At 48.4% G+C, this 71,050-nt stretch overlaps 2 protein-coding genes, 1 long non-coding RNA gene, 2 other non-coding genes and 1 pseudogene across 6 annotated transcripts; 2 read left to right on the plus strand and 4 right to left on the minus strand.

Moving 5' to 3' along the window:
* Positions 1–22,640: 22,640 nt before the first annotated feature.
* On the minus strand, positions 22,641–23,253 carry LOC100281648 (seed maturation protein PM41). Its single transcript, NM_001154567.3, has one exon. It carries the CDS (start codon positions 23,218–23,220, stop codon positions 22,933–22,935), a length of 288 nt encoding a protein of 95 aa, NP_001148039.1. The 5' UTR covers positions 23,221–23,253; the 3' UTR covers positions 22,641–22,932.
* A 742-nt stretch (positions 23,254–23,995) lies between these two features.
* Positions 23,996–24,799, minus strand: LOC111064654 (uncharacterized; annotated as a pseudogene). Its single transcript, NR_148953.1, has one exon. The product of NR_148953.1 is annotated as an uncharacterized lncRNA (long non-coding RNA).
* A 3,896-nt stretch (positions 24,800–28,695) lies between these two features.
* On the plus strand, positions 28,696–28,768 carry TRNAT-CGU (transfer RNA threonine (anticodon CGU)). Its single transcript has one exon. It is a non-coding gene; the product is annotated as a tRNA-Thr (tRNA).
* A 662-nt stretch (positions 28,769–29,430) lies between these two features.
* On the minus strand, positions 29,431–29,503 carry TRNAK-CUU (transfer RNA lysine (anticodon CUU)). Its single transcript has one exon. It is a non-coding gene; the product is annotated as a tRNA-Lys (tRNA).
* A 2,805-nt stretch (positions 29,504–32,308) lies between these two features.
* LOC103643911 (uncharacterized) lies at positions 32,309–34,812 on the minus strand. The gene is made up of 2 exons (XR_561378.4): positions 34,413–34,812; positions 32,309–34,291 (listed from the first exon to the last, which is right to left on the minus strand). It is a non-coding gene; the product is annotated as an uncharacterized lncRNA (long non-coding RNA).
* A 1,186-nt stretch (positions 34,813–35,998) lies between these two features.
* Positions 35,999–42,044, plus strand: LOC732762 (histidine kinase4). Its single transcript, NM_001112388.2, has 11 exons — positions 35,999–36,366; positions 36,840–37,073; positions 37,176–37,342; positions 38,260–38,478; positions 38,563–38,749; positions 38,834–38,885; positions 38,984–39,213; positions 39,595–39,693; positions 39,861–40,567; positions 41,156–41,635; positions 41,740–42,044. The coding sequence occupies exons 1-11, from the start codon at positions 36,010–36,012 to the stop codon at positions 41,999–42,001; spliced, it is 2,994 nt and encodes a 997-aa protein (NP_001105858.2). The 5' UTR covers positions 35,999–36,009; the 3' UTR covers positions 42,002–42,044.
* The last annotated feature ends 29,006 nt before the right edge of the window (positions 42,045–71,050 follow it).

Raw genomic sequence — 71,050 nt, forward strand, 5'->3', positions numbered from 1 at the left:
TGATCCAACTTGAGCCTCCGGATGCATAAACCTACAAAACAGATTTAGTTCTTGATTTTAGGTACCCAAACAGTTTTGGGTCCTTTGACATTAGATACAAGAACTTTGGATACCCAAACACAAGTTTTTTATCCCTTGTGTTTGCACCCAACATACTTGGCAACTACCTTGTCTGATTTGTTAGTTAGCACATAAGAAGCATCAAAAGTTTTGAATGAAACATTATGATCATTTGATGCTTTAGGAGTTTTCTTCTTAGGCAATTTAGCATGGGTTGATTACATAGAACTAGATGTCTCACTCTTATACATAAAAGCATGATTAGGACCAGAGTGAAACTTCCTAGAGTGAATTCTCCTAATTTTGTGTTCGGGATAGCCGGCAGGGTACAAAATGTAACCCTCGTTATCATGAACCATGGGAGCTTTGCCCTTAACAAAGTTGGACAATCTTTTAGGAGGGGCATTAAGCTTGACATTTTCTCCCTTTTAGAAGCCAATGCCTTCCTTAATACCAGGGCGTCTCCCACTATAGAGCATGTTTCTAGCAAATTTAAATTTCTCATTTTCTAAGTCATGCTCATTAATTTTGGCACTTAGTTGAGCTATGTGATCATTTTGTTGTTTAATTAAGGCTAGGTGATCATGGATAGCATCAACATTAATATCTCTACATCTAGTGCAAATAGTACCATGCTCAACGGAAGATGTAGAGGGTTTGCAAGTATTTAATTCAACAATCTTAGCATGTAAAATATTATTTTCATTTCTAAGATTGGAAATGGAAACATTGCAAACATCTAGTTCATTAGCCTTAGCAATCAATTTTTCGTTCTCATTTCTAAGGCTAGCAAGAGAGGTATTCAATTGATCAATCTTAGCAATTAAATTGACATTATCATTTCTAAGACTAACAATTGAATCATCACAAACATCAAACTTTTCAACCTTAGCAATTAATTTTGTATTTTCATTTCTAAGGTTGGAAACAATGTCATGGCAAGTACTTAGCTCACTAGTTAATTTTTCATTTTTCTCAACTTCCTGAGCATAAGCATTTTTAACTTTAACATGCTTTTTGTTTTCTTTAATTAGAAATCCTCTTGGCTATCCAAGAGTTCATCCTTCTCATGAATAGCGCTAATTAATTCATTTATTTTTTCCTTTTGTTGCATGTTTAAGTTGGCAAAGAGAGTAAACAAATTATCCTCATCATCACTAGAATTAGCCTCATCACTAGATGTTGCATACTTAGTGGAGGATTTGGATTTTACCTTCTTCTTCTTCCGTTCTTTGCCATGAGGCATTTGTGGCCGACGTTGGGGAAGAGGAGCCCTTTGTTGACGGCGATGTTGGCGGCGTCCTCGTCGGAGGAGGAGTCGGTGGAGCTCTCGTCGGAGTACCACTCCTGGCAAACAGGGACATCGCCGCCCTTCTTCTTGTAGTACCTCTTCTTTTCTCTCATCTTTCCCTTCTTGTCGTCGCCCCTGTCACTATCACTAGATAATGAACATTTTGCAATAAAATGACCAGGCTTACCACACTTGTAGCAAACCTTTTTAGAACGGGGCTTGTAATCTTTTCCCTTCCTTTTTTGAGGATTTGGCGGAAGCTCTTGATGATGAGCGTCATCTCTTCATTGTCGAGCTTGGAGGCGTCGATGGAGATTCTACTTGGAGTAGAATCTTCTTTCTTCTCCTCCGTTGCTTTGAATGCAACGGGTTGTGCTTCGGGTACGAAGGAGGATGCGCTTTGCTCGATGATCTTTTTGGGGCCTTTGATCATTAGTTCAAAGCTCACAAATTTACCTATCACTTCCTCGGGAGACATTAGTTTATATCTTGGATCACCACGAATTAATTGAACTTGAGTGGGGTTAAGAAATACGAGTGATCTAAGAATAACCTTGACCATTTCATGGTCATCCCACTTGGTACTCCCGAGGTTGCGCACTTGGTTTACCAAGGTTTTTAGCCGGTTGTACATGGCTTGCGGGTCTTCTCCTTGGTTGAGCATGAAGCGACCGAGCTCCCCCTCGATCGTTTCCCTCTTGGTGATCTTGGTCACCTCGTCTCCTTCGTGCGCCGTTTTGAGCACGTCTCAAATCTCTTTGACGCTCTTCAATCCTTGCACCTTGTTATACTCCTCTCGACTTAGAGAGGCGAGAAGTATTGTGGTGGCTTGTGAGTTGAAGTGCTGGATTTGGGCAACTTCGTCCGAATCATAGTCTTCATCCCCTACGGATGATACCTGTACACCAAACTCAACAACGTTCCAAATACTAGTGTGGAGTGAGGTTAGGTGATGCCTCATTTTATCACTCCACATGTTATAATCTTCACCATCAAAAACCAGTGGTTTGCCTAATGGAACGGAAAGTAATGGAGTACGTTTAAAAATGCGAGGATAGTGTAGGGGAATTTTACTAAACTTCTTGCGCTCATGGGGCTTAGAAGTTACGAACGGTGCGTCGGAGCCGGAGGTGGATGGCGATGAAGAGTCGGTCTCGTAGTAGACCACCTTCCTCATCTTCTTTTTCTTTTCGCCATTCCAATGCGACTTGTGTGAAGGGGATTCCTTCTCCTTCCCCTTGTTGCGGGACTCCCCCGATGGAGCCTTCCCGTGACTTGTAACGGGCTTGTCGTCGGTCACCATCTTCTTTTTGGCGTGTTCTCCCGACATCACTTCGAGCGGTTAGGCTCTAATGAAGCACCGGGCTCTGATACCAATTGAAAGTCGCCTAGAGGGGGGTGAATAGGCGGAATTTGAAAATTACAAACTTAAGCACAACTACAAGCCGGGGTTAGCGTTAGAAATATAGACGAGTCCGAAAGAGAGGGCGAAACCAAATCACAAGCAAATAAGAAAGGATGACACGGTGATTTGTTTTACCGAGGTTCGGTTCTTGCAAACCTACTCTCCGTTGAGGTGGTCACAAAGACCGGGTCTCTTTTAACCCTTTCCCTCTCTCAAACGGTCACTTAGACCGAGTGAGCTTCTCTTCTCAATCAAATGGGACACTAAGTCCACTACAAGGACCACCACACAATTGGTGTATCTTGTTTTGATTACAAGTGTTATGGAAACAAGAATGAGGAAGAAGAAAAGCAATCCAAGCGCAAGAGCTCAAAAGAACACAAATGTCTCTCTCTCTCTAGTCACTAATTTGTTTGGAGTGATTCCGGACTTGAGAGAGGATTTGATCTCTTTGTTTGTGTCTTGTATTGAATGCTATAGCTCTTGTATGAGGTGTGAATGCTGAAAACTTGGATGTCATAAATGTGGGGTGGTTGGGGGTATTTATAGCCCCAACCACCAAAATGGCCGTTGGGGATGGCTTCTGTCGACGGGCGCACCGGACACTGTCTGGTGCGCCAGCCACGTCACCCAACCGTTAGGGTTCGACCGTTGGAGCTCTGACTTGTGGGGCCACTGGACAGTCCGGTGGTGCACCGGACAGGTCCTGTAGACTGTCCGGTGCGCCTTCTGGCGCCTGCTCTGACTTCTGCGCGCAGGCGCGCACTATAGCGCATTTAGTGCATTCGCAGACGACCGTTGGTGCGAAGTAGTCGTTGCTCCGCTGGCACACCGGACAGTCCGGTGCTGTTGACGCCTTTTTGGAGGCGCCAATTACTCAAGAGAACCAGCGGCGGTGCTTTCTGCACAGGGGCGGACGGTCCGCGCGCGGGGGCCGGACGGTCCGTGGCCTGATGCGAGGCGGCGGTGCTTTCTGGTCAGGCGCGGACGGTCCGCGGCACAGGGCCGGACGGTCCGCGACCTGGTGCAGGAGCCCGAGTTCCCTGCCTGACGGCCGGACGGTCCGCGCCCTAGGGCCGGACGGTCCGCGCGTGCGCAGGGGCGGCGGAAGACCGCCGACGGCGCCTGGATCTCGCTCCCGGGAGGGACCCCGTCGGGGAGGAGAGATCCTAGGTGGTGTCTAGGCTCGGGCCGGCCGACCTAGACTCCTCTAATCGACGTAGAGTCGAAGAGAGACGAAGAATTGGGGATTGGAAGGCTAAAGCTAAACTAGACTAGAACTACTCCTAGGATAAAATGCGAAATAGAAGTTGTATTGATTCGATTGTTGATGATCACAAATCGGCCGTAGACCTCTCTATTTATAGAGGAGGGGGGCTGGACCCTTTACACAACTGATTCCGAGCTAATCCCGCGAATATAGCTAACAACCGTAGCACAAAACTCGGAACCCTAATCTGTTCTGCGCACGCGCGGACCGTCCGGCCCACAGGCGCGGACCGTCCAGACCGCGGACCGTCCGGCCTCAGGGCCGGACCGTCCGGTCGCTCAATCTAGTGCTCAACATATGCCCCCCTGCCTTTTGGTGGAGCTGAGCAAACCAAAAGCAACTAACTCGATGTGATTACATCGGTTCTCTTAGGCATCCTGCCACATACTAGGATGGTACTGTTTGAGGAAACGCCCATTCAAAGCCTTAGGCAAGTCCTTGCCTTGTAATGTTTGTAGCAAATAGGCGTTGCCAGACATCACCTGTTTTACTTTATAAGGGCCTTCCCAGCTTGGTGACCATTTCCCGAACTTCCGGTCTTTACTCTTTAGCGGCAGAATGGTCTTCCACACCAGGTCTCCTACTTGAAATGATTTTGCCTTGACCTTCTTGTTGTAGGCCCTGGCTACCATGATCTTGTCCTTTTCTATTGCTCCCAAAGCTATCATCCTCTTGTCGGTCACCTCATCAATATTATCAATCATTGAATCATAATAATCAGTAGCAGTTAGATCATTTTGTCTGGCGAACCTGACAGCATTCAAACTTATTTCCACAGGCAACACTGCTTCCTGCCCATAGACAAGCTCAAAAGGAGATACTTTAGTAGCCCTATGTTTGGATATCCTATGAGCCCATAAAGCTTCAGACAAAATCTTATGCCAATGTTTAGGATTATCAGATATTTTCTTTTTTATCAAATTAATCAATGTCCTATTGCTAGACTCGGCCTGACCATTGGCCTGAGCATAATATGGAGATGAATTAAGCAGCTTAATTTTGTATAATCCAGCAAATTCACGTACCTCCTTTGACATAAAAGAAGTACCTTGATCTGTAGTTAAGGTCTGGGGAATGCCGAATCTATGAATAATATGCTCAGTTATAAACTCGATTACCTCCTTGTGTGTCATGTTCTTTAGAGCAACGGCTTCAGTCCATTTGGTGAAGTAGTCAGTGGCAACTAACACAAACCGATGCCCCTTTGATGATGAAGGATGAATTTCTCCAATAAAGTCTAATCCCCATCCTCTGAACGGCCAAGGCTTAATAATAGGATGTAATTCGGCTGCAGGGACCAACTGTAGGTCGCCGAATTTTTGACACACTTGGCAACCCTTGTAGTACTTGAAACAATCAGCTATCATACTAGGCCAATAAAAACCAGACCTTCGCAACAACCACTTCATCTTTGGAGCTGATTGATGAGTACCACAAATTCCTTCATGTACTTCGGCCATGGCTAATATAGCATCATCTGGGCCCAAGCACTTAAGCAGGACATCATTGACTGTTCGGCGGTAAAGTTCATCACTCATCAAAACATACTTGAAAGCTGTTCGCCGAATGTTCTTATCTGTCCTTATATTGGGATTTCGTAGATATTTAAGTATAGGTGTCCTCCAATCATCTGCATCGGCCTCATTGTCTGCCGAATTGATCAAAAGAACATTTCTGGTAACCCCGGACGGTCCGGCGTCATCACGCGGACGGTCCGCGACCTGGGAATTTGGCTTTGCACCGGTTATCAGATTTTCAGTTTTGTGAAACTTTCCTCTCTTTATCCGATAACCTGATGCATCTTGTTGAGAGCACCTAGAGGGGGGTGAATAGGTGATCCTGTAAAAACTTAAACTTAAGCCACAAAAACTTGTTAAGGGTTAGTACAAGTATGGCCAAGTGGCTAGAGTGAAGTCTCAACAAAACACAGTACCACAAGAGAATCAAGCACAGAGTGACACAGTGGTTTTATCCCGTGGTTCGGCCAAGACCAACGCTTGCCTACTCCACGTTGTGGCGTCCCAACGGACGAGGGTTGCAATCAACCCCTCTCAAGCGGTCCAAAGACCCACTTGAATACCACGGTGTTTTGTTTTCCTTTCACTATCCCGTTTGCAAGGAATCTCCACAAATTGGAGTCTCTTGCCCTTACAAGTATATGATCACAAATGAAACACAGAGTAAGGGAGGGAAGCAACACACACAAATCCACAGCAAAAGCGCACACACACGGCCAAGAATCGAGCTCACAAGACTATCTCAGAGTTCTCACTTAGAACAGAGCTCGAATCACTTAGAAACACAAACGAATGCGCAGAGACTTAGTGTGGATGATCAAGAATGCTCAAAGGTTGCTTGGATGTCTCCTCCATGCGCCTAGGGGCTCCTTTTATAGCCCCAAGGCAGCTAGGAGCCGTTGAGAGCAAATCCGGAAGGCCATCCTTGCCTTCTGTCGTCGGGGGCACCGGACAGTCCGGTGCACACCGGACACTGTCCGGTGCCCGATTTGTTTCCTTAAACGGCGAAGACGACCGTTGCAGACCGTTGGCAGATCTGGCGCTGTTGGCGCACCGGACATGTCCGGTGCACACCGGACAGTCCGGTGCCGTCTTCCGACCGTTGGCTCGGCCACGTGTCGCGCGCCGATCGCGCGGCCGACCGTTGGCCCGGCCGACCGTTGGCTCACCGGACAGTCCGGTGCACACCGGACAGTCCGGTGAATTTTAGCCGTACGCCGCCGGCCAATTTCCCGAGAGCGGCAAGTTCGAGTCGTGCCAGCCTGGCGCACCGGACACTGTCCGGGGCACACCGGACAGTCCGGTGCTCCAGACCGAGCTGGGTCTTGGCAGCACACAGCCAAGTCCCTTCTCCTTTTCTCTATTCTTCTTCTTTCTGTTTCTAACACTTAGACAAATATATTAGTACTTAAAACCAATGTACTAAGGCTTAGAAACATACCTTTACTTGTGATTTACACTTTGTTCATCCTTGTACATAAATTCCCAATTAAGCACATGTGTTGGCACTCAATCACCAAAATACATAGAAATGGCCCAAGGGCACATTTCCCTTTCAATCTCCCCCTTTTTGGTGATTTATGCCAACACAACATAAAGCAACTAGAACAAGTGCAAAATCTCTTTAAATAAAAACTCAAATTGGTTTTATTCAATTTTGGCATATATGGATCATCCTTTGCCACCACTTGGTTTGTTTTTGCAAATCAAACTCAAATCTCTATCTCTAAGTCAAACACACATGTTGAAGTATAAAGAGAGTCATTCCAAAAGAGATTGATCAAAGATTTCAAAAACTCCCCCTATTTCCCATAATCAATACTTCTCCCAACAAGAAGCCAACTTTTGACAAGAGAGACAATAAGAGACAAAAGCTTTTGACAAAACAAAAACTCTATTCTACTATTTTCAAAATCTCTCAAGTGGTAGCTGATCCATTTATTGCTTTGGCCTTTATTTTCTCCCCCTTTGGCATCAAGCACCAAAACGGGATCAATCTTGGCCTTATAACCCCATTGCCTCACCAAAATCTTCAATTAAGAGCAAATGGCAATGAGAGTTCATGAGATGAACTTGGAATTAGTTACCCTCTCATCGGAGTGCAGTGGAAGTCTTTCATGGTCCAAGTCCACCTTTCCCTTTCAATCCTCCTTCGAGACTAAATCATCAAACTCAAGCACATGGTTAGTCTCAAAGGGTCAAGTTGTAACACATCTCCCCCTAAACATGTGCATCACTTTGCAACGGACTTGTGAGGTCCAGGGAGTGTTTGTACAACTTGAGCACCACAATAAGCAACAAAATGCAAAAAGGAACATGATCAAAAGCATAAGTACATGTATGCTACAATTCAATCCAGGTTCCGCGAATCTATGACATTTAGCTCACTACGCAACCTGCAAAAGGTCTTCTCATCTAGAGGCTTAGTGAAGATATCGGCTAGCTGGTTCTCGGTGCTAACATGAAACACTTCGATATCTCCCTTTTGCTGGTGGTCTCTCAAAAAGTGATGCCGGATGTCTATGTGCTTTGTGCGGCTGTGTTCAACAGGATTCTCCGCCATGCGGATAGCACTCTCATTGTCACATAGGAGTGGGACTTTGCTCAGATTGTAGCCAAAGTCCCTGAGGGTTTGCCTCATCCAAACTAGTTGCGCGCAACACTGACCTGCGGCAACGTACTCGGCCTCAGCGGTGGATAGGGCAACGGATGTTTGTTTCTTAGAGTTCCATGACACCAGGGACCTTCCTAAGAATTGGCACGTCCCCGATGTACTCTTCCTATCGACCTTACATCCAGCATAGTCGGAGTCTGAGTATCCAACTAAGTCAAAGGTAGACCCTTTTGGATACCAGAGCCCGAAGCAAGGCGTAGCAACCAAATATCTAAGAATTCGCTTCACCGCCACTAAGTGACACTCCTTAGGATCGGATTGAAATCTAGCACACATGCACACGCTAAGCATAATATCCGGTCTACTAGCACATAAGTAAAGCAAAGAACCTATCATTGACCGGTATGCTTTTTGATCAACGGACTTACCTCCTTTGTTGAGGTCGGTGTGTCCGTCTGTCCCCATTGGCGTCTTTGCGGGCTTGGCGTCCTTCATCCCAAACCGCTTTAGCAGATCTTGCGTGTACTTCGTTTGGGAGATGAAGGTGCCTTCCTTGAGTTGCTTCACTTGGAACCCAAGGAAGTAGTTCAACTCGCCCATCATCGACATCTCGAATTTCTACGTCATCACCCTGCTAAACTCTTCACAAGACTTTTGGTTAGTAGAACCAAATATTATGTCATCGACATAAATTTGGCACACAAACAAATCACCATCACATGTCTTTGTAAAAAGAGTTGGATCGGCCTTCCCAACCTTGAAAGCATTAGCAAGTAAAAAGTCTCTAAGGCATTCATACCATGCTCTTGGGGCTTGCTTAAGTCCATAGAGCGCCTTAGAGAGCTTACACACGTGGTTGGGGTACCGTTCATCCTCGAAGCCAGGGGGTTGCTCCACGTACACCTCCTCCTTGATTGGCCCGTTGAGGAAAGCGCTCTTCACATCCATTTGGTACAACCTGAAAGAATGGTGAGCGGCATATGCTAGCAAAATACGAATGGACTCTAGCCTAGCCACAGGAGCAAAGGTCTCCTCAAAGTCCAAACCTGCGACTTGGGCATAACCTTTTGCCACAAGTCGAGCCTTGTTCCTCGTCACCACCCCGTGCTCGTCCTGTTTGTTGCGGAACACCCACTTGGTTCCCACAACATTTTGCTTCGGACGAGGCACCATTGTCCAAACTTCATTGCGCTTGAAGTTGTTTAACTCCTCTTGCATGGCCAACACCCAGTCCGGATCTAGCAAGGCCTCTTCTACCCTGAAAGGCTCAATAGAAGAGACAAAGGAGTAATGCTCACAAAAATTAACTAATCGAGATCGAGTAGTTACTCCCTTGCTAATGTCACCCAGAATTTGATCGACGGGATGATCCCTTTGAATCATCGCTCGAACTTGGGTTGGAGGTGCCGGTTGCGCTTCTTCCTCCACCACAAGATCATCTTGTGCTCCCCCTTGATCACACGCCTCCTGTTGATGAACCTGTTCATCGTCTTGAGTTGGGGGTTTCACCATAGTTGAGGAAGAAGGTTGATCTTGCTCTTCTTGTTCCTGTGGTCGCACATCACCAATCGCCATGGTTCGTATAGCGGCCGTCGGAACATCTTCTTCATCTACATCATCAAGATCAACAACTTGCTCTCTTGGAGAGCCATTAGTCTCATCAAATACAACGTCGCTAGAGACTTCAACCAAACCCGATGATTTGTTGAAGACTCTATACGCCTTTGTATTTGAGTCATAACCTAACAAAAACCCTTCTACTGCTTTGGGAGCAAACTTAGAATTTCTACCCTTCTTCACTAGAATGTAGCATTTACTCCCAAATACACGAAAGTACGATACATTGGGTTTGTTACCAGTTAGTAGCTCATACGACGTCTTCTTGAGGAGGCGATGAAGGTAGACCCTGTTGATGGCGTGGCACGCCGTGTTCACGGCTTCCGTCCAAAAGCACTCGGGGGTCTTGAACTCTCCTAGCATCGTCCTCGCCATGTCGATGAGCGTCCTGTTCTTCCTCTCTACCACACCATTTTGCTGTGGTGTGTAGGGAGCGGAGAACTCGTGCTTGATTCCTTCCTCTTCAAGGAACTCCTCCACTTGAAGGTTCTTGAACTCGGACCCGTTGTCGCTTCTTATCTTTTTCACTTTGAGCTCAAACTCATTTTGAGCTCTCCTGAGGAAGCGTTTGAGAGTCCCTTGGGTTTCGGATTTTTCCTGCAAAAAGAACACCCAAGTGAAGCGGGAAAAGTCATCAACAATAACTAAACCATACTTACTTCCTCCTATGCTCAGATAGGCGACGGGTCCGAAGAGGTCCATATGCAGCAGCTCCAGGGGTCTTGAAGTGGTCATCACATTCTTGCTGTGATGCGCTCCTCCCACCTATTTCCCTGCTTGACAAGCTGCACAAGGTCTATCTTTTTCGAATTGAACATTGGTTAGACCTATCACGTGTTCTCCCTTTAGAAGCTTGTGAAGGTTCTTCATCCCCACATGTGCTAAGCGGCGATGCCACAGCCAGCCCATGCAAGTCTTAGCCATTAAGCATGCATCTAGACCGGCCTCTTCTTTTGCAAAATCAACTAAATAAAGTTTGCCGTCTAATACACCCTTAAAAGCTAGTGAACCATCACTTCTTCTAAAGACAGACACATCTATATTTGTAAACAGACAGTTATATCCCATATTGCACAATTGACTAACAGATAGTAAATTATATCCTAGTGACTCTACTAAAAACACATTAGAGATAGAGTGCTCATTAGAAATTGCAATTTTACCTAACCCTTCTACCTTGCCTTGATTCCCATCACCGAATATGATTGAATCTTGGGAATCCTTATTCTTGACGTAGGAGGTGAACATCTTCTTCTCCCCCGTCATATGGTTTGTGCATCCGCTATCAATAATCCAGCTTGAACCCCCGGATGCATAAACCTGCAAGGCAAATTTAGGCTTGGGTCTTAGGTACCCAACTCATGTTGGGTCCTGCAAGGTTAGCACAAATGTCCTTAGGGACCCAAATGCAAGTCCTGTCTCCCTTGCATTTTGCCCCTAACTTCCTAGCAACTATTTTCCTATCCTTTCTACAAATAGCAAAGGAAGTGTTTAAAGCACAATAAATTATAGAAGGTTCATTCACTACTTTCCTAGGAGCATGAATAACATTCTTTCTAGGCACATGAGCAATATTTCTCCTAGGCATATCCCTATCATGCTTATAAGAAGAACTAGAGGCAAACATGGCATGAGAATCATAAACATGTGAATCAAAATCATTATAAGCATTTCTAGCATTTCTCCTATCATAATACATAAAAGCATGGTTCTTTTTAGCATTACTAGCCATAGGGGCCTTCCCTTTCTCCTTGACGAAGATGGGAGCCTTATGGCTTGTTAAGTTCTTGGCCTCTCTCTTGAAGCCAAGACCATCCTTAATTGAGGGGTGTCTACCAACCGTATAGGCATCCCTGGCAAATTTTATTTTATCAACTTCATTCTTGCTAGTCTTAAGTTGGGCATTAAGACTAGCCACTTCCTTATTTAATTTGGAAATTAAAACTAGATGTTCACTACAGGCATCAACATCGAAATCCTTACACCTAGTGCAAATCTTAACATGTTCTACACAAGAATTAGATTTATTTGCTACTTCTAACTTAGCATTTAAATCATTGTTAACACCTTGTAAAGTAGAAATGGTTTCATGACAAGTAGATAGTTCATAAGAAAGCATTTCATTTCTTTTTACTTCTAAAGCATATGATTTTTGTGCCTCTACAAATTTATCATGTTCATCATACAATAAATCCTCCTGCTTTTCTAAAAGCCTATCCTTTTCATTCAATGCATCAATCAATTCATTGATTTTATCTATCTTAGATCTATCTAAGCCCTTGAACAAGCATGAATAATCTATGTCATCATCACTAGACTCACTATCACTAGAAGAAGCATAAGTGGAGTCTTGAGTACTCACCTTCTTCTCCCTTGCCATAAGACATGTGAGACGCTCGTTGGGGAAGAGAGCCGATTTGTTGAAGGCAGTGGCGGCGAGTCCTTCGTTGTCGGAGTCGGAGGAGGAGCAATCCGAGTCCCACTCCTTTCCTAGATGCGCCTCGCCCTTTGCCTTCTTGTATTGCTTCTTCTTTTCTCTTTTGTTCCCCTTTTCCTGGTCACTTTCATTATCGGGATAGTTAGCGATAAAATGACCAAGCTTACCGCATTTGAAGCATGAGCGCTTCCCCTTGGTCTTGGTCTTGCTTGGCTGCCCCTTGCGACCATTTAGCGCCGTCTTGAATCTCTTGATGATGAGAGCCATCTCTTCATCGTTGAGTCCGGCCGCCTCAATTTGTGCCACCTTGCTAGGTAGCGCCTCCTTGCTTCGTGTTGCCTTGAGAGCGAGAGGTTGCGGCTCGTTGATCGGACCATTCAAGGCGTCGTCCACATATCTCGCCTCCTTGATCATCATTCGCCCGCTAACAAATTTCCCAAGAACTTCTTCGGGCGACATCTTGGTGTACCTGGGATTTTCACGTATATTGTTCACCAAGTGAGGATCAAGAACGGTAAATGACCTTAGCATTAGGCGGACGACGTCGTGGTCCGTCCATCGCGTGCTCCCGTAGCTTCTTATCTTGTTGATAAGGGTCTTGAGCCGATTGTATGTTTGCGTTGGCTCCTCGCCCCTTATCATTGCGAACCGTCCAAGCTCGCCCTCCACCAACTCCATCTTGGTGAGTAAGGTGACGTCGTTCCCCTCATGAGAAATCTTGAGGGTGTCCCAGATTTGCTTGGCGTTATCCAAGCCGCTCACCTTATGGTATTCATTCCTGCACAAGGAAGCTAGAAGAACAGTAGTAGCTTGTGCATTCTTATGAATTTGTTCATTAATGAACATGGGACTATCCGAACTATCAAAATGCATTCCACTCTCTACAATCTCCCATATACTAGGATGGAGAGAGAATAGGTGACTACGCATTTTGTGGCTCCAAAATCCGTAGTCCTCTCCATCAAAGTGTGGGGGCTTGCCGAGTGGAATGGAGAGCAAATGAGAATGTGAACTTTGCGGAATACGAGAGTAATCAAAAGAAAAGTTCGAATTAACCGGTTTTCTTTGTTTGTCGTAGTCGTCGTCCTTTTGGGAAGAAGAGGACTCATCGCTGTCGTAGTAGACGATCTCCTTGATGCGTCTTGTCTTCTTCTTCTTCCCATCTCTTCGCTTGTGGCCCGAGCCTGAGTCATTGGACTTGTCATCCCTTGGCTCGTTGACGAAGGACTCCTTCTCCTTGTCGTTGATCACAATTCCCTTCCCCTTAGGATCCATCTCTTCGGGCGGTTAGTCCCTTTCTTGAAGAGAACGGCTCTGATACCAATTGAGAGCACCTAGAGGGGGGGTGAATAGGTGATCCTGTAAAAACTTAAACTTAAGCCACAAAAACTTGTTAAGGGTTAGTACAAGTATGGCCAAGTGGCTAGAGTGAAGTCTCAACAAAACACAGTACCACAAGAGAATCAAGCACAGAGTGACACAGTGGTTTTATCCCGTGGTTCGGCCAAGACCAACGCTTGCCTACTCCACGTTGTGGCGTCCCAACGGACGAGGGTTGCAATCAACCCCTCTCAAGCGGTCCAAAGACCCACTTGAATACCACGGTGTTTTGTTTTCCTTTCACTATCCCGTTTGCAAGGAATCTCCACAAATTGGAGTCTCTTGCCCTTACAAGTATATGATCACAAATGAAACACAGAGTAAGGGAGGGAAGCAACACACACAAATCCACAGCAAAAGCGCACACACACGGCCAAGAATCGAGCTCACAAGACTATCTCAGAGTTCTCACTTAGAACAGAGCTCGAATCACTTAGAAACACAAACGAATGCGCAGAGACTTAGTGTGGATGATCAAGAATGCTCAAAGGTTGCTTGGATGTCTCCTCCATGCGCCTAGGGGCTCCTTTTATAGCCCCAAGGCAGCTAGGAGCCGTTGAGAGCAAATCCGGAAGGCCATCCTTGCCTTCTGTCGTCGGGGGCACCGGACAGTCCGGTGCACACCGGACACTGTCCGGTGCCCGATTTGTTTCCTTAAACGGCGAAGACGACCGTTGCAGACCGTTGGCAGATCTGGCGCTGTTGGCGCACCGGACATGTCCGGTGCACACCGGACAGTCCGGTGCCGTCTTCCGACCGTTGGCTCGGCCACGTGTCGCGCGCCGATCGCGCGGCCGACCGTTGGCCCGGCCGACCGTTGGCTCACCGGACAGTCCGGTGCACACCGGACAGTCCGGTGAATTTTAGCCGTACGCCGCCGGCCAATTTCCCGAGAGCGGCAAGTTCGAGTCGTGCCAGCCTGGCGCACCGGACACTGTCCGGGGCACACCGGACAGTCCGGTGCTCCAGACCGAGCTGGGTCTTGGCAGCACACAGCCAAGTCCCTTCTCCTTTTCTCTATTCTTCTTCTTTCTGTTTCTAACACTTAGACAAATATATTAGTACTTAAAACCAATGTACTAAGGCTTAGAAACATACCTTTACTTGTGATTTACACTTTGTTCATCCTTGTACATAAATTCCCAATTAAGCACATGTGTTGGCACTCAATCACCAAAATACATAGAAATGGCCCAAGGGCACATTTCTCTTTCACTTGTGCCAAATCGTTAGCTCTATGATTCTCAACTCTAGAGATATGCCGAATACTGAATTCGTCAAAAGAATGAATTATGCTCCAACATTTCTCAAGGTAACTATTTAGAGTACCATCAAAACATTGATATTCTTCTAACACTTGTTGGACAATCAGCTGAGAATCACCAAATACCTTCACATGTTTTACTCCCATACCATCTAAAAGTTCTAAGCCGAATAGGAGGGCCTCATATTCAGCTTGATTATTAGTGCAATAAGTTTTCAATCGGCTAGAGAAGTCGAAGGAGACATTACTTGGTGAAACAAGCACAATGCCCATTCCTTGCCCTTCATTGCAAACCGATCCATCAAAATATAAAGTCCAAGGAGTAATAGTGAGGTATGACATGTCTAGTTCATGAATATCATTAACCCGATGTTCTACAATAAAATCCGCTATGACTTGGCCTTTCATAGACTTCAATGGTTCATAGGCCAAGTCATATTCTACGAGTGCATAAGCCCACTTACCGATTCTACCACTCATAATTGGGTTATGCAACATGTATTTGATCACATCGGCTTGACCAGAAACAGTGCAATGACTAGACAGTAAATAACATCTACATTTGGTGCATGCAAAAAACAAGCATAAGCATAACTTTTCAATAAAAGTGTACCTTGTTTCAGCATCCACCAACCTTCGGCTCAGATATGTCACCACATGCTCCTTCCCCTCGGTCTCTTGTGTCAGAACAGCCCCAATGACCTTATCCTCAGCTGCAATGTATAATCGGAATGGTACTCCTACTCGTGGTGCTTTTAATACGGGAGCCGAAGATAAGTATTTTTTGATGAGATCAAATGCTTCTTGCTGTTCTGCCCCCCAAGCGAATTCGGCATCATTCTTAAGCCGGAGAATAGGGGTGAACGCATCAATCTTCCCGGCTAGGTTAGAAATAAACCTTCGTAAATAATTCACCTTGCCGAGAAACCTCTGTACCTCGACCTTACAGGTCGGAGGTCCCACATTCCGAATAGACTTGATTCGGTCAGGGTCTATTTCTATACCATGTTCATGTATGACAAATCCTAAAAACTTACCAGCCGACACTCCAAAAGCACATTTACGTGGGTTCATTTTCAAACCATACTGACGCATTTTATCAAAGGCTTTACGCAAATCAGCTATATGAGAACTAAACTCAGCCGATTTGACTACAATATCATCAATGTAAACTTCCACAGTGTTTCCTAACAATTCATGGAAGATCAAATTCATAGCCCTCTGATAAGTAGCACCAGCATTTTTCAAACCAAATGTCATGACAACCCACTCAAATAAACCAATGAAGCCTGGACATATAAAGGCCGTTTTAGACGTATCTTCTTCGGCCATGAAAATCTGATTATATCCGGCATTACCATCAAGGAAGCTAATAATTCTATTTCCTGATGCATTATTGATTAATGTGTCGGCTATGGGCATAGGATATTCGTCTTTAGGAGTTGCTCTATTTAAATTGCGAAAATCAATGCATACTCTAAGTTTACCTGTCTCCTTCTTCTCCACTGGCACAATATTGGAGACCCACTCTGCGTATCTGCAAGGTCTGATAAAATCAGCTTCTAGCAGCCGGTGGATTTCGTCCTTGATGCGTGGGAGAAGATCCAGACGAAATGTTCTAGCTCTTTGCTTGAAAGGTCTGAAACCAGATTTAATAGGCAACCGATGCTCTACGATCTCTCGGCTTAATCCAGGCATCTCAGTATAATTCCAAGCAAAGCAATCTGAATATTCCTTCAATAGACCGATCATCTCATTTCTAGAATCGGTCTCCAGGGTCTTGTTTACAAAAGTCGGCCTTGGAGTTTTACCATCTCCTATGTCAATCTCCTCCAAAGGATCGGCCGATGTAAACCCCTGTCCTAGTTTATCAAGATCTCTGAATTCCTCTATCATGTCCCCCACAGAGGAATCAGAAGATCTTTGTGTGATGGCGGAATTTCCGGTCTCGGGGACCGGATCATCCGTAATACTGTCTTTTCGCTGTGGTAGATGCTCGGTCTTAAAGTCCGAACTCTTTTGTGAAAGACCAGACCATCCGGCCTTGGCGGCCGAACTGTCTGTGACCAAAGACTCATGAACTTTGTGTGTATTCATCATTTTAACTTTATTTAGGATTTAGCCGATTCTCCATCGGCTCTAGCATTACAGGAATGAAACCTTTCTTATCTATACTTATGAATTGATAATCAGAAAAGTCTACTCCTGTGAGACATGTAGCAGTCTCATAAGTCCAGAGTACAGGGGCATCGGCCACAGCGATGCAGGCCGATACATCAGCATGTACTTGTTCTATGTCATCGCCTACCCATTGTATCAGCATTTGATGTAATGTAGAAGGTATACATTGATTGGCGTGAATCCAATCTCTGCCTAGGATTAAACTGTAATTTCCTTCTACATCAGCGACGAAGAATGCAGCAGCAAGGGTCTTAGTCCCGATGGTTAATTCAACGGACGTAACTCCCCTGGCTTTGATCGAACTATCAGTTCCAACACCGCTGAGGGTCATGTTGGTCTTGACAAGTTCGTCATCTTGTTTACCTAATTTTCTGTATAATGAATAAGGCATCAGATTTACAGCCGCCCCTCCATCTACCAACATCTTAGCAATCGGTATCCCATCAATGTGGCCGCGCACGAAGAGCGGCTTTAAATGATTTACCGATTCTTTTGGTTTAGTAAAGGCGGCTTCTTTAGGACCAAAATCAAACTGGGCAACAACAGGTTCATCGTCGCCGATAATAGTACAATCGGCAGAAAATGTAATAATATTTACATCCATACCTGGGCGTTCTGGAGAAGCCTCGTAGTCGACCAGGTCTTCTCCCAGCAGATCGTCCTCTTCCATTGATGTTGTCGTGTCGTCGGAGGCTTCCTGGTGAATGGCGGACGGTCCGCGTGCGGGGGCCGGACGGTCCGCGCCTGGTGCAGGTCGTCCAGAGACTTCCTGGTGAACGGCGGACGGTCCGCGCGCAGGGGCCGGACGGTCCGCGCCTGGTGCAGATTGACTTTCTATTTCTGTGGTCGTTTGTTTTTTCTCAACGGCCTTCGGTCTCCATTTCTTTTGCGGTGGCGGGTATAGTGGATGTGTGTCATTAAATGTCTTTTCCGCCTCCTTCTCCTGGCTCTCCTTTGCTCTTAGGCGCTGTAATTTTCTCTTTTGGGATCGTGTCAATCCCGCTGGGCACCATCGAGGCATGGAGTATTTTGGATCGACTGTTTTGATGGTAGCCGTATCCTTTTCGGTTGTGTTGGCCGATTCGCCGAAAATCATCGGCCCTTTATTATCTTCTTGTATGACAACATCTGCAGTGCCTATTTTGATGATGTCCTTTTTTGTTGCAGGCATATGCCCCCCTGCCGGATTGGTCGGCCTAGGAGGCCGAGTAGTCCGGCAATCTTGTTGGGCCTGTGCCTGGTGACCAGATTCAGTAGCGCTCAATCGGTCTTGCACTGGCGGCGCCAACCTATCAAAAACGGATGTTTGGGGTGCCCCCCAGGCGGGGTAATGTGGCATCCCAAATGGATATGGTGGCATGCCCCACATTTGATTTGGGACATATGGTGGAGGTAAGTATGTGTATGGATATGGCATAGATGGATAAGGGGGTGGAGGGGTCCATGTCGGCATGTTAGGTCTCAATTGTACAATAGGACCTTTCATTTCTTCCGATTGGTGAGGTGGTCCAATCGGCCTGACCTGACGTTGCTCATGAATGGGTGAGCGGGGTCGCTTCGGTGGCCGGTCACTGGGGCCGGCCTTCTTTTTCACATATTTAGACAACAATTGATCGAAAGTCGGGCCAGGCTTGATCAGCCGACCAGCTGCTTTAAATGTATTTGTTTTCCACGTACCTATCTCTGGTCGTCGTGGTTTGAAGGTACGTGGTCGCTGCGAGTCCTGAGCATGGCCAGACCGTCCGCCAGAGTCGTCCGGACCGTCCGGGGAAGCGTCGGACCGTCTGCGTCGGGACGGCGGACTGTCCGTGATGCGCAGCACGGGTTCCCGCAACTGTCTCCCTGTCTGCGCTTGCCCCCCAGTGTTAGAGGTTGTGATGGTCACCTTCAGTGTCTCCCCTCCATCGGGAGTCTTCTCGGCCACCACCTTCCTGCAAGCAACTTTACAATCTCCATCGGCCCTTTTAGCATTGCCGATGATTGTTTCCTTGCCTTTGCCTTTATCGGCTGTATTTGGCCGAACCAAGACTTTCTTGCCCTCGAAGTCAATCATGTTCATCGGAAAGGGCTCTGTATCCACCTGCATTTCCTGAAATTTCAATCGTCCTTCGTTAATGGCCGATTGAATCTGTCGCTGAAATACATTACAATCATTAGTGGCATGAGAAAATGAGTTATGCCACTTGCAGTACGCACGACGTTTTAGCTCGTCGGCGGATGGCACAGTGTGATTTATTTTAATATTGCCATTTTTAAGTAACTCATCAAATATTTTATCACATTTACCAACATTAAATGTAAACTTTACCTCCTCTTGCCGTTTCTTTTGAACCGGCTGTAAGGAAGCACAAGCCGAAGATTTAGCCTGCTTTGGCCAAACCATTTCAGCAGCGTACACTTCTGCTGATTCGTCATCTGAGCTACTTTGGTCGCATTCTACTATGTGTACGTTGTGACGCATTGTTTTAGCAGTTTCTTTGCTCCGGCTTTCGCAAGCCAAAGCTCTCTGGTGTAACTGTGCTAGTGTAAAAAATTGGATGCCTTCTAATCTTTCTTTTAAATAATATCGCAGACCATTAAAGGCTAATCCTACTAGCTGTTTCTCTGCTAAATGAATTTGAAAGCATCGGTTTCTTGTATCTCGGAATCTCCGGATGTAATCATTAACCGATTCATCTTTTGTCTGTCGCAACGACGCTAAATCTACCAAATCCAACTCATAGTCACCGGAGAAAAAATGATCATGAAATTTTTGTTCTAAATCCCCCCATGATGAAATGGAATTAGGAGGCAAAGTGGCGTACCATGCAAACGCAGTTCCTGTTAAAGATAATGAGAATAAACGTACGCGAAATGCCTCTGTGTCGGCCAACTCTCCTAATTGTGCTAAAAATTGGCCTATGTGCTCATGTGTGTTCTTTCCTTGATCACCCGAAAATTTTGTGAATTCGGGTATCCTGGTTCCCTATGGGTATGGGTGGTGATCAAATCGGCTGTCATAAGGTTTCCGATATGATCGCCCCCCAGGGACCATGCTTACTCCGAGCTTATCTCGGAACGCCCCGGCTATTTCTTCCCTTACTATATCAATGGCAGCCGGTGCGAGACCACCGGCTCTCTGGTCAAACATAGGTGGGGTTGGCTGGATATTAGCATGTTGTCTTTCCCCCCATTGGTTTGAGCTACGTGGTGCATTTCCATTTGCCCTATATGGCTCATAGGTTTGATCGTTTCTTTCCGGCCTTCTAGGTGGGGCCGGAAAGCTTTCCTGGGCTCTGGATCCTGAATTAATGGGCTGGTGCATCGCATAGTGTGATGGGAAGTGTTGCTGGGACGGGCGAGGATTCATGTAATAATCCTCCTCAAAAGACTCATGCGCGGACTGTCCGGATACGTACCCGGACCGTCCGTGGTTATATGCGGGCCGTCCGTCTGGGTAGTTTGGGTTCTGCGCCGTGTGTGGTGGCTCGGGCGCATACCTAGGTAACTCATTAAAAATAGGCCCGACTGTTGCTGGCCCGGACGGTCCGCGCTCACGTGCGGACGGTCCGGGCATGTGCAGATCGGCTCGTTTGCTGCCGATTTGTGGTTGCTTAGGGTATGTGTCCATCGGCATCCCATAAAGGGGTTGTGACTGGTCGTGACAACCTGTAGCCGATGTGTTATACGCGTTGTCTCCTAACTCAACCTCGTGCGAAGGAAAATTTGCGGTACTAGATTTATCAAATGCACGTACTAGTCTCTTAAGATCGCTTTGCATACCCCCTATGATGTTCTGCATTTGTTCACGCTGATCTTCTACATAATTTCTAAGAGATTGCAGATCGTTAGTATTACTTACATTGGGGATATCTGGCGTGGGTTGGAGCGAAGCCGGATCCATCGCCCGATGTCGGACGACCTTGTTGTTCCTGTCCACTTTGAAGTTGGCCACGAACTTTGCTTTCGCCTCCTGGATCATCCGCTCCTTGTGCTCCTCAAACTGGAGCTGCTCGTCAGCCGGCAAGGTTTCCCAAGTCGGCTCTATGATGTTGCTTGGAGAAATATCAGAGCTATCCCTTGAACCGGCCATTGAGGGCCGATTTGATAAGCTTAGATATGTCGTCCCCAGCGGAGTCGCCAAAAAGTATGTTGACGCCTTTTTGGAGGCGCCAATTACTCAAGAGAACCAGCGGCGGTGCTTTCTGCACAGGGGCGGACGGTCCGCGCGCGGGGGCCGGACGGTCCGCAGCCTGATGCGAGGCGGCGGTGCTTTCTGGTCAGGCGCGGACGGTCCGCGGCACAGGGCCGGACGGTCCGCGACCTGGTGCAGGAGCCCGAGTTCCCTGCCTGACGGCCGGACGGTCCGCGCCCTAGGGCCGGACGGTCCGCGCGTGCGCAGGGGCGGCGGAAGACCGCCGACGGCGCCTGGATCTCGCTCCCGGGAGGGACCCCGTCGGGGAGGAGAGATCCTAGGTGGTGTCTAGGCTCGGGCCGGCCGACCTAGACTCCTCTAATCGACGTAGAGTCGAAGAGAGACGAAGAATTGGGGATTGGAAGGCTAAAGCTAAACTAGACTAGAACTACTCCTAGGATAAAATGCGAAATAGAAGTTGTATTGATTCGATTGTTGATGATCACAAATCGGCCGTAGACCTCTCTATTTATAGAGGAGGGGGGCTGGACCCTTTACACAACTGATTCCGAGCTAATCCCGCGAATATAGCTAACAACCGTAGCACAAAACTCGGAACCCTAATCTGTTCTGCGCACGCGCGGACCGTCCGGCCCACAGGCGCGGACCGTCCGGACCGCGGACCGTCCGGCCTCAGGGCCGGACCGTCCGGTCGCTCAATCTAGTGCTCAACAGGTGCTACACCGGACAGTCCGGTGAATTATAGCGGAGCGGCCTCCCAATTTCTCGAAGCTGGCAAGTTCAGCATCGATCTCCCTGGTGCACCGGACAGTCCGGTGCGCCAGACCAGGGCAGCCTTCGGTCCAATTTGCTCCTTAGTTGTGAACCTTTGGCACCTGTAGAACTCATAATCTAGAGCAAACTAGTTAGTCCAATAATTTGTGTTGGGCAATTCAACCACCAAAATTCATATGGAAAAGGTTTGATCTATTTCCCTTTCAGCGTCCCTGGTGGTTGCGCGCCTGTCCTCCTCGTCGGTGGTCGCGCGATCGTCCGTTCAGCCGGCAGCCGCGCGTGCTCTTCTCCTCCTTCCGATGAGCTGTCGTGCCTGCATCCCCGGTGGCTGCGCGCCCGTCCTCCGGTGGTCGCGCGGTCGTCCTCCTCTCCAGTGATCTGCCACACGTGCGACAGCACAGGGTCCACGAACACGGATAGCGGACGCACAGTAGCCTTCCAGGTTTAGCGGTTCTGGAAGCCTACCTCTATTTTAGCGTTTGTTTTAGCGGACGTTGTTGGAGGCTTCCAGGACGGTGAGTTCTGCTACATATAGCGTACAGACTCGTTTACAGTTCCTTGTTGGAGACAGCCTAAGACCTTGCACCCGACCGTTTATGACCCAACTATCACATTCTTATCCTATTCTTACTCTCTCTTAGCATTGGTTTCATGGCTTAGGAGTACCGGTTTTGAATTGCGATGCAAAGGATTTTGTGCATACATATGAAGATCATGTTCCTACATCTCATAATTCCCATTACAAGGCCACTCTCAATCAAGTGTCTCGATATAGTAGGGCCATTCAAACCTGTACAAGGAGAATTCACACATCTCTTTGTGGCTATACACAAATTTACAGAAGTGGTCTCATGTATAAAGATCTCAACTAAGATGTATAACTCGATAACTGATCGTACGTACTGTGTGCTGGACACATCCTTGTACTTTCACTTTCTGACTCGCTCGTTAACTAAGCAGCACATTAAGAAGCACATCCGGCTAGCATCAGCCGGTGCCGGTGACCCCGAGATCCGGCTTCCCGTCCTCCGTGCCGGCGCCGAACACCGGCCCGCCCTTGCCCGCGGCATCCTCGACCGCGTCCTCCAGCTTCCTGACAGGCAGCCCGCGCTCGTCCTCGGCCGACCGGAGCTCCGTCCGCGGAGTCTGCCTTCTCTCCTGGTCCTCTTGCCCCTGCCCCTGCCCCTGGGCCGCGCCGCCACCGGTGGCCGCAGCCGACGTGTAGGTGGTCGCCGTGAAGGCGCCCTTCGGCTGAGCTCCTTGCGCGCCTGACATGATTGCGTTGCGCTCCGTTCCGTTGCTAGCAGTAGCAGGCGTCCGTCGGCCCCTTTGCTTTATAAAAGCAACGAGCTGTGGTTACGTGTCGTGCCATCCTTGCTGAGCCGCTGCCACGTCGAACAGAGCTACGTCCAGAACTTGAACACGTGTGTACAGCGTATAGCTTGATCGTGTATGCACCCAAAAACGCTCACGGCTTCTGTTTGTGAGAAATCGGAGAAAGAAGAAGAAAAAGAGTTCACTGGTCGAGCCCATCCACCCGTCCTGTTCTGCAAGCGCTTCGCTCGAGGCCCGCCTTGGTAAAAATACGGCCCATATGGGCCCGTTAAGGGCGTCGAGGTAAGAGAAGAGGCTGGTGGAGCCGGGATAGCGCAGGGGCGGTTTTGCGAGAAGCTGGCAGGAGGCGGTGGCGCCGGCCGCCGGGGATCGGAGGCTCAGACGAAGAAGAGTGGGAAGGGAAGGGAAGGGAAGGTATGGAGAAAGTAGTTTGCACGAGCCGTCGATTTTTGATCTGGCGGCTAAGAAATAAAAGATCGAGTGGTAGGACCTACTGTGGGACCTTCTAGAACCTACAGCACCTACTCCTACTACGTACTAGTAAGGCTATCTCCAGCAACGTCCCCTAAATTTCATCCTCTAAAGGAATATTCTCTGTCTTTTACAGCACACTCTAAAAGATTCCGTTCTCTATATCTTATTCATCTCCAGCAGCGTCCTCTAAATTTCGTCCTCTATATCTCATCGGCCCATCCTTCTCATTAGACCAACTTAATTAACAGAATATATTCATTTACTAAGAAATAAGTACCAAAGAAATAAAAGGCATAACCTCGATACGAAAGCATCTACTACGTACCATGAATTGGCACGTACGACATGCAATTTACATGTACAATTACAAGAGAGACCGAGCATACAATTCCATCCCTTCCATGTTCTGAGCGGTGCTTCAACGATTGCAATTAATAAAAATGGCAAAAAACACAATAAGCATCGTTTGTTTTGGCTTAACAGCGACAACTGATTTCTGGGTGGCCGGTTCAGCATATCATCGAGCACCTAGTGCATGTCCTCCACCCACCTGTATGGCTGTGGCTTTGGAGCATACAGGTTGCCCAGATCATACCCGGCGGATAGGGCTGCCTACAACAGCACCGCGCCGCCGGAGGCCACCATGGACTCCATGCCCATGATGCTCCTTCCATGTGCTGGACCGAATCGGCACGCTCTGGACACGAATGTCGCGGACGAGACCACGCACGGCGCCACGTCGTGGAACCTCCGCCCTGACGGCCATGGCGTGGTGCTCAACGGGTTGGCGCAGCAGCAGAGCTGGTGGCGTAGCAGAGTTGTGTTGTGGCACGCTGTTGGCGAAGACGATAAGAACCAGGCAACAGCTCTGTGCGGACGGATAGCGGATGAACAACAACACTCCACATTTACCGGTCGTCGAGCTGCCGCTATATTTTAGCGAACCATTTGCCGGTTCTTGCTGGGGGCGGTAGCGGACGGCGAGAAACGCTAAATATAACATATCGAACGCTTTAGCGTCCCTTGCTGGGACAGCCTAACCAACGTCCAACGACACCCCGGGCCAGAAGTCTTTACAGCACACGGCGGTGTCGATGCGTCGACGGAAGGAAACACACACTAGAGGGACGCCGGACGCAGGCTTGGCAGTTGTGGTCCTGGCGATGCCTCGAATCCTCGATCTCCAGGGGCCGGGCCGGGTGGATGGACGAGGACGACTCGCTCGTAGCTGCCTCAGCGACACTAGTAGATGCCGCAGCCGCGGTTTGGCCATTACAGTTATAGTACCTACTGCGTTCTTGAATCCTCGCATGCCAGGGTTCTGCGTACGACGGGTCCGTGGTCACCGTCTCACAGGAGGCGCGCCAGTGCCAGTGCCAGTGCCGCCCCCTCGGCGGCGTTAAAGGGCCCCGAAACTGCAGCAGCGAATATCGCGGCAGGGGGAAGTGGTCACAGGCTCACAGCACCAGCACTCCATCAGCAGTCAGCAGCAGGGAGAAAGAAAACGAGCCGCTGCATAAAAGGAGGGAAAAAAAAAGGAGAGATGTGTTGCGCACAGTGTATCGAATTCGAGAGATGTCACTCACCCATCACTCGTCGTGGGTTCGACAGGACGTTTATATTGGCGGGCGGGCTCGTCTTTTCCGTTTCAGCCGCAATATATCGGATCGGATCGGATCGCGGCGCTTTTAATTGGCGACATGGGAGGCTAATCCGAAACAGACCGCGTTTTAACCGTCGGCGTCGACTTCCTCCGCACACGCAGCACTAGCTCCTCTTCTGAAAGAGAAGGCCGTTGTTTCGCCTTTAAAAGAAAAAAAGGGAAAAAAAGGGGAAGAAAATATATGAACACGATCACACGACAGTAGTGTAGGCCTGTAGGGTAACAGGAGGGTGTGTGTGTGTGAATTGTGATGCTGGCGCTGTCAGGGCATGGAGTGGACCAATAATTGTACCCCTGCCCTGCCCTGCCAACTGGAATCCTAATCCTTGTACTGGCAGTCTGACATGACTCTCGACAAGTCGCCACTTACATTTTTGTCGCTTGCCCGGCAGCTACACGTACACGGCAGGCAGAATGCGATGCCATATATATCAATCATCGGCCATTAGTCCCAGACTCCCAGTATACTAGTACATGTAAAGATTTCTTTCATTTGCCTGCCGTACGTTTCCCAGCCACGAACACGATCTGCGACCGCAACTGCAAGAGGCCAATGAACCTCTCCCTCCCACCTCTCTTCATTGAACGGACACGGGACACGCGATCAGGCAGGCAGGGATCCTCCCTGCTGTTTCCAAGTGTAGAAAGCGCCCCCGGGCGTGAAACCTCGGCCTGTTCTGATGGTGGCAGGCAGGGGAGGGGACGGACGCACACGCAGAGGAGGCCAGCCAAATGAAGCAAAGGCCCGTCTCCCCGCCACACCACACCACACCACACCACAGCCTTTTCTTTCCTTTCATTTCCTTTCCTTTCCCAAAGAGGTGCTGCACTGCTGCCAGCCATTTGCATTTGCTAGCCGCCGGCGCCAGTCCTTTGGCCAGTTGCAGGCTTGCAGCTGCAGTTGGTGGCGGGCCCGGCGGTCTCTCCGTCCCTCCCATCTCGCGCCAAAGCGAGACATCTGAATCCCCATCGTGCAGGTGGAGGTGGTGGAGGTGGAGCGGGGGGCCATCAGCCATGGCCATTGAAACCGTGTGCACGGGAACACACACCCGCCGCCGCGCCGCCTACTTTCAATGCGATGCGATGCGACGCTCGCCCGCACACTAGCGTACTGTACTCCTTTCTCGTCTCGTCTCGTCTCATCAACAAGTGCACTTGCACGCAACTCTGCCGTCGAACGAAACGTTAGGCCGCCTTGGCGCCTTGGTTGGGTCCAGGCGGAAGCTGCTGAACCGGGAGCATGGAAAGCGACATCATTGCAAACGGAAAACGAAAGGCGGGCTAGCTATGATGTCTGTGTGTTTTGGGAGTTCTTCCGCCCGCGCCGCGCCCACGGCCGGCCACGGCCATGCACGCAAACGATCGGCATCGAGAGAGCGCTCGGTTGGATCGATCAGACAGACGACGGTCCGCTAAGGAAGGCTTTTTTTCCCTTCCGCCACCCGTTTTTTTTCCAGTGCATTTCCGTGCTGTAAAAAAAGGGAGCGAAACGATTCACTCTCGCCATGATATGCCGACAGCCATCGCCGGCAAGCTTCGCGGTACTTATTCCCGTGCGTGCGTGCGCGCGCGCACGCGTGTGGTCTGACGACTTGTGAGGCACCATCGTGCGCCGCGATGCGACTGCGAGCTAGCAACAAGCGCCGCGTTTTATCCATTGCTCGGTTCAAGTTCGACATGATGACATGATGTTTGCTGTTTTCAAAGTGGGTTTCATGGATGCCAGAGACGACTTTAATTTTCTCTCTTCTCTTCTCTTCTCTTCCCTGAAATAGCGAAACGCAGTAGGTGCAGTGTTCCTGGAATCGTCGGTCTGTACTCTATAGGAGGTTCTGATCGATGCTGTACAGTTTTCTCCTTCGTCAAGTCCTGTGTGTATATATGTGAACGTTTCCTAATTATGTTCATGTCACCGCCATGGTATATACCGAGCTATTTCTCTACTCTGGATTCTGCGTTTTTTTTTTCGTTTTGTTCATCTTCTTTTTGCGAGCCTGAAAACTCTGAAGGATGCATACTCCTACTTGTTTGGTACACCTACTGTTGCATCGCCCTTTTTGCTATGGCTTGCCGGGACTAGATACATGTTCAGTACTCATCAATCCAATCCATACCAAGAACCTGGACAGTTTCAGAACTCATATACAAGACCCAATCTGCATGGGAATATTCATCGTAGCGTATTTGGAACATATGCAAGGTTAGGTATGGACTAAATTTTTTTTTAAAAAAAAATTCTGCCTTCTTTGGATGATGCAAGAAGGGCGTGCAAGACAAAGCTCGCAGTCTCACACTGTTCCTTTCGACTGGAAAAGCAAATATATCTTTTTAATTTCCTTCTTTCTTTCCACCCCCTCCTCTTCTTCTCTTTCTCTTGAATTCCTCATGTCTCTTCTGGCCTGTTCCCAACGTAATATTGAACCCTGTTTTTTTTCCTAACAAAGTTCGAAGTGGAGGCGCGCCCCTCCGGTTTTGCCTAAAAAATTATCAGGAGCACTGCTATATCATATAACGCCTTGTTCGGTTAATCCTGTTATCTATGAATTGGATGTGATTGGAAAAAAATAAGAAGAAATTTGACTTGCTTGAGATTTAAACCCACCCAATCCACTCAATCCATATGGATTGAGAACTGACCGAACAAGCCCTAAGAGAAAAGCAAAACCAGTTTATAGCAAATGACCACTCAAACCACACAAAAAAAAGTAGTAAAATAAAAGAGACACACGAAGGTAACTCTATTTCACCCCACTGTTGTACTGAAGAATCTCATCAACAACTCATGGGGTGGAAAGACTCGTACCATAAACACAATAATGCAAAAGCATGACCAAGTACTGTACTACCAAGCTACGGTACAAGCCCAGGCCCCTGAGGCATTTGCCAATGCCATAGGCGAACGCAAAAGCAATGAGAAGACACGCGAAGCCGTTGGGCGCTGCCGGGTGGCACGGGACAGAGGCACGGGCCGCCTTGTTCCGTTGTTCCTGGTCCTGGCGGGGCTGGGCCACGGCCACCCAACCCACCGCCCGAATTTTTTGTTTTTGAGTCCTTTTTGTGTTAAAAATTTCTAATTAGACCCCCAGAAAACTTAAATACAATTTTGGACCCATTTCTCGGCGCCATGAGCTATGGCGCCGAGTTTACACATCTCGGCGCCATAGATCTTGGCGCCGAGCTACCTGCCGCGCTGTCGTCCACGCGCTGACGCGGCGTCGACGTGGCACCAAGCTCGGCGCCAAGATCTATGGCGCCGAGCTCGAATATATAACCACAAAGCTTGTCTAGCTCAGTTGGTAGAGCGCAAGGCTCGTAACCTTAAGGTCGTGGGTTCGAGCCCCATCGTGAACATATGTTTTTGTCTTTGTCACTGATTTGTTTTTTTATTGTTCAGATTTTTTTCGTTTATGCCGCTGATTTGTCCGTGCGTTCAATATTTTTTGTCTTTGTCACATTTTTTTTCTGCAGTTCCTAGATTATGTGTTGTGTCTCTGTCGTCATGCATGCTTACTCATCTGCACTGGCTGGCTGCAGAAACCTTAATTATTAGCTTTTTTTTTCTCTGGATGCATGGATCGACGACACTGCAGGGCTAACACACAAATCATGCATGTGCACAGTACACTGATGGATATGCATGGATCGGATGGAGAGTGATGCTACTAACTAGTTGATGGAATGGAAGAGCTATCAACCGATCAGTGATGGTCTAGTTTTGTAGCAGTAGTTCATCAGAATTCATTCAATTCAAAAGGGAGGGAAAAGGATGAACATCTAGCTTACAAATAATACACTAGTACGTAGCTAGCTAGTGCACCAATTAGTGGAGTCTGAGGCGGGAAGCATCGAATTAAAAAGCACGGACAAATCAGCGGCATAAACAAAAAAAATCTGGACAATAAAAAATAAATCAGTGACAAAGACAAAAAATATTGAACGCACGGATAAATCAGCGGCATAAACAAAAAAATCTGGACAATAAAAAACAAATCAGTGACAAAGACAAAAAAATATGTTCACGGTGGGGCTCGAACCCACGACCTTAAGGTTAAGAGCCTTACGCTCTGCCAACTGAGCTAGACAAGCTTTGTGGTTATATATTCGAGCTCGGCGCCATAGATCTTGGCGCCGAGCTCGGTGCCACGTCGACGCCGCGTCAGCTCGTGGACGACAGCGCGGCAGGTAGCTCGGCGCCAAGATCTATGGCGCCGAGATGTGTAAACTCGGCGCCATAGCTCATGGCGCCGAGAAATGGGTCCAAAATTGCATTTAAGTTTTCTGAGGGTCTAATTGGAAATTTTTGACACAAAAAGGACTCAAAAACAAAAAATTCGGACCCACCGCGGTCGTGCGAGAGCGGCGGACTCGATGGATAGACGTGGTCCACATGGACCTCGCGATTTGTTGTTGCGCTGCTTCCCGGTCATACACACAGACTGGTCGTGCGTGAGAACGGATCGGATCGGAGGCGATGGCCGGGGGTGCCTCTGTCGTCTGTCCCACGGCTGCCAGCCATCTCTCCAGCACTCCAAGTTGTCTCCAACTGCGTGAACGCCCATGCGCCTCCGAGCGCCCGTGCTAGCTATCCGCGACAACGGTCCGTTCTGCCTGGCCCGTCCTAGCGGCACACGTTCGGTCCCTATAGTCGCGGACCGGATTGGTCGCTGTGGATTTCCACAGAGATAAATTGCGAGTTAGGCGTTCCTGTCTTGTATCATGTGTGTCACAGTGTGTGGCCAGGAGATTGCACGGGCCATTTCCGCTTATGTTTTTTTTTTTTGACAATTCTTGGGTACAAGTCGCCGCAGTCCTCGTGTACATGTATGTATGCGCAAAAAACCCAAGATTTTACAGCTTCAATCTACCTGTCGCTACTGCTACACCTTCTGCCTATTTGCACACGTCGCGCTCCGTGAAGATTTGCCCCCCTCGCCGAAGAAGTCTCACAGTTACCGCTATCCATTCGGGTGGCCATGGAACAAAGTCGCTCCGGATACTAGGTGCGGAAACGTTACTGCGATCGACTTGCCGATCGAGTCCAATTGCGACCACGTCTAACCAAGCCGTTGCTTATGAGGGCGCAGCTGCAACAACTGGAGATGACACAGCATTTGTTGTCGTTTTTTTTGGGTGGTGGTCGCATAGGCTTGTGGCCTAAGACAAAGTAGACAAGCACGTCGGGTCGGATCAAAACAAACATTACTCTACACTATTGGAGATGCTCCGTTCTTTAAAAATATGAAGCCACACACAAGGGTGGTTCGCATAAACAATAGGCACTGCGCTAGCGCTTGGTCTCCCGAACCCTGCCGTGCCTTTTGGACTCCTTGCCACTGCAGCTGATGGCGTTCCAACTTCTAACCAACGGGCATCATGTTTGCAGTTGGGGTTTGCATGTAAATTTGGAACTTACTAAATAGTAGGAGCATATAATGTATTTCTAACACAGTGTCACGGTTTTTGTTATATAGAGTATACATATGTGGTTCGGTCCCTTCTCTTATGCCTCTGCCGATGCCGTTGGGGCACTGCAACAGCCTACGGGTACTAGGTGCACCTGTTCTGCGTTAGCTTCAGAAAATATTGGGCGTTTTCTATGTCGTTGGGCATCAAACACACCTGATCATTGATCGTAAGCTGTGTCGCTCGCCAATGATTTTTAGGGATTCAGTGGAGTGAGAAGCATATCCTAACGGCCGATCGCTTTTAGTATATACTAGTAATTGACGCGCACCTTGCGCGCGTATATAAGAAAAAATGTGTGCGTGAGGTGAGGGGTCTCACATAGCTAAGGTAAGTCACCATCTGCTGTTATTCAATGACAATCTCAGCCGGCTAGCACATTATAATATGATGGTACACGTTGATTTGGTACGTCCGTATGTAAGTGTTTATAATTATTTTCAGCTCTGCGAAAGGGCCTCTAGCCTAGCGGTTAAGACTTTTCAAGTTGCACCTCCAAGTCCTGGGTTTGATTCCTATAGGGAGCGAATTTTCAGGCTTTGTTAAAAAAATTCCCTCGTTGTGCCCCATCCGCTCTCGGGTTGCAATGTCGTGTGTGTCACCCTCCGGTTGGGCTGTTGCAGAGTGGACAGTTGACGTCAGCCCGTTAGTGATGGGGTCAGGGTTCGGGAATTTTCTCGGTCGGGACCATTGTTTCGGTCTCTTCTTATATGGAATACCGGGAGGGCGGTCTTTCCCTCCTCGGTCGAGTTTTCTTATTTCCAGCTCTTGTTTCCATACATATTCTCACTCTAGAGATGATCATTTGCTTCTGCATCTAAACAAAAAAATCAAAGAAATAACAATAGGTATTATCACACCAATCATCCATTCAAGAAACGCTCTTTTCTATAAAGAAAACATGAATATTTCCAGAACATGACTGTTGTCTCATGTCTGGTTGCCATATGTACGTACATATATGGATGCTATTTAGATCAGAGTGAAGCGCTATTGTGTTCCGCAGCCCCGAAAACCATAGTAAGCAACTTACATTCAAAGCAAAGGCAGTACAGGTACAATCCATTAAGCAAGTAGAATCACACACTCATGTTTGAAACTTCCTATTTCAAACGTGAAAGCTTGTAGAGATATCTATGGATGTCATCTAATGGATAAAGTTTCACTTCCCCATTTTAGAGTCATTTATCGAACAATCAGCAGCAATCCAAGTATCTGTGAATACTGAATTAAAACCAACTGCGCATACACAAGAGACTGACCATGTGCAAAGGCTGCAAGGTCCACAATATTAATAAAAAACACAAAATTTCTAGGGCTGACAACAAAATAGAATCATAATCCCCTTGCTTACAGAATTTAATAAAACCATTCATGTAAACGTATGTATGTATATGTGTCAATGAATATTAGCTCATACTTTCTATCTTCGAGAATATTTTCCATCTTCGAGAATATCCATTCATAATGGGAAGGTACAAGCAAATGTCTGACTTTCACAATCTTGGATAATAAAATCTCTCCTAGTTGCATCAAAGGTTAGATTAATGTGCAACGAAACCAAGACGCTATGCCGGTCTGGCACACAGCGCACTCTTGGGGAGGTATTTCGTCGAACGCTTTAGGCCCGTCCAACGTGCCTAGCTCGTCTGACGTCAACCAGGCTGCACATGCTCGCATCTGGGCATCGCCAATGGCACCAGCTCCACCAGCTTTAACCGTCGCTGGAACGTGAACGAAGCATCTCACTCGCCCATCCCTCCTGCTTGCTTTTTCTCTATTATCATACTGGCCTAGGCGGGGGGAGCAGGCTTGGTTGGCAATTTGGCGAGGTCTCGCTCACTCTGTTCCCTTTTTGGTGGCAATTTCTGAGTGATCTGGGATTCAGTTCGACTATTTGTGGACGGCGAAATATGGGAAGGGATGGGATCATGAGAGCGACGAAGATTTATCTAGAACGATCTCGTTGTGCTGCTGCTGAGAGACCTGCTTCAGAGCAACGAAGATTTCTCTAGAACTCTCTTGTCGTGCTACTGGTGAGAGACCTACTCGCTTTACCTGGCCGTTGGATAAAGATCGTACGATTTCAGTCGAAAGAAATGGCGTGGCCATCTCGACTGAGCTTCTATGCTCCCGCGGTTAATATAGTAAATCTGAAACCTGGATGCTGGATGCGTTGTAAAACTTGTACAAAAGTATGCATGCGTATGCAATGAAAGGAGGAACTGTATTGAAGGCCCTGTTTGTTTCAGCTTATAGATTATATAATCTAGATATATTATAATCTACATATAGTTGTTTGGTAGTTTAGATTATATAAATGTAGATTATTCATAAAGACAGCGGTACCCTTATTTGTTTATTTGAGGTGGGTAAAAAAGGATGGCATATATTGTAATTTCTATTTACATAACCATGGGTAGTGGGCCTTTTGCCAAAATGATCTCAAATAAGCTACTCTTGAGGAGATTATGAGATTATCATAATCTAGGCTTTAGATTATATAATCTGAACCCATAATCTAGGTGTTTGTTTACTTGCTAAATTATTTATGCTGGATTATATAATCTAGAGAGATTATAATCCAAAACAAACATGGCCTGAATAGAAGAGTTATTTTCAATTATATATTGGTATCAGGTTTAAGTAAGCTATGAAAATGTTAATTTGTGTAAGATGAATAAACTATGTTAGATGTAATGCATAATGTATAATAAGATGACATTTGACAATACCCAAGAAAATGCAACGTAAGGATAATAATTGAGATTCTTTCACACAACACATTAACCAAGACATGGAAAGCAAAATGTTTGGATCTCTAACGGATAGATTTTATCTAATTATGAGAATCTCTAGGTAACCATACAAGGCCATAGTTATGGGTAACAGAGTAACACACTAACACATATATATTTCTTCATAAACACACACGGTGTCTATACGAAATCAGCGCAATATTTGGTGATTGGAATCATAATACTTAAGACTGTACAGATCTACTAGGATGCAGCAGAGGGGAACAATAGGATACATACAGAGAAAGCCGACGAGAGTGGATAGCTTGCATGTTGTGGGAAAAATTAAAGGAAAAAAAAGCCGGCCGGGTGGAGCCGTTGATGTGGGGAGGAAGAGAAAGGAGATTAGGAGATGTTGCTATTGCGTCTGTGCTCGGATTTGGGATGACATTGGATTGAATCGGGGATGGCCGCATACTTCTACAACCGTCAGATTCATTTTTTTGCCCCAATTACGCAACGCACTGGCTCAGTTCTGCAGTGTCACACCGTGATGGCCACCGGGAATTTGCCAATCCGCACAGATCGCGTGTAGATTTGCTTTCGCTACGTGCTATCCGTGAAGATTTGCTGCTTCAACAGAGCCAGATGCCTAGATTGATGTTGTGAAGGACTTCAAAGGAACAACACAGGTACCAATTGGGAAAAAAATGAAAATGCAATATCAATCCTAGCTTGAACTGAGATACGACGTGCGACACCGAATGGGGGAAGAATGTGACTATTAATCTCACCTGGAAGGAAGCGTTGGCAATTTTTGGCAGCAGGATAGATGAGGAGGATGTCCAAGTCGCGTGCTTTGCGGCATCGAAGTCACCTGCCACCTTCACGTCGTATCCGTCGCCTTCGTTCGTTCAGTGGTGCGGTGTCCAGTCTTCTTCGGCCGGAGTAGAAAGAAGATATTTGGCTTTCCTTTTTTATCCATATGGCGATCTCCGGATACTTCCAGGACACCGTAGATGCCGTATACAAACACTTAACGTGCAGCGTTGATCTTGGATCGGACGGCAAATATTTTTTTAGAACACGTGGCCAAACTACGTGACAGCCTTGCTCCCGCGGTTAATAATAAGAATACTACGCTTCGAGGCCGCACGCACGAACTGCTGCTCCACTATCCTGCGACCAAACGCGAGCCCGGTGCAATAATCTCGGCCTCTCGGGGGCCAGAGCCAGGGCCAGGCAAAAGCGCGCAATAATCTCAGTACGAAGAAAAACAAGGTGCAGTAATCAGCTGCATGCCGCTCAAGGTAGAGAGAGAGAAAGAGAGAGAGGCTCTTTGTCTTTGGAACCGAATAATGGAAGAGGGGACAGAAAGGGTTTCCTGACCAGTAATCGCACTTCACCCATGTTTTTGACAGAGCATCAGTGATGGCAGCCACGACCACGAAGCGGAGCAAAGCACAAGCAGAGCGCATCGGCAGAAAGATTTGTCCGGCCGGGGACATGGCGCATTGTTGACTGTTGACGACCACCGCCTCATGCTCCCGCACTCCCTCCCTCCCTCCCCCTTGCACTTGCAGGTCGCACAGCCTTTTCCGGGCCGCGGCGCCAGATTTGCGTTTCCCCGCCGCGCCGCCTGCCCGGCTCCCACCCCCAGGCCAGGCCCCAGCCCACGCGGGCACGGGCTGCCGCCTGGCAGGCCGTCCGGCCGGCCGGCCAGGCAATGCAACAAAATCACACGAGACGGCGACGCGCGCTCACGCCTGCTCAACCACTGCCCGCGACCGCTCGGCCCCACCAACCACGTAAGGAGAGCCCGAACGAACTCACCAATCACCAGGGGTGCAGAGTACACGGTGCGCCCCCCGTGGCCGGCTGGCTCGGCCTCGGCAGTGTCCGAGCCCGGCGGACGGCAAAGGGAGTGGGGCTGGAAAGCAACGGGGCAACAACACAAGCCGCGGCCACCGGCGACGGCGCCGGGGTAGGGTGGGGTGGGCGAGTGGAGTGAGGCGCAAAAGCCCGGGACCCATGCCCACACCCCCATCGCGCGCGCCCGCCCGCCCGCAGTGTCGAGAGAGAGAGGAAAAATAAACCACGGTGTTATTTTAGTGGCAGCGTATCTCGTGAAATCCAGGAAATTCGATTCACTCGAAGCCCGGCTGCTTTCTCCCCGTCGCGAAAAGCCGCAAGCCAACAAAAAACACACACACACTGACACACACACCAAAATAACACATCAAAGCAGCGGGAGAGGAGAGCTCGGATTCTCGCGGAGAGGAGGCGGCGTGGGCGCCGGACGGCGGAAGCAGAGGAGTGGTCGGTCGGTGGCCTGCGGTGCAGCGTATGTGAGAGCTGCTGCGGCGGCGGGGACCTGCCCTGGCCCCTGGGATGGGGGTGGGAGGCGGAGGCGGAGGCGGAGGGGAGGCCGCGGCGGTGTCGGCGCCGGCGCCGGCGGAGGAGGCGGGGAAGGACGCGGAGGATGGCAGCGGGTGGACCTTGAAGGCGAAGCTGATCGCCGTAGCGGTGCTGGTGTGGGTGCTGGGGGCCTTGGCGCTCGGGGTGTTCCTGCACTCCTACTTCCGCCACGCGGCGCTGCGCAAGGCGGAGGAGGGGCTCGTCAGCATGTGCGAGGAGCGCGCGCGCATGCTGCAGGACCAGTTCGCCGTCTCCGTCAACCACGTCCACGCCCTCGCCATCCTCGTCGCCACCTTCCACTACGAGAAGCGCCCGCCCGCGCTCGACCAGGTCCGCGCCTCCCTCCATGACTCCATCCCTCGCCGAGCGAGAGAGAGAGAGAGCCTCGTGCGCCATCCGCCGCCTGCCTCTACGACGGCCTACGTCGGTCCACTGCTTCTTTCGTCCTAGTACCTGTGGGCGCGATCTCTCTCTGGCTTTCGTTCTGCTCTGCGCGCGCGGTTAACTGCGTGTCTCGCCGTCTATGGAAATCCTTGCTCCGCCTCGACCATGTTATGTTCCCATGTACTCCTAGTACCTACTCTGCCTCTGCTGCTGTTTCCACTTCATTTAATTATTACTGTCGAGTCCATGGTTCCCTCCTCCCTTGTGCGCAGACCGTGCCACTTCTTAAATGGAATTCTCTCTTTGTCTCTCTTTTTTTTTTTGGTGCGCGCGCGTGTAATTTGCCGGTGCAGATTAGTACTGTTCGGCCGTTTCATTTGTCGGCTGCAGGCTTTATTTTCTGCCGATTTGTTCTGCAGAACACGTTCGCGGACTACACCGCCAGGACGTCGTTCGAGCGGCCGCTGCTGAGCGGGGTGGCGTACGCGCAGCGGGTGGTGCACGGCGACAGGGAGAGCTTCGAGCGCCAGCAGGGCTGGATCATCAAGACCATGAAGCACGAGCCGTCCCCGGTGCAGGATGAGTACGCGCCGGTCGTCTACTCGCAGGAGACCGTCTCCTACATTGAGGGGCTCGACATGATGTCCGGCGAGGTCTGCGGCCAAGTTTCCTGTTCGTTTCTTGCACTGGGATACAGTTTTTTTTCCTCTGCCGGTGTTGGTTCTGAACCTGGATGTGTTTCACTGCTGCTGCAGGAGGACCGCGAGAACATTTTGAGGTCAAGAGCATCGGGGAAGGCAGTTCTTACTAGACCGTTCCGGCTCATGTCGAATCACCTGGGTGTCGTATTGACTTTTCCTGTCTACCATGTTGATCTTTCTTCTGATGCCAAGGAGGAGGATCGTGTTGCTGCCACCGCAGGGTGAGATTTATCTCCATTTTCCAATGAACTTCAGTTTACGCCTATTCTTTGTAGAATCCACTGCCTGTGGCTATTCAGACGCTGCAGCATTTACATGACTTGAGAAAAACTGAGGATCGAAAGTGTATGGGGCTCATGCTGAAGCAGTTGTTCGTGATCGTGAGTCTAGAATCGAAAGTGAGACTGAGATACCGGTGGAGAAACATAATTTCTATGATTAACTCATGTATTTCTCTTTCGTCCCTTTTTTTCCTGAAATACGCAGGAGGACTACATATCATTGCAATAATAGAAGAAAGTGAGGGGAAAGACCCTCACAGTATAACACACCCACATACACATACCCAAGATCTCACTAGAAAAAAACCAAAACACACGACCGACACACACAGATCTACCTAAACCGGTAGATCCTCGGCCCAGAGGGCGGATAGATCTGTGGCCCTAGCCTTAGACCAAAACAACACCTCATCCTTGGCAGCCCTAAGGGCAGAAGCCAAGCTAGGATTACAACCATCAAAAACACATTTATTTCTATGCTCCCAAATGGTCTAGGCGCCAAGGATCACCAATGAGTTGAACCCGTACAAGCGGTTTTTCCTTCTGCCCTCTCTCCATCATCTTCTCCAGTTGCAGCGAGTGAGTTTTAGTGTGGGAGGAACAAGAGGAGGAAGAACACTGTTGTATTTGGTCATTTGGATCTCGAGTGTTAATGGATGCGGGAGTGTTCTATAGATGGTGCCTACAGAAATGATCTTAACTGTAATTTTGGTCAAAACCACAATACTTATGCCAGAAAATCAAAAGATTTAAATGCTGTCGACACTTGGTATCTGAAGTTCATAATGTGCAAAATTCACTTCTTTTTAATGGTTCCTTATATATTTTTTAGAATAATTTCGGTGCCTATTCGACAGATACCTTGGGGGATCATTTGATGTAGAATCATTAGTGGAAAATTTGTTGAGGCAGCTAGCTGGCAATCAGGAATTGGTGGTAAATGTTTATGATGTCACAAACAGTTCGAACCCTCTTGTCATGTATGGATCGGAAGTTTCTCTTGGCAACCCCTCACCATCGCACATCTGCATGCTAGATTTTGGCGATCCATTCAGAAAGCATCATATGGTTTGCAGGTAAATGTGTGCATTTGTTAGTAATTTCCTGATTTGTTCTTGGACACGGTTTAATTGCATGCCCCACTGTCCATAATCTGGCAGATACAGAAACAAGCCTCAGCTCCCATGGTCTGCAATATCTTCGTCATCTGGTGTATTTGTCATATGTATGCTTGTGGGGTACATCGTGGGTGCCGCTTGGAGTCGTTATGATAATGTTAAGGAAGATTGCCGGAAAATGGAGGAGCTGAAAAAACAGGCAGAAGCAGCCGATGTTGCTAAATCTCAGGTTTAAGTTAATTTAATTTATTTGATGTTGTAAGTTCGAAGTTGCATTTCTCGGAATCTAAAAGGCTCTTGTTGTCAATGGTAGTTCCTTGCAACTGTTTCTCATGAGATCAGAACGCCCATGAATGGAGTTCTAGGTGATTTTTTAAATTCTACTACACATTCCAGTGATGTGAATGTAGCTCATTTCTTAGGAGGCAAATGTGGTGATTTATCCTTTTTCTTGGTTTTGTAGGGATGCTTGATATGCTGTTAGACACTGACCTAACGTCGACCCAGAGGGATTTTGCACAAACAGCTCAAGTCTGTGGAAAGGCTTTAATATCACTAATCAATGAAGTGCTTGACAGAGCGAAAATTGAAGCCGGAAAGTTGGATCTTGAGTCTGTACCATTTGACCTGAGATCCATCCTTGATGATGTCATCTCATTATTTTCTTCAAAGTCAAGAGAGAAGGGAATTGAGGTTAGTTTTTAGTTCAATAACACCTTTTTTTTTAGGAACCAGCACTGATAGTGACCACTTGTATTGTGTATTGACATAGAAGAAAGATACAGACAGTTAGCCCTGGGAGGCTACCTACATTAAAAGGAAAAAAGTAAACTCTAATGCTGGGCAGGCAACAAAACAACTGACGCACACGGCCATACACAACACGGATAATTTGATAACACATGGCTATACTACTGATGCATCACTCAAGCATTGCGATTACCGATGCATTTTTTGCATCGGCATCTCTTAGACCCAATTTTCATAAACGTCTCTTCACCATAGTCATGCATCCTGCATATACATTTTATTGTTCTATCCTTGCTAATTTCCTTTTACTCTGCAAAATTGTAGCTTGCTGTATATGTCTCTGAAAGAGTTCCTGAACTCTTGTTGGGTGATCCTGGAAGGTTTCGGCAGATAATTACAAATTTAGTGGGCAACTCAATTAAGGTAAGCGTGCATGACCTTTCCTCCCAAGCATGTCTGCAAACAATGAGGGCCATTTAATCTGGAGATAGAACAACTTAGTTTTAGCAAAATGTACTGCAGTGTTTACTTAGTACTCTGAAGTTCGTTGCCAACTTTACTTTAGGATTGATATTTGCTTGCACTGACAGTTCACAGAACGGGGACATATTTTTGTACAAGTTCATCTGGCAGATCACTCAAATCTTGCAACAGAACCCAAAGTTGAGTCAGTGGCTAACGGGATGAATGGACATAAAGATGAGAAAACTGCTGTAGCAACCAGTGTTTCTCTCAACACACTAAGTGGTTTTGAAGCTGCTGATAGCCGAAATAGTTGGGAAAACTTCAAGCTTTTGCTTTCTTATGAGAAAAATGAGATGCCCTATGAAAGTGTATCTGATAAAGTTACTCTTGTAGTAAGTGTGGAAGATACAGGGATAGGTATACCATTGGATGCCCAAGCCAAGGTGTTCACTCCTTTCATGCAGGCCGATAGTTCGACTTCCAGGACATATGGTGGTACTGGAATTGGATTGAGCATCAGCAAATGTCTCGTTGAACTAATGGGTGGTCAGATAAACTTTGTTAGCCGACCACATGTTGGGAGTACATTCACATTTACTGCAGCTCTCCAAAGATGTGACAGAAGCGCTATTGGTGACAGTAAGCCTGTTATGTTGCACCCTCTTCCATCCAGTTTCAAAGGTTTATCTGCATTATTGGTTGATAGAAGACCAGTAAGAGCTACTGTAACTAAGTATCACTTGCAAAGGCTGGGAATTGCCTGCGATGTTGTTGCTACCATTGAATTGGCTCTTGGTGTGCTGTCCGGGAGAAATGGCAGTTCTCTAACCAGGTACTTGTCTTGCCTACGTACTCTCTAAAAGTTGAAGTGATTGAGCTACCATCTTGAGGACTTAGGAATAACGTGGCATACTTGGCTGCTTGGGTACTTAAATTGCATGTGACTTCTCTTCAAAATTGATATTTGGTTTGCAACGAATTTGTTGCATATGCACACTGAATATTGATCGCTTCAGAATTGATATTGCCATCATAAAATATTTTTATACATCCTTTGACCATCCAACTCATCAAATCACTGTTGTGGTCAATACTAATTTCTTCATTATTTTTACACACACACACCAAATTCATCGTGTTACCAAATTCACCGAGTTGGATCTGCTTTCAGTTTGTATCACCTTTTTTAGCCGTAGTTCTCATTACGGTTCTTGCGTATTATTTATCTAGTTCAAACTTTGCTTATGTTAAATAATTAAGTGAAAATGCGGTTTTTGCTCTATTAAACTGTAGAATGCAAATGCCTACTGAACTACTTTCTACATGCAGTTTCACTAATTGTTACCTGTATTTCTCTCGACATGCATTTTCTCTCGTTTTCCTTGGGTCTAACTATTTTTTTCCTGAATTCATCATGCAGCACGAAGCAACCATGCATGTTATTGATTGAGAGTGATTCATGGGGCTTCAAGATTGATGTACCTTTACGATCTCGACTCCTGGAGATGAAGCAGAATGGTCCACCTGGATTGCCCAAAACTATCCTTCTCGCAGCTGCAGAATCGGGCAAACTCAAAGCACACTATGCAGTTGATTCTGTGATCACGAAGCCTCTGAAAGCAAGCGGACTTGCCGCTTGTCTATTCCAAACACTTGGCATCACACAGTCAAGCAACGAGAGACGCGACAACTCAGGTTCCCTTCATGGGTTGCTCCTTGGCAAGAACATATTGGTGGTTGATGACAACAAGGTAAATCTTAGAGTGGCTGCTGGCACATTAAAGAAATTCGGAGCGAAGGTGGAGTGCGTGGAGAGTGGGAAAGATGCTCTCGCCAGCCTACAAGTTCCACATAAGTTCCATCTTTGTCTCATGGACATTCAGATGCCCGAAATGGATGGGTGAGTTCTATACATACAAGCTTTCGCTCGTGAACTTGGGCTTGTTTTCTCCCTCCCTTGTCATTCTCTGATCTAAATCAATATTCCACTGCTTGGGACACCAGGTTCGAGGCCACCAAGCAAATAAGGGCAATGGAGGCGAAGGCAAATGAGCAGGCAGTCGCCTGTGATGATTCAGAAACGGATGGCGCGACAAGGGCGGCGAGATGGCACCTGCCTGTCCTTGCAATGACCGCCGATGTCATCCAGGCCACCCATGAGGAGTGCACGAAGTACGGGATGGATGGGTACGTCACGAAGCCCTTCGAGGAGAAGCAGCTCTTCCAGGCGCTGCAGAAGTTCTTGGACCCTGGCATGTCCAGCTAACACCCAAGTGCTGCGTTCGTTGCAAGTGAGGCACCATTCTCCTCCGTTCTGTAGTTCGCTAACCATAGACGCAATCTGATTATCTGACCCCGAAGAAAGATCGTAAATGGCGGGCTGCTCGTCGACCATGCCAGCGGGGAACAGCAGGCAGCACGCAGCAGGGGCCTTTGCTGCCTGCCTGTGCAGTGCAGGCGCCGTGTAAATGTATTGTATTAGCAGGGATCCTGTTTATAGCGCTAGTATGGACCTGCGCGACAATGTTGGAGGAGCTGCCTGCGGCTGATGCACGTCGAGCATAATTTTGTTGTACAGCTTCCACCATTTTTGTGCTACTGTGGCAGGCATGCTCGCTGGTGCAGTGCAGGACTGGAAGGAAAACCTGACTGCCTGAGAGTAGTTTTTTTTTGCCGTCAACATTGCATTGGGATTCGTGATGTATTACAATCTGCTAATGTGCGATATAAGCTCATGTAATTGGCTCAGTGCGTTTCCATTGTTACAAATATGAATTAAGATGGCATTGGTAAATGGTAAGACTACACTACTGGGTGTATGCCCTTCCCTTATCCCTGCAAAATTCCCTGCAAAATGTGCAAAGGGAATATCCCTGCAAGCTGTATTGGGCAAGATGCCGCCAGCGACACCTTGGATCCCTATGCAATGCCCGTCCTGCCCATGGAGAGTGATCAAGCACGAACCATGGCTAGTAAGTACCTTTCTTCACGGAGATACCGTCGTTTGTTTGTTCGAGTATTTAGACAGCACTGCACGGTGATGATAAAACCTTCAGCGGCTTACTACGATCTGTTGGTTATTGCAAGTTAATCTTCCGAAATGACTCTGCCTTGGTTATCCATATAGAACACAAAACTCTTGCTGCCCACAAATAGAGTCATGGCTAGATAAAAGAACCACATTAGTTCAAAAAAAGAAAGAAAAAGGAACCATGAGCCATGTGTCCAGTGTTCATGGCTAGATAAAAGAGAAAGTATCATGGGCCAGCTTACAGGCCCATTACAGCGCCTACAATAGGCTAATCACGGTTGAGAGCCTCTTAGATAACCAGGCCCATCTAGCTTCACTTCAGATAGCCTTGCTTGAGCTCCCGGATAAGAAACAGCCAGACTTTTTTTTTCTGGCGGTGGGTGCACGTCCACGGCACCGAATCCACGGACGGCAAGCAGCAGTGTGCCTGGCTCGCTCGCTCGCTCTCTCTCGCGCGCGCGCCGTGCCCGTGTCTGCACGTAGACCTCAGCGGATCCAACTTCGGCGCTCCGCTTTCCACGTCTGCTCATGTCGTGCCGTGCCGTGGCCGAGAGCACTGAACGAGCCCACGTCTCCCTCCGCGACCTCCACACGCGCACAGCGGCGGCGCAGGACAAACGCAGAGGACGAAGCAATGCAGGTAACGGAACGGCAAGGAAGATCTTTTCTTGGCGCTGGTGGATCTCGTCGGTTTCTGGCGCAGAGGACGAAGCAATGCGTGCTGCACCCCGCGCTCGGCTTGTGGCGACGGTGAGTTGAGTTGGGGGGTGAATCGTGAGGCCGTGGAGCTGCCGGGTCACGCGACTCACGAGAGGGAAGCCGTCCTTGTCCACGGAAGAGGTCGGAGACCCCTCGCTGGAGGCTACGTGGACCTCTACCGATGCGTTAATTTGGAGCCAGAACAAGATGTGTATACTATGCCGATGTGCAGTGCAGGCAGGGCCGGTCATGAGGTTTCATAAACCCGGGGCGAAACAAAAAATTAGGGCCCCAAAAAATTTTGAATGATAAAAGTCTATAATATATATACTTTCTTCTAAGTACATAAGCAAATTTTTGAATGATAAAAATCTATAATATATCAAAACAACTTCAAATCTTTGTACATATTATCTCAAAATTTTTTTTTAATATTTCTTGATGCGAAGTCATTGATAATAGTGTTGCTATCAATCTCGTCTAATAATTTTTCTCAATGTATAAAGTAGCCAATCCGTTAAGGCGATCTTGAGACATTGTTGACCTTAATAGTTCTTCAACAATTTCAACTTTAAAAAACTTCTCTAAGCCGATGCCACAGTCACAAGCACAGTAAATAATATCCAATAAGCGATTGAAATATTTGGATACAGATCCATTTGCCGAACATACTCAAAAAATCTTCATAAAAGACATTGGTATTTCAGGCAAACTTAGCTTCAAAACCTTCAACTTAGATAGTAGATCATTTACCTTAACGTCAGAACTGTCCTACGAAGAGGGATAAGTGGAGCAACCGTACTGGACACAACACCTAAGATTATATATACATGTACATTACTTGGGGCCCTTCCAAAATCGGACGCCCGGTGCGACGGCTCCACTTGCACCCCTCCAGGACCGGCCCTGAGTGCAGGCGTCTAGATTCGGAGTGACCTGGCCATCAACGTCAGTAATAACACTCTAAACGTGTCCTTCTCAGTCTCAGTACATGACATCCACTACACTCATCAACACGCACAAAATAATGATGGACTCTTTGGCAGGGCCGTGCGTGAGGCAGGGCGTGAGGGGCAGCCGCCCTGGCCCATATCTCCTAGAGGCTCACCCTATATAAAGTTTAATAGGATTATAGGAACTAGGGCACAACACACTGCACCGCAGGTCCTCATTGGATCACATTAAACTCAAGGATTATTATACCATGTTGGCAAAAACTTTCTCTGTCGATGATTCATTTGATTTTGAGGAAAATAATCTGACATCAGAGTTAAGAATATTACAAATGACACTGCCAGATAGATCAATGTTTGCTATGGAAATTTTTAAGTTTGTTAGGAGAATGGATTGCTATCCCAATATATTTGTTGCTTATCGGATATTATTTACTATACCAATAACTGTGGCATCAGCTGAAAGGAGCTTCTCAAAGCTTAAGTTATTGAAGAATTATTTAAAGTCTACAATGTCTCAAGAAATATTAAACGGGCTAGCAACTTTATGTATTGAGAAGAAATTATTAGACGATGTCAATATTGAAGCCATCATTGATGATTTTGCATTTAGAAATGTTAGAAGACATTTTTAAGTTGATCTCTTCAATATATTTGGGTAATAATCTTACTTCTATTTTTACTGCTCAAGTCTTTCTGTGGCACATCAAGTATAATTAGTTGATATATATATAATAGTAAAAATAGTTTTATGGTGTTGGGGCCTCTGTTTATAATCTTGTTTCGGGCCCCTCAAAAGTCAGGAACGGCCCTGCTCTTTGGGTGGTTGAGCTTGAGCCTGAAAAAAACGAAGAAAATAAGGGATCAGTGTCGTCGTAAATGTTTTTTTTGTGCTTTGTCAGCAAGATGCTAATCAGTAACTACGCAGAAACTTAAGTGGTACGTACTTGCTTGAGGGACTTTTGGTTGAGTACTTTCGCCTTTTACAACTGAGTGTGCGTGTGCCTCGAGAATGGAACTGTCCATCTGCAAAGGGTACCTACCCTCGAGTTCCCAACTCGTTTAAGAGAGTGTTTGAATGTATTAGAACTAAGAGCATCTCTCTGACAACGTGACCTATAAAAATGCCATATAATTTAAAAATAAGTATATTTATAGAATTTAGGGTACCAACAAAACACCTCGCTTCAACAGTAAAGCCCCAAATCTAGATTATAGGGCAGCTCACTACGATGTAGTATATTTGAGGCATTTGAGAGGGTGCCCTATAGTTTTTTGACAAAATTTTATGAAATGAGGCACTGTTGGAGTGATTTTTTCTGTATAAAGCTCCATATTTAAATTTGTGGCACTAGTTTAAGGTATTATTGGAGATGCTCTAATAGTTAGTTGACTAAAAATTATTAGTGTAATTAGCTAGCTAACCAATAGCTATCTAACTATTAACTAATTTATCAAAAATAGATAATAGCTGAACTATTAGCTAAGTTATTTGGATGTCTTAACTAATTTTAGCCACTAACTATTAGCTCTAGTGTATTTAAATTCAGAACCAGAACTATCGTATCGAGTTCACGAGCGTGACGTACGTCAGGCGAATGCTGCCAACATAAGAAATTAGTAATCAAGTTATCATATCGCTGTCTCAGGAAAAATAAAATGGCGATCACCTTCCAGATACTTCCAGAACATTGCGAGTTTCTTTTCTTTCAGCTACGACGGATAATATCCAGAGAGATCACGGGCTCATATCCAGAGAGATCGCGGACTCATTTGATGAACAGGGAATTAAAGCGAATTTATAGGAAGAAATTCACTTCCTATTCAAATTTAAATAGTAAAGAGGTTCTTCTCCATAGATCCTTTCTTATTTTACGTCTACCAAATCAGTCCTACACATAAACATAGAAAATAAATACTAATGTAATCCATTGGAATGCAAAAATTCCATAAAACCTGATAATCGCAATGTAACTATTTCTCCCACGGCGAGAAAGGTTTCGCTTCTTAAAGTCAGAGTCTTGTGTACTCCTCGTACCAAAATAGTACTCTCTCTGTCTCAAAATATACTTCTTTTTAGCTCTTTTTCTTTCTATCCATATTTCAATAAATAATGATAAATATAGACATATATAAACTATATTTAATTATTTATAGGTTAATTAATGAATGTCTTTTTGTCTAAAACAATATATATTTTTAGGACGTATGGAATATTGTTTTAGCTCTTACTTTTTTATTATCTATATTTAAATGGATAATGATGAATCTAGATATATATAAAACGCATACATTAAATATTAAATATTGTATGAGCCCATCAATTATCTAAAATCAATTTTAATTTAGGAGAGGGAGAGTATTAATTAAAGATCTATTTCGTAGAACTTCTCTGTTTTGGCTCCTCTCGTCGTCGTGAAAAAAGAGAAGCCAGAGAGCAAAAATTATGTCTCATCCAAAATAGTTTTAGCTTTTTTTAGGAGCACTGACAAACAACCCTAAACCGTATCACATGAACTTTGATATATAAAGAAAACAAAAAAAAACTTGTTCCATTTTAAATTATAGGATGATCTGATTTTTCTAGATATATTATTTTACCTTATATCTAGACATATCTAGTGTAGCTAGCATGTTTTATAATTTATAATAAAGAAAATGTTATAACGACTAATAGGTTTGTACTTCTAGAAGATCAGTTTTAGGCATGTATGAATACTATGTTTTATTGTTTTTGGATGTCTTTAGGATGAGGTATACTCCTAGCTCACATATGTAAAGTAGCGAATTAAGGGGTGTCTTTAGACCCTTTTTGTTTAGGATTATAATATCTCTAGATTATATAATCCAGCAGGTAAACAAACATCTAGATTATAGGTCTAGATTATATAATATAAAATCTAATAATCTCTTCAAAAGTAATTTATTTGAGATTATTTTTAACAAAAGACCAACTATCTATGAATATGTTCATAAAATTATAATGCCTATCATTCTTTCTTTCCCCCGATTCAGGCTTTCTTCTCCCAACACAAGCATGTATGACATGTTTGGTTCCTTACCTCAATTGCCACACTTTGCCTAACTTTTTTTTGCCTAAGGTTAGTTATTCAATTTTGATGACTAACCTTAGGCAAAGTGTGGCACATTTAGCCACAAACCAAACATGCTTGTAGTCTTCCTTCCCCCAACAAAGGCTCTCCTTAGGTCCTCCCTAACCCTTCCCTGTCTCAACTCACCTCAATGGATTGCAGTCTAGACAATGTGTCACACACATGTGCTCATCAGTGGTGAAAGTTGCGCGTCGTGTGTGGCGTCTCATTGTTCTCATGTCTCGTCCCTGAACTTTACCGTCGTGTATAAGCTAGTCCCAACCGACGTGGCCAATTCCCTGTCACCATTGCCTGCCCCAACGTCCTTACTGGTTCTAGTTCACGATCGACGCTCCGTCACAAAAAAAGATGAGGATGAAGGTGTCCATGGACCACCACACGCATATGTTGCATGTTCATCATCAGCTACAAGAAATACATTGTTTGCAATCACTCGTGCATGTTTTTTATATTATATTCAATTTCAATTTTCTGCGTTCAAAGCAACATGCCATAAATATAAAAAAGACACAAACAAGTTGCCTTTGTGTCTCAAAGATCGATAATCTATATTTATATAATCTACGTAGCTAAATAATTACATACAGATTATAATCTAGATTAATCTATAAGCTAAAACAAACATACCCAGTCACCCTACTAAACTTTAAGAGCTAAATTTTAGAGAATTTCTATTCAAAAAGTCACCTTTAGTCATATTGTTTAGCAATTTAGTGACTTAAAGTGACTAAAAGATAAAATGGTGATCACCTTCCAGCTACTTCCAGAACATTACGAGTTTCTTTTCTTTCAGCTACGACGGATAATATCGGAGAGCGAGAGACATTAAGTCCTGATTTGATGAATAGGAAATTAAAGGAAATTCATGGGAATAATTTTTCTTACTTCATGTCCTCCAAATCAGTCCTACATATAAACATTTGGCCTAAAAAGGTAAATACTAACGTGATCCATTGGAATGTAAAAAATCTATAAGGGCTAGTTTAGGAACACAATTTTTTCAAGGGATTTCTATTTTCCCAATGAAAATTAGTGAAAGGGAAATATATCCTTGGGCCATTTCTATAATGTTTTGATGATTAAGTGTCCAACACATAGTGAATGAGATTTTGTGTGCCAAACAAGCAAAAAGGTGCCAATCATGTTACAAGGTATGTTTCTAGACTTAATACATTGTTTTGAGTACTAACATATATTGTTTAAGTGCTAGAAACAGGAGAAAAGGAATTGGAAAAGAGTTGGCTATGTACAGCCAACTCCTGCTCGGTCTGGGTGCACCGGACTGTCCGGTGCGGCAGGCCAGTCTCGGTGAACAGGCCGCTCTCGGGACTCGACGGTGGCGTACGACTATATTTCACCGGACTGTCCGGTGGTGCACCGGACTGTCCGGTGAGTCGTCCGCGGCGAAGTCGTCGCTCTCGGGAAAAGGATCAGCGGCGTACGGCTAAAATTCACCGGACTGTCTGGTGGTGCACCGGACTGTCCGGTGAGCCAACGGTCGACTACACAACGGTCGGCCGCGCAATCCGCGGGCGACGCGTGGCAGCGCCAAGGGTCAGCAGGGGGCACCGAACTGTCCGGTGCGCCAACTGCCGCGAATCTGCAACGGTCATCTGCGCCAGAAAAGGAAATAGATCCGCACCGGACCGTCTACAGTGACTGTCCGGTGGCGCACCGGACTGTCCGGTGCGCCACCCGATAGAAGGCAAGATTAGCCTTCCAAGATTGCCTCCAACGGCTCCTAGCTGCCTTGGGCTATAAAAGGGACCCCTAGGCGCATGGAGGAGTCACCCAAGCACACTCTAAGCATTCCAAGACTTCTAGTCCTCACTTTCACGCAATCGTTCATCGTTCTTGAGATTGGAGCACTTTTCGAGTTGTAAACTCCTTGCGCGTGTTTTGTGTGCTAATCTTCTCACTTGTGTGCGTGTTTGCGGTGTGGATTTAATTCTAGTGTGCGTTCTCTTCCCAACCTTACTCCGTGCTTTCTTTGTGAACAATCTTGTAAGGGCGAGAGGCTCCAACTTGTGGAGATTCCTCGCAAACGGGAAGAAAACTATAAGGAAGAACACCGTGGTATTCAAGTTGACCATTGGATCACTTGAAAGGGGTTGATTGCAACCCTCGTCCATTGGGACGCCACAACGTGGAAGTAGGCAAGTATTATACTTGGCCGAACCACGGGATAAAACACTGTGTCTCTTGTGTTGTCTTTCTCTGTGATTATTGTGATTCGCAAGAGCTCGCTCTATAGCCACTTGGTTCTATTGTACTAACATCTTTATAACCAAGCTTGTGGCTATTTAGTGTTGAATTTTACAGGATCACATATTCACCCCCCTCTAGGTGTTCTCAATTGGTATCAGAGCCGTTCTCTTCACGTAAGGGACTAATCGCCCAAAGAGATGGATCCTAAGGGAAAGGGGATGGTGATCAACGATAAGGGGAAGGAGTCCATCTTCAACGAGCCAAGGGACGACAAGCCCACTAACTCTGGCTCGAGTCACAAGAAGAAGGACGGGAAGAAGAGACGTATCAAGAAGATAGTCTACTACGACAGCGACGAATCTTCTTATTCACCAAGAGACGACGACGACAAGAAAAAGAAACCGATTAATTCAAATTATTCATTTGATTATTCTAGTATTCCTTTTAATTCCAATGCTCATTTGCTTTCAATTCCTCTTGGTAAACCTCCACACTTTGATGGAGAGGACTACGCTTTTTGGAGTCACAAAATGCGTAGTCACTTATTTTCTCTCCATCCTAGTATATGAGAGATAGTTGAAAATGCAATGCAATTTGATAGTACGGATAACCCTGTATTTATTAACGAGCAAATTCATAAAAATGCACAAGCTACCACTGTTTTGCTAGCATCCTTATGCAGGGATGAGTACAACAAGGTGAGGACAACGCCAAGCAAATCTGAGACACCCTCAAAATATCACATGAGGGAAACGACGCCACCATGATCACCAAAATGGAGTTGGTGGAAGGCGAGCTGGGAAGGTTCGCGATGATCAAGGGAGAGGAGCCAACACAAACGTACAAAAGGCTCAAGACCCTGGTCAACAAGATTAGGAGCTATGGAAGCACAAGATGGACGGACCACGACGTCGTCCGACTTATGCTCAGGTCTTTTACTGTTATTGACCCTCATCTTGTGAACCTCATCCGTGAAAATCCTAGGTACACAAAGATGACACCCGAGGAGATACTCAAAAAAATTTGTGAGCGGGCGTATGATAGTCAAAGAGGCAAGGTATGTTGATGATGCATTAAACGGCCTAATGCCCATCTACGAGCCGTAGCCCGTTACGCTCAAGGCAACAAGCAGCAAGAAGGTGCTACCTAGCAAGGTGGCACAAGTAGAGGCTGTCGGGCTCAATGAGGATGAAATGGCTCTCATCATCAAACGCTTCAAGATCGCTCTTAAAGGATGCAAGGAGTACCCCAACAAGAACAAAATATAGGGAAAGCGCTCCTGCTTCAAGTGCGGTAAGACTGGTCACTTTATAACAAATTGTCCCGATAATGCTAATAACCAGGAACAAGAAAAGAGCAGGAAGAGGGAGAAGAAGAAGGCCTACAAGAAGGCGAAGGGCGAGGCGCACCTTGGCAAAGAATGGGATTCAGACTGCTCTTCTTCCGACTCCGACGACGAAGGACTCGCTACCTCAGCCTTCAACAAATCGTCACTCTTCCCCAACGAGCGCCACACTTGCCTCATGGCCAAAGAAAAGAATGTAAGTGTTCGAGAAACCCCTAAGTATACTACTTCAAGCGATGATGATTCTAGTGATGATGAAGTAGATTATACGGATTTATTTAAGGGTTTAGATATAGCAAAAGTGGATAAAATTAATGAGTTAATTGATACTCTAAATGAAAAAGATAGATTGCTAGAGAAGCAAGAGGACATTTTATATGAAGAACATGACAAATTTGTTAGTGTACAAAAGTCTCTTGCTTTAGAAACTAAAAGAAATGAAATGTTATCCTCTGAATTGTCTGTGTGCCATGAATCAATCTCTAGTTTAAAGATTTTGAATAATGATTTAAGTGCTAAGCTAGAGGTAGCAAATAAATCTAGTTCATGTGTAGAACATGTTGTAATCTGCAATAGATGCAAGGATTTTAATGCTGATGCTTGTGATGAACACTTAATTTCCATTTCTAAATTAAATGATGAAGTGGCAAGTCTTAATGCTCAACTTAAGACTTGCAAAAGTGATTTTGATAAATTAAAATTTACTAGGGATGTCTACACTGTTGGTAGACACCCCTCAATTAAGGATGGGCTTGGCTTTCAAAAGGAAGCCAAGAACTTAACAAGCCAAAGGGCTCCCATTCCCAACAAGGAGAAAGGGAAGGCCCCTATGGCTAATATTCCTAAGAGAAACCATGCTTTTATGTATGATAGGAAAATTGGTAGTTATTCTAACTTTAATAAGAGTTATATTTATGCTGGTTATTATGATCCAAATGCTATGTTTGCCTCTAGCTCTACTTTTGTGCATGGTAGAAGTAGGTCTAGGAAAAGTAATATTGTGCATCATGTGCCTAGGAAAGTGTGTAATAAATCTACTACTATTTACCATGCTTGCAATACTTCATTTGCGCTTATGTGTAAGAATGCAAAAGTAGTTGCTAGAAAGTTGGGGTCCAAATGCAAGGGAGACAAGACTTGTATTTGGGTCCCAAAGGCTATTATGACTAACCTTGTAGGACCCAACAAGAGTTGGGTACCTAAAACCCAAGTGTAAATTGTCTTGCAGGTTTATGCATCCGGGGGCTCAAGCTGGATTATCGACAGCGGATGCACAAACCACATGACGGGGGAGAAGAAGATGTTCACCTCCTACGTCAAGAACAAGGATTCCCAAGATTCGATCATCTTTGGAGATGGGAACCAAGTCAAGGTTAAAGGACTAGGAAAAATAGCCATTTCGTCCGAGCATTCTATCTCAAATGTGTTCTTAGTTGAATCGCTCGGGTACAACTTATTGTCTGTAAGTCAATTATGTAACATGGGTTATAATTGTCTATTTACCAATGTAGATGGTCTTTAGAAGGAGTGATGGTTCACTAGCTTTTAAGGGTGTATTAGACGACAAACTCTACTTAGTGGATTTTTCAAAAGAGGAAGCCGATCTAGATGCATGCTTAATAGCTAAGACTAGTATGGGTGGGCTTTGGCATCGCCGTCTAGCACATGTTGGGATGAAGAACCTTCACAAACTTCTAAAGGGAGAACATGTGTTAGGACTAACAAATGTTTGTTTCGAGAAAGATAGACCTTGTGCAGCTTGCTAGGCAAGGAAATAGGTGGGAAGCACTCATCACAACAAGAATGTGATGACAACATCAAGACCACTGGAGCTTCTCCACATGGACCTCTTCGGACTCGTCGCCTACCTTAGCATCGGGGGAAGTAAGTATGGTCTAGTAATTGTTGATGATTTTTCCCGCTTCACTTGGGTGTTCTTTTTGCAGGATAAATTAGAAACCCAAGGGACCCTCAAGCGCTTTCTAAGGAGAGCTCAAAACGAATTTGAGCTCAAGGTGAAAAAGATAAGAAGCGACAACGGGTCCGAGTTCAAGAATCTACAAGCATGAGTTCTCCGCTCCCTACACACCACAGCAAAATGGTGTGGTAGAGAGGAAGAACAGGACGCTCATTGACATGGCGAGGACAATGCTTGGAGAGGTCAAGATGCCTGAGCGGTTTTGGTCGGAAGCTATAAACACAGCTTGCCACGCCATAAACCGGGTCTACCTTCATCGCCTCCTCAAGAAGACCTCATATGAACTTCTTACCGGTAACAAACCCAACGTCTCATACTTTCGTGTATTTGGGAGTAAATGTTACATTCTAGTGAAGAAAGGTAGAAATTCTAAATTTGCTCCCAAAGTTGTAGAAGGGTTTTTACTAGGGTATGACTCAAATACAAGGGCGTATAGAGTCTTCAACAAGTCATCAGGTTTGGTTGAAGTCTCTAGCGACGTTGTATTTGATGAGACTAATGGCTCTCCAAGAGAGCAAGTTGATCTTGATGATGTAGATGAAGATGATGTTCCAACGGCCGCAATACGCACCATGGCGATTGGAGATGTGCGACCACAGGAGCAACAAGAGCAAGATTAACCTTCTTCCTCAATGATGGTGCATCCCCCAACTCAAGATGATGATTAGGTTCCTCAAGAAGAGGCACGTGATCAAGGGGGAGCACAAGAAGAACCAGTTATGGAGGAAGAAGCACCACGGGCCCCTCCAACTCAAGTCCAAGCGATAATTCAAAGGAATCATCCCGTCGACTAGATTCTGGGTGATATAAGCAAGGGAGTAACTACTCGCTCAAGATTAGCTAACTTTTGTGAGCATTACTCGTTTGTCTCTTCTATTGAGCCTTTCAGGGTAGAAGAGGCCTTGCAAGATCCGGACTGGGTGTTGGCCATGCAGGAAGAGCTCAACAACTTCAAGAGGAATGAAGTTTGGAGCCTAGTGCCACGTCCCAAGCAAAACATTGTGGGAACCAAGTGGGTGTTCCACAACAAATAGGACGAGCACGGGGTGGTGACAAGGAACAAGGCTCGACTTGTGGCAAAAGGTTATGCCCAACTTGCAGGTTTGGATTTCGAGGAGACTTTTGCTCCTGTGGCTAGGGTAGAGTCTATTCGCATTCTATTAGCCTATGCCGCTCACCACTCTTTCAGGTTGTTCCAAATGGATGTGAAGAGCGCTTTCCTCAACGGGCCAATCAAGGAGGAGGTATACGTGGAACAACCCCCTAGCTTTGAGGATGAAAGGTACCCCGACCATGTGTGTAAGCTCTCTAAGGCACTCTATGGACTTAAGCAAGCCCCAAGAGCATGGTATGAATGCCTTAGAGATTTCTTAATTGCTAATGCTTTCAAGGTTGGGAAAGCTGATCCCACTCTTTTCACTAAGACTTGTGATGGTGACCTATTTGTGTACCAAATTTATGTCGATGACATAATATTTGGTTCTACTAATCAAAAGTCTTGTGAGGAGTTTAGCAGGGTGATGACTCAAAAGTTTGAGATGTCGATGATGGGCGAGTTGAACTACTTCCTTGGGTTCCAAGTGAAGCAACTCAAGGACGACACCTTCATCTCCCAAACGAAGTACACTCAATACCTTCTCAAGCGGTTTGGGATGAAGGATGCCAAGCCCGCGAAGACACCGATGGGAACTGATGGACATGTCGACCTCAACAAAGGAGGTAAGTCCGTTGATCAAAACGCATACTGGTCTATGATAGGGTCATTACTTTATTTATATGCTAGTAGACCGGATATTATGCTTAGTGTATGCATGTGTGCTAGATATCAATCCAACCCCAAGGAATGTCACCTTGTGGCCGTTAAGCAGATTCTTAGATATTTAGTTGCTACGCCTTGCTTCGGGATCTGGTATTGTCGGCGTTTCGGACCCGCGGGGATCGTCAACCAACCAGTGAATTTGTCGCTGCGTGTCCCTGCCTAGATGGGTTGATGCAAGATGGAACACAAGAGGGAAATAAGGCTTATGTTATCTTGCACCGGGGTGCTCGTAGTAGGGGTTACAAGCGTTGCGAGAGAGCGAGAGAGAGAGAGAGAAAGAGAGAGAGAGAGAGTTCAGCCTTGAGGTGAGCTGTCTGAGTCTGCCTCTACCGCGTCTCTCCTACTCTGCTTGCCTCTGCTCGTTCGTACGTCGCACGTTCGTACGTGCGTTTTTCCCGTTTCCCTTCTCCTCCCCCCTCCCTCTTTGGAAGGCCCTGGACATCCCCTTTTATAGATACAAGGAGATGCCCAGCTGTACAATGGGGTGTAGCTATGAGCTAACGTGGCTGGCGGGGAAGTGCCTTGAGCCCTGTACATATACCAACGTGGCCGTCGGTGAAGTGCCTTGAGCCCTGTAGAAGCATAGCTGGTGGTGCGGCATGGATCCTGCTGACGTTTCCTTGCTTCCGTAGGGGGTTGAGAGCAACCGATGTCATGGGCGCACGCGGGGAACCATCATTACCTGTTACTGGAGTAACTTAGATGGGACACCGGTCTTGTTCCTTTGTAGCCTGAAGCGACTAGGTAGGGGTAGGGTAATGATGTATCCCCTGTAGCGTAGTCGGTCCGAGGCTGAGGTCGGGCGAGGCAGAGACTTCCCCTAAGGCCGAGGCTGAGGTCGGGCGAGGCGGAGACCTTCTCCCGAGGCCGAGGCTGAGGCCAAGGCCTGGGGTCGGGCGAGGCGGAGCTCCTGGTTGCACCCGAGGCTGAACTCGAGGGAGGTCACGACTTACTGTTGCTAGTCTTACCCCGGTGGGTGGCACAGTAGCCGGAGCGAGGCGAATAGCGCTGCTCACCTGTTAGAACGGTCAGTAAAGGGGCGAAGTGACTGCGGTCACTTCGACCTTGCCGACTGAGGTGCGCGTGTCAGGATAAGGTGTCAGGCGATCCCCGCATTGAATGCGCATGCGATATAGTCGGTTGGTAAGGCGATTCGGCCGAGGTCGCTGCACGACAAAGTTCGCCCGAGCTTAGCCTTGGGTGAGACGGGGGTGTGTCTGCTGACTGAGGGGACCCTCGGGCGAGGCGTGAATTCGTCTGGGACTACTGTCCTTGCCCGAGGCTGGGCTCAGATGAGGTCGCATCCCTTGGTAGACGAGGCCTTCACTTGAACCGCGCTTCATCAGCCGTTGATGGTTTGTTCTGAAGACATTTTCCAGCCGGGCTAAGGAGCATTAGGGGTACCCTTAATTATGGTACCCGACAGTAGCCCCCGAGCCTTCAAGGGAGTGTAGGTACTCGCTTGGAGGTTCTGCCGGATTTCTGGCAAGGGGACCAGCCTTTCTCGGTTATGTTTTGTTTCGGTGGGTGCGCGCGAGCGCACCCGCCGGGTGTAGCCCCCGAGGCCTCGGAGGAGTGGTTTGACTCCTCTGAGGTATTAATCCTTTTTGTGACGCCTTGGTCAGCCTTGTTGTTCCCTCATGCGGCCTAGCCGCAGCCCGGGTGCACGGTCAGGCTCCAAGTTTTTGAGCTGGTTTGTTGACCTGGTCAACAGTTTGGCCGTAGCCTTGCGAGAGCAGCCCCCGAGCCTCTGCACGGAGCGAGAGGACGATCAAGGACCGTCTCGACTTTTATTGTACACCCCTTCGTCGCCTCTCCGCGAGGAGGAAGGGGGGAAAGCGCCATGTTACCCTCGGAGGGCACCGAACATGGTGTTTCCAGTGAGTTGCTAGCGTGTGATCCGAGTGGACGCCCGAGCCCTGTTCGATAAGGGTCGGCTAGTGGCCCAGAGGCACGCTCCAAAAGTACCTGCAGGTGATTTGCTGGACTCGGACCCATTCGATAGGGTCCGAGGGCTCGGTGCCTCCCTCCGGTGGGATTCCATTACAAATCGTTCCCGCTGGTCTCGGAAATGTCCTAGGGTACCTCGGGAGCGTAGCCCGAGCCTCGACCATGTAACAGACGTACCCAGGGCCATCCTTGACTCTGCATGCTCTGGGGCGGCTGTCGAACCCTTCCGAGGGGCCAGCCTTCGAACCCCTGATCAGTAAAGGGCTCGGAGCCCGAGTGCTCTGGGGCGGTTGCCAAACCCCGGTGGGCGCAACCTTCGAACCCCTGATCAGTAGGAGGGCTCGGGGCCCGTTTCCTTCGCCGAGAAGGATCCTTTTTGCAGTATCCCCTTTCCTAGTCCCTGTGGCAAGAGAGAGAGAGAGAGGAAAAGGAAAAGGATATAAATTTAAATAATATGGCGCACCTTTTTTGATGCGGTCATCATGACGGAGGTGAAACGGCGCCCGCTTCGCCTGCCGGAGGTGTTGCTTGCCCTGCCAAGGAGTTAATGCGACGGGACGGGCGATTCGCTGGGCGTCTGTTGCGCGTGCGCGAGTCGTTCGAGGAACGGAACACGGGTGCGTCGTTTTTTACGCTGCGGGAGAGGGCTCCCCTGCCGTTTTGGGAGAGGATGCGAACCTGTAGGTGATTGGACCGCTGCTTCCACACGCCTGTTGCTGCAATTACTATCGGCCCGCCTCTGATCATATCGGTCGTCATGCCTATCTCCGCGGCCGAGTGACCCGTGATCGTCGCACTTAATGGGCACTGTTGGATCACGCGCAGGGCTGCCTTGAGTCGCTGTGCTGGTTCTGCAGTCAAGAAGACGCAGCATTGGTGCAAGTGGCGGTGCAGTTTCCTTGCACGTAGTGACCGGCACGCCGGTTACATGACATGTGGGACTGGGCCTCCTTGCTGGACCGCCAGATGCGACGAAGATGAAAGGGTGCACAACCGTAGTGTGGTTGCATGCTTCTTGCGCGGCGGTACGCCCTTTCGACCGCTGGTTTCGGCGAGGATGAGGGAATGCTTATAACCGCGGTGCGGTTACGTGCTTCGCGTGCGGCGGTTTGCCTTCTTCGCGTTTTGGGTCAGCTCGCATGACGTATGGGACCCAGCCCCCGTGTCGTGGGGTGGGAACCCTTGAGCACGTCGGGGGAGACTTTGCCCGTGACGCTTGGGGGTGCGAGTGAGGAGATCTGCCTTTTAAAAAGGGATCGACCCCCCGGGCGGTAGCCATGCCTTCACACTCCTCGCATTCATCGCGTCTTTCCCCCTTCCGAGCCCCCAGATGGGGGTGCACCTGTGTCGCCTTCTTCTTGCTGCTGTTGGAGGGGCACGACCCCGTGAGGGTTGGCGCTCTCCAGTCATCGCTCGGCTTCAAGGATTTTCGTCACGCAGCCCGGCTGCATTCCCCCACCAATGGTCATCCAGAAAGATGACCACCAGCTTCGTGGCGGGGAAGGGCGAGCCGGGCCGTGGCCTCCCCCCTACCCTCAGCTTCAAGGATGTTCATCATTCGTGCTAGGGAGGAGGGTGCACCGAGTCGGGGCCCGCCTCTGCGTGGGCAGCGGCCCGCTCCTTCCCTCAGTGATCGAGGGAGAAGGGCGTTCGCCGCCTGTGGCGCTGTCAGCTGCCGCGTGTCTGGCTCCCCGGCCTGAGCGGCTCCGGTGCTGCTTCCGGTGCCACCTCCTACCACTGGGGCGGAGCGTAGCTGCTCGTCCGCCGCATGGGTGTCGGTCGCGCCGTGCGCGGGCTGGCCATGTCCAGGTCCTCCTTGCGCAGTCGGCTGCATCGGGGGGTCGCACAACACGTCGTACGCCGCGAGGGCGGTACTCGTGTTCTGGGACAGCCTCGGCGAGGACGGGAGTGAGGACCTGCCGGTGCGCATTGGGGCGGCCGCCGTTCGCCGGTGCGGTGTTGGTGGGTAGGTGGCCGCTGTCGTCGGTGCTGAGGTGGTGGTCGCCATAGGTGAGGCTTCCTCTGCCAAAGCGGTTGCCTCCGCGGACGAGATCATCAGTGCCACCTGCGCTCTGGACCTCCGACTCTTTGCCTTTAATGGCTGGTTCTCGTCCCCCATGAGGGGACGTGAATGAGGGCCTTTTCACAGTAGCGTTTGCCCTGAGGCCATTGCTGCTGTTGTCTGGCCGCCCGAGGCGGAGGTCGTTGTCGCGCTGCTGGTGCAGTGGTCGTCGGCGAGCCGCTCGGAGCTCGTTATCTTGTAGCCCCTCCGGTGCGGAGGTAGTTCATTCCCGCGGGAATGGAACTGGGTCCCATTTGTAAGGGAATGTAAGAGCAAAATGTAATTGCTCCAAGTATAGAGATATCTGCTGTAGGTCAAGAAAGGCACCGAGGGTGCTGCCGACATCTACGTAGCATAGTTATCCCAAGTACGTGTGTTTGTTCTTTGTGGCTGCTGAGGCCTGAACATTTGGGTATAAAGTCGTGCTTCTTTCATCTTGTTTCGAGCATTAAGACTTGTTCGTCGGTAGCAGGATCACTTATCCGAGCGTGAGTTACCTTTCGCGGAAGGTGACGAGTAAGGTATCGGTATCCCGGAGGCGTAGGAGTCCCTTGGCTCGGTCGGCCTTGCCGTTCAAGGTCTCTCTTGTCGTTTTTAGGACTCCGCCATCGATATAGTCAAAAGGCACGAAAGTCGTTTTGGTGGAAAAACTTTTCCGAGGAAAGTTTTTGGCAGAGAGGGGGTTCCCCCCTTCTAGACTCCGAGGCGACCGCCCGGGCCGGGACCCTTGCGGAGGGTCTGGCCGTGGCCGTCGGGTCTGCTTGGTCCGCCCAAGCTAAGGCCTCGCAGCAGCGTGTCCGGGCCGAAGGTTGTTTTGCCCGCTTTGTGACTTTGTTTCTGCTTCGTCCTTCACCTCGTGTCTGAAGAACATTGTGTAATACCCACTTTGTAAGAAAAGTCTAAAAAGAGAAATCATATTCCTTTATACGTATATGTGTTATCTATATTCATCATTTCATGTGAACACAATACTAAAAAACAAATAATTAATAAGATATATACCATTAAATTGTGCATCATGCTAGGATTTTATTTTTGTGTGCACTTTGTGACATAATATAAAGAAAATCATCATGTGAAAAGAAATATATCAAAGTCCGAAAAAATAGAATTTAAGACCTAAAGGAAAAATCAAGAATTTAGAAAAGAAGAGAAGGAGAAAAATATTATAGGAGTGAAAATGAATATAAAACAAAATATAATATTGGAATGTGAATATCCAACTTAAAGGTGAAACTCATAAATGGGTCTCAAAATCAAATTTGGGATTCAAAAATAAAAAAAGAATACATAATAGGAAAGTGAAAAAAGTAAAAAAGAAAAAAAGAGAAATCCCAATGTTGGGCTAGAATAACCACTTTCGGCCCACAACCACTTTTATGTGTGCGGCCCAGTTCCCTCCACCTGTGCGCGCGCTCGTTCCTCCCCCTCGCTGTCGGGTGGGGCCCTCGGCGCAGTCACCGTTCCTTGGACGCACGGACTCGGCTACTGTTGCTCTTCCCCGCAAGAATCGTGCCGAGCTGTTGCAACCGCCCGCGAATCCAGCTCTGGCGTAGCGCGTGGAGCCTTCCCCCACCCTCGTGGTACTGGAGTATAAGTGCAGGGCCTCGTACGCCCCTTTCTCTCGACCCCTGTCGAGGTGTAGGCTCTGTGCGCGGCGCTACAGCGGAAGGGCGAAGTGGCTGTCGGTGTGGATCCGCAATTCACCAGCGCTAGCACCTCGGTATCGGGTTTAGGGACCGCACCAAGTCGCGTGGGATCGGATCGTGACTTCGCCTGGGCGGATTGAACTCTGCTTAATCCAGATTTGCTCGCTGGCCTTTGCCGTCCGCCGTGAAGCCGCCCCGCTTCGTGGACAACCTCGTCTTCAAGCCATTTGTGAGTACCAACCCCCTCCCTGGATCCGCCGTCATCCTAGCTTTATTTGGCACCTAGCGTCTCGATTAATGGCGCACCATATACCATCGGGGGGGTCTCCCAGCCATGGCGCGCCACCGCGGCTTCACTAGTTGTCGCCGGCATTCAACCGGGAAGAGAAGGGTGCGACCTGGCCACTGATTTGTGAATGTACGGCTGGGATTAGAACGACGTGAACCGGATGGCTCGGGTGAGCGGGGCCGTCCGATTTCGATCGTGCAGTCGAGAGTCGGGATAGGATAATTAAATCTGGAGCGTCAAAATCAGATCCATCGGCTGCGATCCGGTACCGGTTCAGATGAAGAGTGATCTAATCTGCGCCATTGGATTTTGATCCAATGGCCCAGATGCAATCATACCCCTTCGGCGTGTACATTTCTTAAAGAACCCTTCTGTTTATGGTAAATCAAACCCGCCGTCCTGTTGCACTGTGCTCTATGCCTTAGGAAACTTACACCGAGCCCCCTGCTATTATCAGATATTGAGGCCCGGTCCAGAGATTGTTTAAATTGAATAAATGAAATAGAAAATAGATTTTTAATAGGAAACTAATTGCTAGAACTTCAATAATTCATAGAAAATGCATATGAACTCCAAATTACTCCATTCCAGTTCCTAAAATTTTGTAATTTTATTCTCTAGCACTTAGAGCCTCTGTTTTATCATGAAAACAGTAAGAAAAGTTATTTCTCACTTAATCCTATTTAAGACACATGAAACCTTTGAAAATTCATAACTTAAATTCTATAACTCCAAAAATTATGATTCCTGTTCCTAGAATTTTATTTTAATGTGTAGATTATTACTGTGTATTTCGTTTATATGTTTGGTGTAATGTTAATTTCTTTATATGCACTGTGCTTGTTTGTATTGTGGCGAGTAGAAGAGCCCGTTGCTGGGGATCCTGGTGAGCAGCAGGTTGAAGTAGCTGAACAGGAGCTCATTGAAGGCAAGTCATGCCCTTGACCACTTTTTACCCAATAATGTTCTTTAATATCACTTATTCATGCATAGGTTAATTTTGATGGGACCCGATAGGTCACCCTAGATTGTTTATCTCATTACCTTGTTTACCCCTGAATCACTTGGCTAGTTTGCTATTGCTTTACATGGTTTTGGGATAATCATTTATTATATCTATGTTCCAATTATTCTTTTGTTATTCTATTTATGTTCATGTCGAGATCATTAATGTTAATTGAAACATAGAGCTTAACTTGAGTAACACGTGCCACCACAAGGGTTTAATGGGACGCCCTTGGCTGACTAATTAGGAAAGCTAGTGGAAGACTACCTTACCCGAAAGGGGCAAGGGCAGTAGAGGAGTTGCATGCAAGGAGGTTCTCGGGTTGATTTAGCTGCGATGGCGGTCAGACGGGGGATTCTTGCAAGTGCTCTTCCCATAAACTGTAGCGGGTTTTCGGAAGCTAGTGGAACTTTGTAAAGGCCTCGTAGTGTTGCCCTACCGCGCTTCCTAGGTAGAGGTGTATGGGAGTCGCGACCCCTTGGCAGATGGGTAACATGACTTGTGGGTAAAGGGTACAACCTCTGCAGAGTATAAAACTGGTATACTAGCCGAGCTCACGGTCATGAGCAGCTCAGGACTCTCTGATGTTTAAATTATGGAACTTAAATTCAATTTTGTCATTTGCATTGCATGGGTTTATTATTAATCTTGTTCAATTACTTTATTTAAGGTTTGATATTTACTTACACTTAGTAACTGCTAATAAAAGTTTGACCAACTACTTAAAAGCAATGCTCAGCTTTAACCCCTGTCACTGATTAGCCTTACACATCACTGAACTCCCACTTTTGTGAGTTCATGTCCACTGGTTCCCCACAACTTGTTGAGCTATGATCATGTGTGAGCTCACCCTTGCTGTCTCACACCCCCCCACAGGAGAAGAGCAGGTGGTTCAGGAGGAGCCACAAGGCGAGGAGTATGATCTGATCTAGGTGGTGTTTCTCAGTTGACATTGGTGCCGACGATCCTTAGTTCGTTTTATATTTATTCCTTTATTGTGTAATAAGACTTCCGCTATGTAATAAATATTCTGATGTTTTGTGACATTTGTCTCTATACACTCTGTTATTATATATGTTGTCTTCTTGGCGCATGTATGAGATGCACCTGGCTTTGTTCCTTAAAGCCGGGTGTGACACATTGTCCGGCTGTCTGCAGGGTTCGAGACGGCTCTTAACGAGTCCGTCAAGAACTGCAAGGCGCTTGCCGAGGCGGCTGAGCAGAAGGAGGCCGACCGCGTGGCCATGTCCGAGGCTATCTCGGCTTTCTATCGGGCCCTTGGCCTCGATGACGTCCCCTCGGGTAGCTCCCCCCAGAGTCACCTGTGGGCCTTGGGCGGCCATGTGTGCAGCAGACTCCGTGGGGCGCTGCACCACGACGTTAGGCGGGCCTTCGCCGTGCTTGCCTCCCACTACGACGTGGATCTGGAGCGGGTCAGCGAGGGGTACTGCTTACCCGACGAAGAGGAGGCTGCCTTAGCCGAGGTCCAGAGGCTTGACGCGGCTGTCGAGGGCCCAAGCGCGGTGCTGGCTTCCTCCTTCGAGGTGGAGGTCCTTCTGCCCGTGTTGCCATCTGAGGCCGGGCCAGATCCTGCCGAGGGTGGAAACGACGCCGAGGGTGCTGTTCCTCCCCCAGCCGATGTCTGAGCCTGCAGGAACAGTTTGTTCTAAGTATGTGTATGTTTTTTGCGGCCGCTGAGGCCTAAACATTTTTATTGTTGGATTATAAAGCTGTGTTTTCTTTCCTCTTGTTTCGTGCGTTAGGACTTGTTCGGTAGCAGAATCGCTTATCTGAGCGTGAGTTACTTTTCACGGAAGGTGATGAGTGAGGTATCCATATCCCGGAGGCGTAGGAGTCCCTCGGCTCGGTCGGCCTTGCCGCTTACGTGTCCTCTCGTCGTTTTTAAGATTCCGTTATCGATATAGTTGAAAAGCACGAAAGGTCATTTTGGTAGAAAATTTTTCGAGCGTTAAGACTTGTTCAGTAGCAGAATCGCTTATCCGAGCGTGAGCTACCTTTCGCGGAAGGTGATGAGTGAGGTATCCGTATCCCAGAGGCGTAAGAGTCCCTCGGCTCGGTCGACCTTGCCGCTCAAGGTCTCTCTTGCTCGTATTTAGGATTTTGTTATCGACGCAGTCGAAAAGCGCGAAAATCGTTCTGGTAAAAGACTTTTCCGAGGAAAATTTTGACGCAGAGGGGGTTCCCCCCTTCTAGCCCCCGAGGGAGGGTCGGTTTTTGCTGAGGCATGGCCGATCCTCCCTTGATAGCTAGACTTTTTATTTATGCATGTAAAGAAAGCGAGATACATGAACGACTTGAAACTTTTAAGGGTAAAAGCGACGTAGCTGTTCGATGTTCTAAGCGTTGCTGTAGACCTCGCCTTGATTGTTGGCCAACTTGTATGTCCCGGGCTTCAAAACTTTGGCGATGATGAACGACCCTTCCCAGGGAGGGGTAAGCTTGTGGTGCCCTCGGGCGTCTTGCCGCAGCCGAAGTACCAATTCCCCACTTGGAAGTCTCGGGGCCGAATCCTTCGGGCGTGGTAGCGTCGCAGGGACTGCTGATACCGCGCTGAGTGTAGCAAGGCTACGTCCCAAGCTTCTTCTAGCTGGTCCAATGAATCCTCTCGGCTGGTCCAGTTGCTTTGGTCGTCGTAAGCCTTTGTCCTCGGGGAACCGTATTCCAAGTTCGTGGGTAAGATGGCCTCGGCCCCATAGACTAGGAAAAACGGCGAGAAGCCCGGGGCCCGGCTCGGCGTCGTCCTCAGACTCCAAACTACCGAGGGTAGTTCTTTTATCCACCCCTTGCCAAACTTGTTGAGGTCGTTGTAGATCCTCGGTTTTGGTCCCTGCAAAATCATACAGTTGGCGCGCTCCACCTGCCCATTTGTCATTGGGTGAGCTACGGTGGCCCAGTCCACACAAATGTGGTGGTCCTCGCAGAAGTCCAGAAACTTTTTCCCAGTGAACTGCGTGCCATTGTCGGTGATGATTGAGTTTGGGACCCCAAAGCGATGGATGATATTTGTGAAGAACGCCACCGCCTGCTCGGACCCGATGTTGATTAAGGGTCGGACTTCGATCCACTTGGAGAATTTGTCGATGGCGACCAGCAGGTGCGTGAAGCCCCCGGGTGCCTTTTGCAAGGGACCGACGAGGTCCAGACCCCACACGGCAAACGACCAAGTGATAGGTTTTGTCTGTAGGGCTTGAGCGGGCAGGTGCGTCTGTCTCGCGTAGAATTGACACCCTTGGCAGGAGCGTACAATCCTAGTGGTGTCGGCCACCGCGGTTGGCCAGTAGAACCCTTGTTGGAAAGCGTTTCCCACAAGGGCTCGAGGTGCTGCATGGTGACCGCAAGCCCCCAAGTGTATTTCTTGTAACAGCTCTTGTCCTTGGGCAATGGATATGCATCGTTGGAGAATGCTTGAGGGGCTGCGGTGGTACAGCTCCTTTTCATCACCCAGTAAAACGAACGACTTGGCGCACCGAGCCAGTCGCCGAGCTTCGGCCTTGTCGAGGGGCAGCTCTCCTCGGAGGAGATATTCCAGGTATGGGGTCTGCCAGTTTTGGTTTGGCGCAACCCCGTTCTGTTCTCCCTCAACGCGCAGGGCCTCACCTTCGGCGGCCGAGGGTACCTCGGGCTGGGCCGAGGTCTCCTCAGGTTCGGGCGCATCATCGAGTTTGACGAATGGTTGATATATGTCGCTGGAGAAGACTTCTGGGGGAACCGTCGTTCGCCCCGAGGCTATTTTCGCCAGCTCATCCGCGGTTTCGTTGTACCGTCGAGCAACATGGTTGAGCTCCAGCCCATAGAACTTATCTTCCAAGCATCGAACTTCATCGCAGTAGGCCTCCATTTTTTGGTCGCGGCAGTGAGAGTTCTTCATGACCTGGTCAATAATGAGCTGCGAGTCGCCACGAGCGTCGAGGCGCCAAACCCCCAGCTCGATGGCGATGCGCAGTCCATTAACCAAGGCTTCGTACTCGGCCACGTTGTTTGACACCGGAAAATGGAGGCGCAACACATAACGCACATGTTCTCCGAGGGGTGAAATGAAGAGCAAGCCCGCACCTGCTCCTGTTTTCATAAGCAACCCATCGAAGTACATGGTCCAAAGTTCGGGCTATATTGGGGCTATCGGCAATTGGGTGTCGACCCATTCAGCCAAGAAGTCTGCCAAGACTTGAGATTTTATGGCCTTCCGAGGAGCGAATGAAAGAGTTTTGCCCATGAGTTCCACTGCCCATTTTGCTGTCCTACCCGAGGCCTCTCGGCACTGGATGATCTCTCCCAGGGGGAAGGATGACACCATAGTCACCAGATGAGACTCGAAGTAGTGTCGCAACTTTCGCCGTGTCAAAATTACTGCGTACAGTAGTTTCTAGATTTGTGGGTAGCGGATCTTGGTCTCGGATAGCACCTCTCTGATGAAGTAGACCGACCTCTGGATGAGCAGTGCATGCCCTTCTTCTTGCCTCTCGACTACGATCGCAGCGCTGACCACCTGAGTGGTTGCGGCTGCATAGACCAAGAGGGCTTCTCCCTCAGCGGGGGGCACCAAGATGGGCGTGTTAGTAAGGAGTGCCTTTAAGTTTCCGAGGGCTTCTTCGGCCTCGAGGGTCCAAGTGAAGCGTTCAGCCTTCCTTAAGAGGCGGTACAAGGGCAATCCTTTCTCGCCGAGGCGCGAGATGAAGCGGCTCAGAGCCGCAAGGCATCCCATGACCTTTTGTACTCCTTTCAAATCTTTGATGGGCCCCATGTTGGTGATGGCCGCAATTTTCTCCGGGTTGGCCTCGATGCCTCGTTCGGAGACGATGAACCCTAGGAGCATGCCTCGGGGGACTCTGAAGACACACTTCTCGGGATTGAGTTTTACGCCCTTTGCACGCAGGCACCCGAAAGTTACTTCGAGGTCGGAGAGGAGGTCGGAGGCTTTCCTTATCTTGACAATGATGTCATCGACGTAAGCCTCGACCGTTCTGCCGATGTGTTCTCCGAACACATGGTTCATGCACCTTTGGTAGGTGGCACCTGCATTCCTCAAACCAAATGGCATTGTAGTATAACAATACATGCCAAAGGGTGTGATGAAAGAAGTCGCGAGCTGGTCGGACTCTTTCATCTTGATTTGGTGATAGCCCGAATAGGCGTCGAGGAAAGACAGGGTTTCGCACCCAGCAGTGGAGTCCACAATTTGATCGATGCGAGGCAGAGGGTAGGGAACCTTTGGACATGTTTTGTTTAAACTAGTGTAGTCTACACACATCCTCCATTTCCCACCTTTTTTCTTTACAAGCATAGGGTTAGCTCACCATTCGGGATGGAATACCTCTTTGATGAACCCTGCAGCCATCAGCTTGTGGACCTCCTCGCCTATGGCCCCTACGCTTTTCTTCATAAAAGCGGCGCAGTGACTGCTTCACGGGTCGGGCACCGGCTCGAATGTCCAGTGAGTGCTTGGCGACATCCCTCGGTATGCCGGGCATGTCCGAGGGACTCCACGCAAAAATTTCAGCGTTTGCGCGGAGAAAGTCGACGAGCACTGCTTCCTATTTGGGGTCAAGCTCGAAGCCGATCCTGACTTTTTGTCGGCGTCGTTGCTGGGGTCGAGAGGGACAGACTTAACTGCCTTGGCTGGTTCGAAGTTGCCGGCGCGCTGCTTCGCGTCGGGCGCCTCCTTGGAGAGGCAATCCATGTCGGCGATGAGGGCTTCGGACTCGGCGAGGGCTTCAGCGTACTCCATGCATTCCACGTCGCACTCGTAAGCGTGGCGGTACGTGGGTCCGATGGTGATGGTTCCGTTGGTGCCATGCATCTTGAGCTTGAGGTAAGTGTAGTTGGGGATGGCCATGAACTTGGCGTAGCACGGTCTTCCCAGCACCGCGTGATAGGTCCCTCGGAACCCAACTACCTCGAAGGTGAGGGTTTCCTTTCGGAAGTTGGAGGGAGTTCCGAAGCAGACGGGTAAGTCAATCTGTCCGAGGGGCAGGATACGCTTTCCGGGTGCGATCCCGTGGAAGGGTGCTACACTAGCCCGGATCTCGGACCGATCAACCCCCAAGAGCTCCAGGGTCTCGGCATAGATGATGTTGAGGCTGCTGCCTCCGTCCATGAGGACCTTGGAGAGCCTAACATTGCCAATGATCAAGTCGACGACGAGCGGGTACCTTCCTGGGCTCGGCACGTAGTCGGGATGGTCGCCTTGGTCGAAGGTAATGGGCTTGTCGGACCAGTCTAGGTAGACCGACGCCGCTACCTTCACCAAGCAAACCTCCTGGCGCTCCTGCTTGCGGTGTCGAGCCGAGGCATTCGCCACCTGTCCGCCGTAGATCATGAAGCAGTTGTGGACCTTCAAGAATTCCTCTTCCTTGTCGCCCCCCTTCTTGTTGTTGCCTTGGTCCTTGCCACCTTCTGCCGAGGGTCCAGCCTTATTGAAGTAGCACCGGAGCATGTCGCACTCCTCAAGGGTGTGCTTGACGGGACCCCTGTGATAGGGGCATGACTCCTTGAGCATCTTGTCGAATGCGTTGGCTCCTCCGGGAGGCTTCTGAGGGTTCCTATGCTCGGCAGCAGCGACGAGATTCACGTCGACGGCGTTGCGCTTTGCTTGCGCCTTCTTCTTGGCCTTCTTCTTCGTGCCACACTGGACGGATGCCTCGAGGGTGTCTTCCTTCTGCCCTCCCTGAGGCTGCTTGTCCTTTCGAAAGATGGCTTCGACTGCCTCCTGACCAAAGGCGAACTTGGTGGCGATGTCCATCAATTTGCTCACCTTGGTGGGAGTCTTGCGTCCTAGTTTGCTCACCAGGTCTCGGCAAGTGGTGCCGGCGAGGAATGCCCCGATGACGTCCGAGTCGGTGATGTTGGCAGCTCGGTGCGCTGCTTTGAAAACCGACGGATGTACTCTCGTAGGGATTCCCCTGGCTGCTGGCGGCAGCTTCGGAGATCCTATGAGTTCCCAGGGTGTACGTACGTACCCTGGAAATTTCTAGCGAAAGCCTTGACCAGGTCGTCCCAGTCGGAGATCTGCGCAAGAGGCAGATGCTCCAGCCAGGCCCGGGCAGCGTCGGAGAGGAAAAGGGGGAGGTTGCGGATGATGAGGTTGTCATCATCCGTCCCTCCCAACTGACATGCCAGCCGGTAATCCGTAAGCCACAACTCCGACCTTGTCTCCCCTGAGTATTTGGTGATGGTAGTCGGGGCTCGGAACCAGGCCAGGAACGGCGCTCGTCGTATGGCCTGGCTGAAGACTCGCGGACCTGGTGGCTCGGGCGAGGGACTCCGATCCTCGTCACTGTCGTAGCGTCCCCCACGCCTGGGGTGGTAGCCTCGACGCACCCTTTCCTCGAGTCGGGCTCGACGATCGCGGCGGTGTTGCTCGTCGCCGAGGCGATCCGGGGCTGTAGGCGTCCCATCCCGTGTGCGTGCGGTGTGGACCGAGGCCTCCTGCAAGCGTCGGGAGGGCGTTGCGCGATGCTCCGAGGGGTCTCCTCGCCTCCGGGAGGCAGAGCTCTCGGCTTGTCGGACAGCAGCGTCTTCCAGGAGGCCCTTGAGCTCGCCCTGGATACGTCGCCCCTCGGTGGTGGATGGCACCAGCATTGTTTGAAGTAGCATCGCCATTGCAGCTAGGTTCTGGCCGGCCCCGCTGAGGGCCGAGGGCAGCCCTGCCCTGGCATTGTCAACGATACGGCGCTGAACATCCCGGGCCTGATGACGCGCTCCTCCGGCGAGTGCCTGGCCTGCCCACTCCTGCTCGATGTTTTGTCGGAGCTACACAAGCCGCCCTGCTTCTTCGTCGAGCTTGGCCTGTATCTCGCGGAGTTGCTCAAGCTGTGTGTCCTGACCCCCCCCGCAGGGGCTTGGACCACAGCTAGCTCCCGCGGGATCTCAACGCGAGACGCAGGTGCAAGGGCACCGTCACTTCCTGGCATGCCAAGGTGGTTTTCTCTGTCGTGATCCTCCTGATCGATGTGGTAGCACCCGCGAGTTGGGTCGCAACCCTCGTCGTCAAGGCTGTGGCCATCATTAGAGCAGCCGGAGAGGCAGTGGTCACATGCAGACATGAAGTCACGCATGGCACCGGGATCACGGAGTCCGGAGAAATCCCAACTGACGTCGGGGTCGTCCTCTTCCTCGGAACCCGTGGGTCCGGAGGTTGAGACGGTCGTCAGTCGGTCCCAAGTTGACCACATATGGTACCCCGGAAGGTCAGGATATGCCCTAGAGAAAGCGCTCACCGAAGCGGGGTCGCTTGGTGGATCGAAGCTGAATCTAAAGGGAACAGGGTGAAAACGGATGGTACCTCTTGGTTGATGGACAGTGGCGAAGTCGCATCGGGGACGGACTGCACCGTTATCTCAGGTACAAGGCTAACGTCCAACAAGTCCTTCGTGAGGGTGCTGGTGTCATCAGCCCGCTTGGAGTTGGTACGTTGTTGGGAAGCGACACCCGCCGTTGTCTCAGGTGCAAGGACAACACCCGACATGTTCCCCGTAGAGGTGCCGGCGTCGTCGACTCGCTCTGGTCCGACAGCCGACAAGGTGCCGCCTTCTGCCTAGCCACGGTTGCCCCGTCTCCTCCTCCGGTGAGGAGGGTAGCGGGGCAAACCCGGGTGTTCCACTTCCGCCGCGGGAGGAAGTCGTCGCCGAGTTCGCCTTCGCCGGGCAAGCCGACGACCGTCGTTGTTGCCGTGCTGCGAGGGGAGGAGCACCATGTCGTAGCTGCCGTCGAGGGACATGAACTCGAGACTCCCAAAGCAGAGCACCGTCCCGGGCTGAAGAGGCTACTGAAAGCTACCCATCTGGAACTCAACGGGAAAGTGTTTGTCAACACGCAGCAGGACCCCTACCTGGCGCGCCAACTGTCGGCGTTTCGGACCCACGGGGATCGTCAACCGACCAGTGAATTTGTCGCTGCGTGTCCCTACCTAGATGGGTTGATGCAAGATGGAACACAAGAGGGAAATGAGGCTTATGTTATCTTGCACCGGGGTGCTCGTAGTAGGGGTTACAAGCGTTGCGAGAGAGCGAGAGAGAGTTCAGCCTTGAGGTGAGCTGTTTGAGTCTGCCTCTACCGCGTCTCTCCTACTCTGCCTGCCTCTGCTCGTTCGTACGTCGCACGTTCGTACGTGTGTTTTCCCGTTTCCCTTCTCCTCCCCCTCCCTCTTTGGAAGGCCCTGGACATCCCCTTTTATAGATACAAGGAGATGCCCAG

This window comes from Zea mays, chromosome 1 (assembly GCF_902167145.1).
Source record: "Zea mays cultivar B73 chromosome 1, Zm-B73-REFERENCE-NAM-5.0, whole genome shotgun sequence".
NCBI classification, from domain to species: domain Eukaryota; kingdom Viridiplantae; phylum Streptophyta; class Magnoliopsida; order Poales; family Poaceae; genus Zea; species Zea mays.

Coding starts and splice junctions, on each gene's coding strand:
- LOC732762 (NM_001112388.2), top strand. CDS start 36,010: ATGGGGGTGGGAGGCGGAGGCGGAGGCGGAGGGGAGGCCGCGGCGGTG. Junction 37,074..37,175: donor TCGACATGATGTCCGGCGAG/GTCTGCGGCCAA, acceptor CTGCTGCTGCAG/GAGGACCGCGAGAACATTTT. Junction 38,750..38,833: donor CCGATGTTGCTAAATCTCAG/GTTTAAGTTAAT, acceptor TGTCAATGGTAG/TTCCTTGCAACTGTTTCTCA.
- LOC100281648 (NM_001154567.3), bottom strand. CDS start 23,220: ATGTCAGGCGCGCAAGGAGCTCAGCCGAAGGGCGCCTTCACGGCGACC.